General features: G+C 43.0%; 4 protein-coding genes and 1 long non-coding RNA gene across 9 annotated transcripts in view; 1 reads left to right on the top strand and 4 right to left on the bottom strand.

Moving 5' to 3' along the window:
* Positions 1-17,158, bottom strand: part of SCRN1 (secernin 1) — a 25,910-nt gene extending 8,752 nt beyond the window's left edge. Inside the window, exons 1-4 of the mRNA XM_081883402.1 lie at positions 16,981-17,158; positions 4,669-4,828; positions 3,589-3,770; positions 1-29 (exon numbers count right to left, since the gene is read on the bottom strand). The exon at positions 1-29 is cut by the window's left edge and continues 174 nt beyond it. Of these exons, the coding sequence (XP_081739528.1) occupies positions 1-29; positions 3,589-3,770; positions 4,669-4,827 (370 nt within the window). The 5' untranslated portion in view covers position 4,828; positions 16,981-17,158. The remainder of the gene's footprint in view (positions 30-3,588; positions 3,771-4,668; positions 4,829-16,980) is intronic.
* A 3,078-nt stretch (positions 17,159-20,236) lies between these two features.
* On the bottom strand, positions 20,237-26,675 carry FKBP14 (FKBP prolyl isomerase 14). Its single transcript, XM_081883456.1, has 4 exons — positions 26,040-26,675; positions 23,612-23,763; positions 21,994-22,121; positions 20,237-20,453 (listed from the first exon to the last, which is right to left on the bottom strand). The coding sequence occupies exons 1-4, from the start codon at positions 26,294-26,296 to the stop codon at positions 20,295-20,297; spliced, it is 696 nt and encodes a 231-aa protein (XP_081739582.1). The 5' UTR covers positions 26,297-26,675; the 3' UTR covers positions 20,237-20,294.
* Positions 26,676-27,193: 518 nt separating this feature from the next.
* PLEKHA8 (pleckstrin homology domain containing A8) lies at positions 27,194-51,497 on the top strand. Of its 2 annotated transcripts, none has more exons than XM_081883334.1 (14): positions 27,194-27,346; positions 36,228-36,344; positions 37,185-37,340; positions 37,888-38,012; positions 38,924-39,067; positions 40,200-40,240; positions 41,412-41,557; positions 42,215-42,380; positions 43,427-43,512; positions 44,525-44,583; positions 45,643-45,773; positions 47,344-47,414; positions 47,697-47,758; positions 50,285-51,497. In XM_081883334.1, the coding sequence occupies exons 1-14, from the start codon at positions 27,307-27,309 to the stop codon at positions 50,480-50,482; spliced, it is 1,542 nt and encodes a 513-aa protein (XP_081739460.1). In that variant the 5' UTR covers positions 27,194-27,306; the 3' UTR covers positions 50,483-51,497. The 2 variants fall into 2 exon arrangements, with proteins under 2 accessions (XP_081739460.1, XP_081739459.1); XM_081883333.1 differs by lacking the exon at positions 27,194-27,346 and adding an exon at positions 29,653-29,722.
* Positions 44,590-47,330, bottom strand: LOC309353875. The gene is made up of 3 exons (XR_014162104.1): positions 46,128-47,330; positions 45,531-45,638; positions 44,590-45,168 (listed from the first exon to the last, which is right to left on the bottom strand). It is a non-coding gene; the product is annotated as an uncharacterized lncRNA (long non-coding RNA).
* An 11,816-nt stretch (positions 51,498-63,313) lies between the features above and the next one.
* Positions 63,314-71,021, bottom strand: part of COLQ (collagen like tail subunit of asymmetric acetylcholinesterase) — a 47,654-nt gene continuing 39,946 nt past the window's right edge. Inside the window, exons 13-18 of one of the 4 annotated variants that reach the window (XR_014161997.1) lie at positions 70,629-70,768; positions 69,462-69,581; positions 67,749-67,872; positions 67,297-67,399; positions 64,862-65,556; positions 63,314-64,825 (exon numbers count right to left, since the gene is read on the bottom strand). Coding sequence is in view for 3 of the 4 variants with exons in the window: in XM_081883387.1 (XP_081739513.1) it covers positions 65,487-65,556; positions 67,297-67,399; positions 67,749-67,872; positions 69,462-69,581; positions 70,629-70,768 (557 nt within the window). In the remaining variant the exon portion in view is untranslated. Of the gene's footprint in view, positions 65,557-67,296; positions 67,400-67,748; positions 67,873-69,457; positions 69,582-70,628; positions 70,769-71,021 lie in introns of those variants that run through there. The other 3 variants (XM_081883388.1, XM_081883387.1, XM_081883389.1) reach the window with 3 other exon arrangements.

The following is a 71,021-nucleotide window of genomic DNA, read 5'->3' as shown; positions in this document are numbered from 1 at the left end:
TAGCTGTTCCACCCCTTTCTAGACCAAGCCTGGGGAGGGAACCAAAGGAGGTGGGGAAGAAGCAACTCAACTACAGCAACAATGGAAGGCCATGCCAAAGCAAGCTTACCAGCCTGCCAAACGATAAAACGAAATCTAGAACAAGATCATCATTTGGTTAAGCGATCATGAACCCGACTCCCAAAGCCCCATTTAAGGGTAAAGGCCCACTGGACAGTTAAGTCCAGTCAAAGGCAACTATGGGGTGCGGAGCTCATCTCGCTTTCAAGCCGAGGCAGCCGGCATTTGTCCACAGTTCTGGGCCATGTGGCCAGCATGACTAAACTGCTTCTGGTGCAACGGGACACTGTGATGGAAACCAGAGTGCACAGAAACGCCGTTTACCTTCCCGCCGCAGCGGTACCTATTTATCTACTTACACTGGCGTGCTTTCGAACTGCTAGGTTGGCAGGACAGAGCAGCAGGAGCTCACCCCATCGCAGGGATTCGAACTGCCAACCTTCTGATTGCCAAGTTCAAGAGGGTCAGTGGTTCAGATCACAGCGCCACCCACGTCCTCATTATTTCTACTAGAACAATTAATTTAGTTTAACATATTTGCATCCCATTACCACACTTAGTTCATGAAGACTAAGATATGTAGTAAAGCACTAACATACAAGAACATACAACACTGTATTATTTATTTAGTAGTAGTAGTAGTATTCAGTGGAGTAAGCCTTTGACAGGGTCGTCCTGTTGGCTCTGCAGGCTATTAGGGAAGATTTATTTTGTAGTAGCTTGAGGACAGTTGTCACAACTGTACCATTAAAATGGTTTGAAATGGGCAATAGTTTTCATTTTCATCATAGCGTCCTGCTGTGACATGGAACAGGATTTTTTGGTTCAAAATGAACCAGTGGTCCACTTTTCTTTGAATATAAACTCTTGTGGGGTATAGTTGGTTTTTTAATTGTACCTGTATATTCTTTAGTGCAGGAAATGGGACTTAAGATGTCTATGTGCTCCATTTTGCCCTGCCCCACCACCAATTTACTAAATCAAAACAGAATGTTAGCAGATAACATTCCTACGTAGTTGGGAAAATGCAGAGGAATTGTCACAGGGTGAAATAAGGGAACTGGACCTTCTGATGGTCATAACTTAACCTTGGTCCTATATAACTGAAGGAGTGTCTCCACCCCCATTGTTCAGCCCAGACACTGAGGTCCAGCGCTGAGGGCCTTTTGGCGGTTCCCTCCCTGCAAGAAGTGAAGTTACAGGGAACCAATGCTGTATTGTGTTTTTAATATTTGGTTGGAAGCCACCCAGAGTAGCTGGGGAAACCCAGGCAGATGGGTGGGGTATAAATTTATTATTATTATTATTATTATTATTATTATTATTATTATTATTATTATTATTATACCTCACCCTTCTATAACCTAATTAAAATTAGCTCCTTTAGTAAGGACCAAAGCAAACTCTTATTAGAAAGTTACATTTCAAACATCCATAATTTTGATTAATATTGGCCTGCTGTTGCCATTAGGGAATTAATCCCAGAACCCATTCATGCTGGAGTATTTGGATATAAGCCGATTTATTCCCATTAAAGTCAGTGACTGCCAGTCTCCTGCTGTTTTTAAGTTCGAAAAGCAAAATGGATTTGTGAATAATAAAAGTGCCTCCTGTTCATAACAAAGTGGGCAGATAAAAGAAGATTCCAGCGTAGAAATCTGCATTGATAATGTAAAAAAAAAAAAACCCAGCTTATTAAATATACTTCTAATCAGTCATGTGATGAACTGATCTTCTAACTAAACTGAACAACTGTGTTTTCCCAAAGGAGGATTCAAATCTTGCAAGGACAGTTATAAGACCTGCACGCTTGAGAACTGCTTGCAACGGGGAGAATTCACGCAAAAAGAGAGAATCAGGCAGACCCAATCAGCTTGCTTAGCAGTCTTGCTTGACAGCTTGTCAGATGTCAAACAGATAGACAACTATTTGACTTTCAGAAGACATCTGAAGGCAGCCCTGTTCTGGGAAGTTTTTAATGGCTGATGGTTTACTGTGTTTTTAATATTTTGTTGGGAACTGCCCAGAGTGAATGGGGCAACCCAATCAGATGGGCGGCATATAAATACAGTAATACAATTATTATTATTATTATCATTGTTGTTGTTGTTGTTGTTAGTTCCAACAGCAGCCTTTAGCCCTATTGCAGTTTCTAGCATGGAAGCCAATCCCATTTCTTTTCCACCCTTTCCTTCTTAGTATCTCTTTCCCAGCCATAATAGTTCTTACTGACATTAAGCTAATCTCGCTGTACTATACAAACAAGACTGGCCAGAGGAACCATGTCAATCAAGCTGGGCTAGAATAAAACGATTTTCTGGAGCTCATTCTTCAGCACTTGAGTGAACGGCAAATGGTTTTCCATTGGAATGCATGAGATGCAGTATCCCTGACAATGATTTAATTATTCCAGAGTCCCCGGTCCCCCACCTCCCCGCCTTGAAGCACACAAGCAAGAATTCTAAGTCACAGTAAGCTGTTTTGAAAATGAAGACTAAAATGAAGCTCATGGGCTGTACAGATTTACAAAGCAACTGCCGCTTTTAAAAGCACACTAGGTTGTATTCCAACTTTTTGCATCTTGGCAGATCCATATTTTTTTTAATAGGAGTGCCCAATTATTACTTTAACGTTTGTGTACCGTGCTCACCATTCCCAGAGTTTCAAGCCCAAAGAATACATCACATACAATGCTAAAAAGCACAGAGATATGGCAGTTCATGTATTAAAGATGAAAAGAAACACTTGCATTGTACTTCATGTATAAAAGCGCACAGTGTTTTCTGCTGATATTTTGTACAGCTGATTCATTGCTCAGAACACTTATCAGGCTACACAACCCATCCACAATGTGGTTGTTAATCACCCACGGGGTGGATTTGATTTAAATCAAACCCATTTAAATCACGATTTAAATCACTAGTCGGTAAGACTCGATTTAAATCGTTTTTTTTACAGAAAGACTCATTCTTGCTGGTATAACCTTAATACTTACAACAGGATGAAGGTTTCATTTTTGGAATAATAAATTTTCAGAGTAGTTTTTACAGTTATATCAAAAATTACTGATTTGGTTATGCTATAAGAAATACATATACTGATCATTATGAAATTATTGTGAGGTTTAGTAAGTTAACTGTTTATATTTGGACAACTTTTCTGCTGTACTTTATTGGAAGGAGAAAAACAATCATTTCCTTAATAACAATTTATTGAACTAAAACAATAACATTATAGCATATGTATCCATGTTTCTTAACGGATGTGGTTAAACAAAAAAAAAAAAACAACTTAGACTGAGTTTTAGCACACATGAAAAACATAAAACAAATCCTTATTTCCTGATGAACAGCCTCTGGACTATAATGTAATTTAAACAGAAAACTATCTTTAGAAAGATTTTTCCTCCAAAAGAATTTTATTTTAAAAATCCAATTTAAATATAAAAAGAAACTGATTTAAATTTTTAAAAATCCTTTTAAAAAATAAAATAAAAACCATTGATTTTTATCCACCCTGATCACCCACCTGACAAGATCCATTCCTAGGAGAGCTTCAGTTTCTGAGGCTGGTTCTTTGGTGATAATGGCTTCATTGGTAATGAAGACTCCATGTTCATTTGCCCCCATTTCTGCCCCCCAAAGCCAGGAAGGTCTGCTCAGAGCAACAGCGTTGGTCTTGGGCACCTGGTCAATCTCAATGTATGTGCACTACAGTCGGGGAGAGGGAGACAAGACCTCACTGAATCAGATTACATTTCTGCATAGAAAGTACTGTGTTATCATATTGACATGTCACCACAATAAGATTTTTACTTGCCACAGGTTAAGTGGCAACTTACAAACTCGTTTTAGACAGTGTACCCCAAAGGATCTCTCACTAGCTCCAAAAGTTACCCAATTCTAGATGCAAAACTGACCATGAATACACAAAAGATACCGGACAAAAATAAAATACAGGCAGTTGATATTAAATATTTTTAAAGAGCAAACATGTCACTTTCCATTGGATTTCAACATGTTGTACTGGTAGAGGAGCGATGCATGAATTTCTAGCACTAGGAAAGAAAAATCCACTTGATTTTATGGGCAGATGCTTTTTATCAAATACGCAGCTGGTTATGAGAAGCATGTTCTCTCTCTAATAAAACCATATACTGTATGTTCAAAAAAATGTCAGTCCTTAGGGGGGAAAAGACTTCCTAAGGGGAGCAGAAAAGCAAGAGTATGTGTATCTCTGTTTCTGTAGATTCTGGAATAATCTTTCACCAGAAAGCAGAATACGCCATTTTTCTGACTAAAGTCTTTGTTGTATAAACTGCAATTTGACCCAGCTGCTGTTAGACTGGCAGTGCCTGGATTCAAAATACAGAAAAAAATGGTCAGTGCTCTTCATTATGAAAACAAAAGGAAAGTGACTTGGATAACTCCAAGGTATTTGTGAGCCAAAGATTCATTTTAAGATTCCTGTTTTCAATTGATATATAAATTTTCACTTTTGGGTAAATGGATCCATTTGACAATATTGACCGTGAGAGTCTATATGTCACATCTGACAAACATGCCCTTTGTCAAACCCACAAATTAAGTACAAAATAAAGCTGTTTACCTCAACTTTGCATCCTGGATCATGAGTAGCAGCAGCAAAATAAACTATTTCCTGTACCTCGTCCCTGGGCCGTGCAGAATTTTTCCCAATGACTACAAGGCCATCTTTAGTGTGTGGTGGGAACGCAACAAAACAGTAACTGGGAGGTGCCAGAGCCATCCTAGAGAAAAAGGGACATTTTAGGATCATAAGAAACTGTCTTATTCCAGGCCATTTTATTTCTCCATTTAGCCAGGGCTGGTCCAAAACATTTTGCTGCCTGCAGTAAAATCGAGCCTTTCTCACAGGGCATTGTACCCAAGGTTGATCAAGTTATTTTGACCCCTGAGGCAGAAAATCCCACAATTGCCCCTCTTGCTGGCAACAAAAACAGAAGAAGAAAGAACAATTTTCCGCCTCTTTACAAGACACGGTATCTCTTCACCATGCCTAATGATAGGGCCGGCCTTACAGCTACCCCAGTATTGCATTTGCTGTCTGACAAGCCGCTCTTTGGGCAGAGAAAGGCCTTTCCCATCACCCGATTCTTTTAAGTGGTGATGCCAGGATTAAACATGGGATCTCCAAGATACACAAAGGATTTGCTCTCCCACTGAGCTACAGACTCTCCCCAAATTGGTTAACTTGACCAAACTGGCATCTGTCTGGTTGCTATTCTTGTCTCACCAGCTAAATAATCCCATTTTAATGAAAGAAAGTCATCCAAAATAGACTTACTGCAGCTCAGTAAACAAAGTCCTTTGAGTGTGAAAGGAGAATGATGGAAGAAGTAGTGGAGAGAATAATTAAAACAGATTATTTTCTATTACAAACAACTATACCCAGGTACAATATAGCCAGGTAAAATGTACTTCCTAACTCAAATGTTTTAGCAGAGAGATAGGCAAGGATTTTTAAGTACCACAAACATGCCACACCTGAGACAAGGTTATTTGAAAAAATAACTTATAATCTCAGCCCCACCAATTAACTGACTGAAGCTTTAATGCACTTAAGTCTACTTGTTTCCATTAATTAACGTCTGCAGCCCTAACCTAATTGGATATACATTAGCAGAAAGCTATGTGTTAGTTCTTTTACTGTCTTAACTTCCTCAACAGAGAATTGTCTTAAATAATTGGAGAATACCTGGCACATCTTGTGCTATTAGTGACCAACTGCCACAATACTCTGGACCAATATTTTGGCTCAGTTCACACATCACGTCAAATCATGATTTACAACCAGCTGCCATTGGTGTGGAACGTGAGAACTCCAAACTTGTGGCAAGAAATCATGCTTAATGATTGAAGTCCTCAAAAACATACTCATTTATTGCTATGTTCTCATGATTTAAAGACTGCAATTGGCGTGTTGGTATCTTTGATGGCGTTCTATCTTTAACTGTTCCTGCAGTTTTAGAATTTTTCTGGGCGGCGTGTTTTGATTTTATCACTGGATACTGTTATTAATGCTTGTGTTTTTGGGTTTTAAATTTATTATGCCTTATGTATTGTTGGAAGCTGCCTTGAATAGACTGTGTCCCGGAAAGATGGTTTATAGCAATGTCTTTAATAGTAAATAAAAGACAACAAGAATAAGACACTTTGGGTCAAAGTGGGCTGCAAAACATAGTTTGGTATAATGTCTGAAATGGCAATTGGTTATTTATCTATCACACTTCAAAGCATCTCAGAGCGATTTACATTAATTTGAACCAATATTCAAATCGGTACTAATACAATTAAAAACGAAACAAAAGCAAAGCAAGCAAAATAAAAGCCATGTTTTAAAAATCAATAAAAGCCTGAGTGAATAAAGATGTATTCACCAGTAGCCAAAAAGGTATCTAATGAACTGTAAGGTTGGCATCCCTGAGGAGACGATTCAAAAGTTGGGGTGCCACCATGGAGGGTGTCCTGCGCTGCCTCAGATGGCAGCGTCTGAGGCAGCCTTTGAGGCAGATCTTAATGTTCAGCAGGTGGGCCAGAAACATAATTCTGTCCAATCTCTGCCTCTGGAGGTTACTACGCTATACAGTGGTACCTCGGGATCCGAATGGGATCCGTTCCGGAGCCACGTTTGCATCCTGAATAGAACGTAAGACTGTGTTTCGCCGATTCCGTGCATGTGCGTGACGTCATTTTGACCGTCTGCGCATGCGGCGAAACCCGGAAGTAACGCGCTCCGTTACTTCTGGGTCACCGCGGAGCGCAACCCGAAAATACTTATCCTGAAGCATATTTATCTCGAGGTATGACTGTAGTCAGAATGCTGAGCAGAAGGAATCTGAAAGCAGAAATGGAGTTCCAACTTATTTGCTCGTGTCTGTTAGCAAAAAACACATTTTGGGACTCTAGGTTTAGCTTGGTATGATATTCAAAGTGCGCCTTTGACAAAATACCGTATTTTTTGCTCTATAAGACTCACTTTTTCCCTCCTAAAAAGTAAGGGGAAATGTGTGTGCGTCTTATGGAGCGAATGCAGGCAGCGCAACTATCCCAGAAGCCAGAACAGCAAGAGGGATTGCTGCTTTCATTGCACAACGATCCCTCTTGCTGTTCTGGCTTCTGAGATTCAGAATATTTTTTTTTCTTGTTTTCCTGCTCCAAAAACTAGGTGCGTCTTGTGGTGTGGTGCGTCTTATAGAGCGAAAAATACGGTAGGTTGGCCTCTTCAATGTCTTCACACAAACACAACCCTACGCACAATTCAGTGTTTAACTATATCCCAACATCACCAATTATTTGATGCACTTTTACATTTCAGTGACACATTAAGTAGGGGCGGGGGGGGGGAGGAATCCTTACCAAATTCCTTGCGTTGGCCATGCCATTTAATAGAATCTGCCCTATGAGCTACTGCCATCAAAGAGCAAGCTTGCAGCCTCTGATCCAACATAAATAAAAATGGCCTCAGCTCACACAGCAAGGATGCGGACTATGACATCCACCACTGGGCTGGATGCTGATTCCTCTAGTGTTATTGCAACAGCTAGAGAAGCTGTGTTTCCCCAGCCACAAATTGTTCATTGTGTACAATACAAAGCACCACTCACTTTTTAAAAGCTTGATGGGTATGCTGCTTGTGAGTATATCCCTTGTCTCAAAAGGCATAAATCCACAGAATGAGGAGACGGATACATCTTTCAAAAATCCCAGGAGAGCAGAACTGTATTATTCATGCACAGTTAATTAGCTCCAAGACACAATTTTAGCAGGTTGCTTTGATATAGATCTTATCAGACAAGACAATGGTCAGAATGCAATATACAATTCCCTCGCGACTACCTGAAGTGACAACTTTCAAGTGATTTCTCACCGTCTAGTGCTTCTTGATGAAAATTAATCTCAAGGGAATTTGGCTGTGTGCTGCTATTTTTGCTGGTGTTTGTGCAGCTAATGCCTTTTCAGTTACTATGCCAATGTGCTTAAAATAGGCTGGCATGCCGAAGAGTAAATAGCTTTGATTAACATGTAAAATGAATTCTTTGTAAGACATTTCAGTGAGCCTAAATGGGGGTGGGTGGGAGATTATTTATTTATTAAAATAAGAACCGCCGTCAAGAGCTCATCTGTACAGATGCTCAGGGCTGTCTCCGGGACTTGTGACTTGCCAGCCATAGAATGAACTGAGGACTGCTATTGTGGGAAGCAAACTTTTATTTTTCATTCTTTCCTTTATACATATATCTGCATGAATGCAAGGCTGCATTCTCTGACTTGTGACAAGTACAAGGTACGCTGTGAGACTTGGCAAGTCGACAACCCCTCGTGCCGCTTCTCAAGTTGTTCATATGTATATTAAAAGTGTCTAATTCTCAGCTCTAACGACTTTTAATTAGAGTGTGTTTAGTCTGCTTCCATTATACGTTGAAAGATGCGCAAGCAGGGCTGGTAAAATCAGCACACATTTTTAGCCCGGGAAATAGGTCAATACTTTGCAATGGTTTGTGCCGAAACAATGAGATTGCAAGCAGAGGAGGTGGGTGGGAGAGCTGGGGTTTTGTCTACCAAATTGCCTTTTGTTTCAGATGGCTAGAGCCATTAGCTTCTGGTGCAAATACAGTCACTAGGAAACAGCCCACAAAAAGCCCAACCAAGTGTGGGAAAAGCCAGTCTTGCTTTGCAATGTGAACAATTGCTTACTGGACTGAATGGGAGGGTGGTCTTTAAACACTTTTTCCACATACTTTTCTAATTTGGTGCCCTTTGTTTCCATGAAACAACCTCGAGATGCTCCTTACTACCTGCTACACGTTGGGGAACATTCAGGCATGCATATTAAAAACAAACCTAGACTAATTAGTTAAGAACCATATGCTGGTATAAATGGCTTGGGTTATACGGAAGGCTTTTTCTCCCTTGATCTGTATCCTCTGTTCATGTTTCTTTGAGCAGTAGCAAAAGGCATAAGCTTTGCAGGAAACCATTTGTTCAAAGGAGACTCATTTTTCCTATTAAAAGAACTTAAGGCAGGTGGGAGCATTTCTGCTAGGAGAAAAGCCTGCATGATGAAACAATAAATCACAGCTCTGCTACCTCTTACATTCCCCTTCAGGCAAAATGCAAGTATAAATAGTACGACTAGCTTACCATTTTCTTTTATTAAATATGAATATTTCAAAGTGACTTGAATTCTTAATGCATCTGTGGTTGCCAACCCCAAATGCTCTAAAAGAGAGATTTGGAATCTCCACATTCTAAAGGGATCTTCTTGGGCACAGTAATACATACCGACTATCTTTGTAAATACACAGGCCCCGATTCAGACACAGAATCACAGAATTGTAGAGTCGGAAGGGACCACGAGGGTCATCTAGTCCAAATCTCTGCGGTACAGGTATCTTTTGCCCAACGTTGGCTGCCCACTCTCCACCTTAGAGCAGATTTATGCCACAAGGTGCCATAGGAAGGCACTGGACATAGTAAAAGATCCATCGCATCCTGGTCACTGTCTCTTTGAGCTCCTGCCGTCGGGACGGAGATACAGGACGATGATGACAAGAACGAGCCGTCTCAAGAACAGCTTCTTCTCCAGAGCGATCTCGGCCCTGAATGGGAAACCTGGACTTTGAAAGTCATCTAATCTTCCTTGCTGTATTATATTATATTGTTTTAATTAGTGTTTTTATAGTTGTTCTGATTTTGAGTGGAGTGCCCTATCTGGGTGGATGGAGCAGCCAAGTAATTTCGTTGTCCCTGAGAGGGGGCAATGACAATAAAGATATTATTATTATTATTATTATTATTATTATTATTAGAATCTCATGCTCTACCAACTCTGCCACGCTCAGCCCCACTCTCATTATAGGGTGACTCAATGCAGAGGTAAGTCAGGAATCATCTGGGAACTGCATAAAAAGGTGCTGTGGTCTAAACCACAGAGCCTAGGACTTGCCGATCAGAAGGTCGGCGGTTCGAATCCCTGCAAGGGGGTGAGCTCTCATTGCTCGGTCCCAGCTCCTGCCAACCTAGCAGTTCAAAAGCACATCAAAGTGCAAGTAGATAAATAGGTATCGCTCCAGTGGGAAGGTAAATGGGGTTTCCGTGTGCTGCTCTGGTTTGCCAGAAGCAGCTTAGTCATGCTGGCCACATGACCCAGAAGCTGTACGCCAGCTCCCTCGGCCAATAAAGTGAGATGAGCACTGCAACCCCAGAGTCGTCTGTGACTGGACCTAACGGTCAGGGGTCCCTTTACCTTTACCTTACCTCCAATATCAAGCAGCTGCACCATCTTTGAATTTCAAGGCCACGCAGAAATGTGGCAGCTCTTCAGTACACTGAAGCTCCCCTGCAAATGCACTACAGCCCCTATACCTGAGCATCTTCCAGAAACAGTGCAAAACTTTGGATGGGGCTACAGTCTCACCCAGTATAATTTAAGGAAGGGGGGAATTTTCCCTTTTCAGTCAAAAAGACTTACAGAACAGCTTACAAATGTCAGACATAAAACAGTCCCCAACCTCATGCTAAAAGGGCATAACAAAAGGGAAAAGGAACTGGGAGAGAGGAAGAAAAAAAGGCTACAGAATCTTAGGTTACAACATTCTACAGTAGTACCTCTGATTATGAACTTAATTCGTTCCAGAGGTCTGTTCTTAACCAGCAACCGTTCTTAACCTGAGGTACCACTGTAGCTAATGGGGCCTCCCGCTGCCACCGTGTTATTTCTGTTCTCATCCTGAGGTAAAGTTCTTAACCCGAGATAGAACTTCTGGGTTAGCAGAGTCTGTATCTCGAAGTGTTTGTAACCCAAGGTACCACTGTAGTTCCGATGATGCTCACACACTGATGGTAAGTCAAGAGTTTCTGACTTCCTGTGAACCAATCAATAGCATACTCATGCTGCCTAAACACTGCCCATTCTCTTCTGGTATAAGTGGGATCAACAAACCAGGTAGCCTTGGCTTCCCATTATACCCAAGACAGGGTTTTGCGGTCCATTTCTCCTTTAGAAGCCATGGCTATTAGCCAACCTTTAGTCGTGTGCCTTACAGATCAGATCATGGGCTTGTTAAGTAGCAACATACCACAATCCTCAGTTCATATACAATATCCTTCCTGGCACAGGTGCCAATGCTATAGGGCCCTGGTCCCTTCGCCCCACAATAAAATATTTAGGGGGGCTGCCCCCCAATATTTTCCGCAGGTTGGAATTTTCCTCCCTCCCTCTCTTGGACAGCCACTTGCCCCGCCCTCAGCGGGTGCCACCATCTTTTGCCAGCTTGCTTCCCAGCTTTCGGCACCATTTCTGAGCACGTTTGAGCCATGGCAGCTGGGGAGAGACGTGGGCAGGCAGGCAGGTGGGCGGAAGAGGCAGGCCGGTAAGAGCAGGCGAGGGGGGGCGAGAGGCAAGTGGGTGGGAGGACGCGGAGGCCTGTGCCCAGTTTTGTGCAGCAGAGGAAGGTGCGATCCACAGAAGTGCAGTGGGGGGTTACAGAAGTGCAGGGAGCAGCCCTCCCCCACAATATTTTGTTCAAGTTTGTGCCTATGTTTCCTGGTTTGCTTATTCCACTTATGCCAGCGGAGGAGTGCCATGGTAATGGAAATATGCAGCAGCACTCATGGTAATTCAGAAACTTGTATTGATGCCTCTGGGACGATGCAGGCTACAAATGAAATAAATAGGTGAGCAAAATGAAATCAGGAGGCTGGAGAGAGAGAGATATATTGTTAATTTATTTCAAATCTGTATTCCAATTAGTTTAGTTCACCCTCAAGGCGGCAAATATAGCTAGTATATTTTGCAGCGGTAATTGCTATTTCATGCGACACATCAGCCATTGAGATCTGCAGAGTAGGAACCGACCGGATTCTGCAACTTTTTGCAAAAACAACAAAAAAACCCCAACATTTTGTACCAGCAGGATGGCAGTCACATTAATCACATTCCTATCGATCAAAAGGCGTCAGGATTTGCTACAATATGCAAAACAAGTCTCTGCTCTAATAAATGAATGTCACACAGATAATATTGCACAGTGACTGAAACTTCCTCTCTGCCCACGTCTGTGCTAAGCCACACCCACTTTTGTTATTATTTACTTTATTTCTTCATTAAATTTATATACCACCCTTCATTTGAGGACCACAGGGTAGTTTACAGTATAAAAACACAAAAATACATAACATAATAACAAACAACAACACACACACCAGTTTAAAAGGCTATACAGCGGTACCTCGGGTTAAGTACTTAATTAGTTCCGGAGGTCCGTTCTTAACCTGAAACTGTTCTTAACCTGAAGCACCACTTTAGCTAATGGGGCCTCCTGCTGCTGACGCGCCTCCGGAGCACGATTTCTGTTCTCATCTTGAAGCAAAGTTCTCAACCTGAGGTACTATTTCTGGGTTAGCGGAGTCTGTAACCTGAAGTGTATGTAACCTGAAGCGTATGTAACCCGAGGTACTACTGTAGATTGTTTAATTAGCCAAAGGCCTGAGAGATAGAAGAATGTTTCTGCCTGAAGATATGCAATGAAGGTGTTAGGTGAGTCTCCCTGGGAGCTCTGTTCCACCTCTGGTGTGTTGCGGATAAGCTAAACCATGGTTTGGCTTAGCATGCTTTATGAACCTGGGCTCATGGTTTGTATTGCTCCAGATAAATAATGAGCTGAAACCAATGTCTGCTCTTTGTTTAAAGCTCAAGGCAAATCACAAGCCTGCGTTCAGAAGACATATTAGCTAAGACAGACCTAGCTCACAAGAGCACGAGCTGAGAAGCAACAAAATGGCTGTAATCTCCATTCCAAGAGCCTGTACATCTGTGCTAAGCCATGGCTTGTCTCAGTCTTACACACTTTGAAATGCTACATTTGAACTGCAAAAGAGATGTTGCTGGGCAACCAAATGCTTCTATAGTTCCCATGCTCTGAGTTCAAGGCGGTTGCAATGCTCTGTGATAGTGGGGTCAGACATGGAGTTCTCACTATTCTTCAGATTAGGGAGAGGCAAAAGATAATTTACCTTCGTTTGCTGGATTACTAGATGACCTGCAGCGGACAAGAAGAGTCTGACTTCTAATCTTACCGTATTTTTCCGTGTATAAGACTAGGTTTCCCCCCTAAAAATAATGTCAAAAATTAGGGGGGGGCCCTCTTATACACAGATATATCTTCCCCCATTTTCTTAAATATGAGTCCCCCAAAATAGGGGGTGTCTTATACATGTCTTATAGAGGAAAATAGGGGCGTCTTATACATGTCTTATAGAGGAAAAAATATGGCATTTTATTTTATACATGAGGAACAACAACAAAAAGGCTTTTAAAAATAATCTGTTCAAATTCCAGATGTTCAACAATTCAGATGCAGATTTTTATTTGCATATATAGGCCAGTCATCCCAGTGTATGACTCACAAAGTGCAGCAAGCAATTCCGCCAGACTGCAACAGAGGAAGTGATGGGAATCAGGGTCACCCCATTGGCTCTGCTGGGAGACAGCTATAATTGGCTCCCCAATCCTAGCTGGCCATTAGAAGGACTGCTATTTAATAATTGGTGCCTGAGTTTACCTCTACCTTTTTCTATCTCTGCCATTATTCCACCCCCTTTTGTTAAAGATACATAAGATGTTCCGAGAGGCTTCTTTTTTGGGGGGGGGGTAAAATGCTTTGGATAAATAGTCTTCAGCCCCTCACCTCCCATGATGCCACTGGCTCAAACAAGAGGTTCACACAGCCAGGAGTTGGTGAACCCTCATGAGTTCTTGTAAAGTAGAAACAAAGTTTTCTCATGCATAGCCAACTCACCAGGGGTCTGGCAATAACCTCTACCAGAATGCCATACCTCGGTAGCCTTCAGCAGATTGTGTCTCAATGAGACCTCCGTGGAGCGATGCCACTGCATGATGACAATGCAACACATGCCATAGGATGCACACCTGAAAAACCTTGATCACTGTGGTACCAAACAACATTTATTAACTGTAATTTAGCTGGAAAATTATGGCTACGGAACAATACATGGGGCGATTCCCCTATCTCAAGCTGCATAAAGGCCACTGCTGCAAGAAAAAGGCAGGAGGAACAATTTTTGGATACATTAGTGAAAGGCGTTTATAGAATGTAAGCACTGTTACCCTCCTGATAAAAATACAGTGTGGAAAAAATCTAGCAGCAGCTCTCCAATAATTCTGGCAGGGGTGGACTTTGGTAATATGGTGCCCTAAGCAAAGACAAAATTTGGCACCCCTCGCCTTTATAAATATTTCTTATTTTCACACACAAAAAACCCTTCATTTTGCTACACTTGCTTTTTTATGTCTCTTCTCAGTGGGTACCTGCATAAATATCAGGTTTTAAAAATTTATTATTATTATTATTATTATTACTATGCACCCCCTTGGCTCGGCACCCTGTGCAGAGAAACCACCCACACCTTCCTAAATCTGGTGCCGGTTCCAGCAAGGATCTTCTCCATATGAGCCACCAGAAATAATTACAGTGGTACCTTGGTTTATGAACTTAATCCGTTCAGAAAGTCTGTTCTTAAACCAAAGCATTCTTAAACCAAGGTGTGCTTTCCCATAGCAGCAGGGGACTCAATTTACAAATGGAACACACTCAACAGGAAGTGAAACATGTTCTTATTCCAAGGCAAAGTTTACAAACCAAAACACCTACTTCCAGGTTTGCAGCGTTCTTAATCCAAGTTGTTCATAAACTAAGCTGTTCTTAAACCAAGGTACCACTGTATACTGAAAGCCACATTCCTTTACATGCCAGTGATGGGCGGGGCCAGAAGCAAAAGTGGGCGGAGCTAGTAGGCTAGCTTCTACACACACCCATTTTGTCCTCTATCCAGGCAAGCAGAGGGCACTATGACTATCAAGGATACATTCCATCCAGGTGAAAACACTCATAGAATCCAACTGAGAAGGAAAGTATAATGGACACTACTACAGGCACTTATACAGAGGTAGCCCACTGGGCCTATGCAGCTGAGTAGTTCAGGGGTCAGTCTAGAAACCCACTAAAATATCAAGGTCTTGCCTTACAGGGCAGCACAGCTACACAAAGGCCAATAGTGCTTTAAACTACAGATCATGAAGATCTAAAAATAACCAGAAAACCCCATTTTGTGAAAAGGAAGGTGCACGTGAATCTCCAAAACCCACAATGCCATTTCAAAACCATAACCTTGAGCTAAAGGCTTGTTCTTTTATGTAAGTAGATCAAACAATGAACAGAGGGAGAAAACATTTCAGTAAAGCCCAATACTTTAGCCTTGAAGAACTTTTGAATTAAAGTCCCAAAGAGACCACCTGAGCAGGTGCATTGCATTTCTTGCAATTATTAAAAACAAAAAAAAAACTCACCAGGCAGTTCATGTTCAGTTCATGTTCCAGTATTCACAATTTTAGAAAAGAAAACCATGCATTATTAGCAGCAAAATCTCACTTTACTATTCACTATTACTGCCCACGCTCATATTTAAATAGGAAGGAGCCAGGGGCCACAATGAAAAGCAAGTTTGTAGAAATGATTTCATTGAGTCAGATGAAACACAAAGGCTAGACTATATATAGCAGGCAGCCATATTATACTTCACACTAGATTCTAGATAGACATCACCTGTTAAACCTTTGTAAATGAGATAGGAATTGCCAGAAAACCACAGAAAGAAGCAGTGGAACTGATTTAAGGTCACAGAAGATGGATGGCAAATGTCAGAAGTGCAGGAAGTCACTGGGGCAACGGGCAGTTAAAACAGCTCAGGAACTTAGCAGCAACGGAGTTACTACAGCTAGCAAGCCTACATTTCCACCCTGCAAGCATCTCTACAGATACAGCTCCACTACACTACAGCATCTCAGCAATATGCACCTGCCCTTCAGTTATACACCCAAAGCCTCGCAGCATCAAAGGACCTCCGCCTTTCCAAAAAATCTCAGATGCGGTATCTACAGCCTAAGCGAATTAAGACTCTGTTCCCCCTGGGGCAAAAGGTGAAAGGGAGGTCTGGGGTGAGGTGGAGGCTCTTCCCATCCAGTGCAGAGCTTGCAACAATCCAACGATTGTGTGAAGCGGCAATTGTGGACCAGGGGGAGGCCACTAACACATGCAGTGGAGAGAGGAGCCCAGGGATGAGTCATCAAGTGCAAAGATCAAGGGCAAGGGAGAAGTAGCCCTATCTTTTAAGGAAAAGGTGTTGGAACTCACCTCATTCTCTTAAAATGGCAAGGGCACCCACCTGAGAGGTGCCGAAACTCAGTTCTGGTGAGTTCTGCCTGGGGCGGGGGGAGGCCCTGGCCCTAGAGCTCATAGGAGCAACTCCTAGGGACCAACGTCCCTTTGGGCCCCCAGTTAAATATTGAGGGGCCCCTGCAAAATGGATGGGCATTGCCATTCAAATAGGGTGTGCGAGCCGCATCGTGCAATCGATTATGCAGGGTGGGGCTTACCTGAGCCGCCGCCCCCCCCCCATTTTATTCAAGTTGGCACCCCTGCTAGAGCTCGTTCTCCTGATTTCTGGGTTGGAGGAGAGGGAAAGCGTTTGTGTGTGTGTATGTGCATGAGGCGGAGGAGGTGACCTGCCTCCTTGCAGAATCCCCGATGGCTGCACCTGCGAAAAAAGAGAGGCCGGCGAGCAGAAGAAAAGGCGCATCCTCGGCGAGCTCTGGCCGCGGCTCCCCATGCAGACGGCGGAGGCAGCAGCAGCGCACCTGCCGGGACCTCCAGGTGCGCCCTTGAGGCCGCCTCGCCGCGATGGGAGAGACCTTGGCAAGCGCCGCCACCTCCCTCAGTCGAGGAACGGTGGCTGCCGAAGACGAGCAAACCCCCAAAAAGAGACACCCCCGGAGCGAGAGAGAGAGAGAGAGAGACCTCACCTTGCCGCTTGCTTGCTTGCTCCCTTCGGGCTTGCAGCTCCGTCTGCGTGAGGGCGAGCAGGCGGCGGCCTCTCCTCCCAGGTAACAGCTGCGCTCCGGCTCACGTGAGCGGCCTGCCAGCAGGGAGGGAGCCAGCAGGCGCCGCTGCCTCCTCGCGCCTCAGCGCCGGCGCGTCTGCGCAGGGCTCCGCCTAGCGGGCGTGCAGCTCCAGCCGTGGGAATAGGCGAGACGAGGAAGCGGGAGGGTCTTCTGGCCGGAAAGGGGCGTCTGGAGTATCCCTCCGCTGACCCGGGGAAGGACGGCTGCGAGGAAGAAGCCCTTTGGGTTCCGGCTAGCGGAGCTGGGTGATGGAACCCTGAGAAGGGCGCCTCTGAGCATGCACAGAGGGACGCCGACTTCCCGCAGCTGAGTGGCGTCTGAGGTGACGGATAGGAGGAGCTCGAGCTGCTGCTTAGCTCCTTGCAATGCCGGAGTCGGTTGGAAACAGCCCCGCAGCCTCAAACCAACGAACGACGGGAGCCGCCATGAAGCATCCCTCTCTGAAGAGCACTGCAGGGTTTCCTATGAAGAGCAACGGTCTCAGGGCACTTTTAAGGACTAACACATTTCTTGTGATAAGCTTGGATTGGAGCTCATTTCATCAGATGCATTAACTGGCGGGGAGGGGGTACGTATTTAAAAACACACCCACGTAAGGAGAAACTATTTTTTATAGCGTTACCTGACCTTTTCAGAAGTTTTTTTTTTAATCAAACATAGATTTACCAAGCTAAATGTCATCCAGCCGCAGAAAGAATAGCAGGTTTGAACTCCTCACACCCAAAACACATTTTAAGACCCCTCACTGAAGAAATTTGCACAAGTTTCGCCCCCCCCCCCTAAAATTGCACGCCCTGGCAGCTGACCTCCATTTCATGGTCTTTGATCCAGAGGTAAGCGCTTCCATGCACCTGATAACAGTGAGCTCCACTCAACCAACACTTAAAGTCACTGTGGGCTCCTCTAGGCTGTGGTGCTTTATTGCTGCAGGTTTATTTCATAACATGTTCTTGACATGATAATAGTGCATTGCTCGTGGGTTTGTTCTGCTGTGCTTCCCCAATGCCATCTGGCTATCGCTGTCTGGAGGGGCTACAGTACAACAAAACTTGGGGGCAAAGATAAACCAAAATATTTGTGGTGTAAAATTGAAAGATTTCAGCAGGAAGCTATAGGATGTCTGCTGAATGAAAATGAAGCAGTGTGACCACTCAAAACTTCTCCAAGCATGGACAGTATTGAAGCCTGCACTGTGTGTGACCATAACGATAGCACAAGCACAAATAATAAAAAATGCACAATAAAAATGTTATCTGGAGGGTGCATTGAAGGTGGCCTGACAGACTGGCTGAGCTACTTCAGTGAAATTTGGACCATGCAGTAATCGCTTGTGATGACTCCTGTTGAATCATCCCCAAGGAATGGATCTTGGTCTGCAAGCACAACCAAGATTTCAGTCACAGTACCTTACATCATGCCCAGATTGTTCCCCACCCAGTCCTATGCCAACAGTAGGATTCTTAGGACTATGGTTGCATGTCACAATCAGTTTGTCTTATTTTAACCATGGTTCACTTGTGTGGCTACGCACACACAGCTCAAACCAAACATAGTACGTTTCACACAAACCACAAGTGACAAACCAGAAACCAACCAACATTTTTTCTTGGTTTTATTTCTGACTTGCTGCTTGTGGCTTGTTTGAAACAAACAAACCATTGACCATGTTCAGAAAAGAAAACATCACTTGTTTTGAGGGCAGAGGAACCATACAGGAACCATGTTTATGACAAATCAGCTATTGTGATGTGAAATTAGGCCACTAAGATTGCATGTAATTTTTCTTCTAACATATACAAAAATAGTATCAGGAGGCGGGTATGTCAAATACAGTAGGCAGTTTGGGAGAGAAGCACTGCTACTTAATGTAGCTTGGGTTGTCAAAATTCCCCCTTTTAAGATGCAAAACTAGATCCATTTAAGGTGGGGGGTATCTCCCAGCTCCGGTGTCAAACAGAATTCAAACTTTACCTGAATGTATTTTAACATAGGTGCTATCCTACACTGACAAGGTCACAGTGAAAAGGAGCAGAAAGGCAGGATATAAAAGGCTTGCCAAATGTATTGTGAACAGGAGCTTCACAAATAAAGGGCTCAGGTGTTAGCAAAGGACTATATTTTGGAAAAAATATATGAATTCATATGCCCCACAAATAACCCAGAGATGCATTTTAAATAAAAGGACACAATCTACTCATGTAAAAACGCTGATTCCCGGACCATCCGCAAACCGGATTTAGAAGGCGATTGGGCCGGATCTGGCCCCCAAGCCTTAGTTTGCCTACCCATGGGATAGATCAACTAAGGATCAGCCTTATTGACAAGACAAGCAAACAACTGGTGCTTATATCAAAGGGACTGGGGGAAAGCTTGTTATTTCTCATGGGCAAGTTAGGTGTTGGGCTCCAAACTGCTGCCACACCCAAAACTCAGCATCGCTACTTCCTCTATTGTACTTTTTCTGCTGCTTTATGGGAAAGAGATTGCAATGATATAGTCAGTGTGTTTCATCCTAAGCACAAAGGGGCTTAGGAAGGCAAGCCATTTGGAACAAATAAAATAGCGAGACACACTTCACCACAAGTGATTACAATTGCAATAATTAGCAACCTTAACCAGAAATAAGTCCCATTTGATTTAATTCAATGGTGTTTACCTGAGCAGACATGCATAGGGATGCACTATAATATTAATACTGTTTTGTTTTTTAAAAAAGCCAATAGCTTCTTGACAGAACACAAGAAAATAGACCAAATACTTAAATGTTAGAAAAGTTTGAATTTAAGAGTGGGTAGGGGGAGAACAGTGTTGGAGTGTACTTATACGCAGTAATAATAAACAGAGGCTGTTTTTTATTTCATAGTTTTCTAAATAAATATATGCACAGAGCTTTCCTATTAAAGAATCATTTGAACAGATGCTCCCACTTTATAAAAAACAAGTCTCAATGTTTGTATCAATAGTAGTTCAAGTAGAAAAATGGGCAACACATTCCCCCACCCTCCAATGAGTAACAGGCAACTCCAAATAGAATATATATATATATATATATATATATATATATATATATATATATATATGTATATATGTATATATATATATATATATATATATATATATATATATATATATATATATATATATATATATATATATATATTGAAGCGTCAGGTTGCCAGTCATTACTTTCTCGCTGGGAATTGCTTCAAAATGTTTTATAGCTCATCATGTGTATACACAAACTCCCTTGCAGATATAAATCCATCGCTGTCTTCATCTTCCTTCTCAAATATGTTTTCAACTAAAGAATCATGGTGGCTGTCATTGACTGGTGCACCATGCCTTTCAAATTCTTTCTTCAAGTATACTTTTACCTATGGAATAAGACAAGAAAAAAATTAACCTTTTAATCATTGCATATCTGTTGGATATGAGAAAGCAAGCTAATGTAAAACGGCCCATCCTCTCTAGTATGTTCAGTACAGGTAATAATACTTTGTGCAAAGCAACAGCTATAGCATTCCCAAATGGATTGTAAATCTATGGAACTGGCTGTGTTCACATGAAACACTGAACACAATTTTATCTTTATTTTAAAGCCGCCTGCACTCTTTTTCTGCTCACAAAGCAGTGTTCAATCCATAAGATCCATCAAATCAGTTAATATAGCAACAACAAAAATTTTAAAAACCATTGCATTTAATCAATAGATTCCTGGGCTGCAGTGGGTTTGACTAGACAACGCTCAGGGTCCCCTTTCCAACTCTACAATTCTAGGATTTTAATAAACCTGGGGGGGGGGGGGAAACTAGCCCTGGGCAATAGTCCCATTAGTCAGTATCTCAATTTAAACTCTGTAGGCATTCTAAAAAGATATCATTTCAAAGTTGTTGTTTTTCAAAGAAGATCAGTGAAGGTGCCTATTTAGCTTTTCTCCACGATCAAACTTCATAGGTAAGGGCCCACAGAAGAGATTTAGCTTGTACGTATGAGCCTCAGGTTTGCATACTCCTTCTCCCTAATATGGTTGCAAAGGAGACCAGAGGCTTTTGACTCTGTTTTCAATTAACCACAGTTTCTTGTTACATCCAAACTTGGACAAACGGTGGTTAGTGCTAACCATGGTTGACTGAAACAATGCGAACTTCAAATTGTGGTAGATGCTTTCGAGATACAAACCATAGTTAGGGTTGCCTTTTTTTAAAAAATGTATTTTTTATTAAAGATTTCTTGGTTTACAAAAGTATGTGCAATGTCTCTTTTTTCAAGTTACATTTTCTACAGGTCAGTTTCATTAAAAAAGAGTTTCATAAAAAAGAGAAAGTATCCTGGAAAAAAGAGGATATATGACAACCCTACCTAGGTAGAAGCAATCATAGACATTTGTCAATGAAACTGTAGTTAGCTGAAAATGGAAGCAAAAAAATTCAGCCTCACTGTGATTACTGTTGTCATAGAAAATGGCAATTTTGTTTGGAAACTCTAAAACCAGAAGATGCAATCAGTAAAAGAGTAATGCAGCAATTATTTCCAAAAACAGACTTAATTTACTGAAGAGGATTCCCACTCCCCTGCAGTGTTATTTGTAAAATCTAAGAACTAATGTCCCTTTCTTTGCCACTCAGAAAGGCAGGCACAAGTAGCCTTTGCACTACAAATACTTACTGAATATTTAAAGGTATTTTTAAATCAGCACCTTGAATACCTCTCTGCACAGAGAGCACCAGACCTTTGAGTGTGTAAAAGGAAATTGGAATTGTAATATTTCTCAATCTGCGTCAGCTCAAAACACCACAGTAAAGACTTGCAAATGTCACAGTTGCAAAGCATAACCTCAAGGGAAGCAAAACTTAAATTTCTATTTTCCTGTTAAATACATTAACACACAACTGTAGAATGCATTCGCCTTTTCACCTCTTCTCTGGAAAGCTTCCAATCATCATTAAGATCCATTTGTTGAAAGGACTCGTGAGACCGCGGTCCATTCCTGATTTCTAGAAGTTCGATGTTGAAGATCAAAGTGCTCTCAGGTGGAATTTTTCCTACCCAACATGGTACATAAACATTGAGACAAGATTACAAATGTAACCAAGAAGATAAGCATTGTCAGTGTGAATTTGCATCCTACAGCTTGTCTTGTTTCATTAGCTACTGTGCTCAAAGAAACAGAAAACCGCATAAGTGGCTATGAATTTATGGTGTAACGCATGGGTAGGCAAACTAAGGCCCGGGGCCAGATCCGGCCAAATCGCCTTCTATATCTGGCCCACGGACAGTCCGGGAATCAGCGTGTTTTTACATGAGTAGAATGTGTCCTTTTATTTAAAATGCATCTCTGGGTTATTTGTGGGGCCTGCCTGGTGTTTTTACATGAGCAGAATGTGTGCTTTTATTTAAAATGCATCTCTGGGTTATTTGTGAGGCATAGGAATTCATTCTCCCCCCCCCCCCCACAAAAAAATATAGTCCAGCCCCCCTCAAGGTCTGAGGCACAGTGGACTAGCCCCCTGCTGAAAAAGTTTGCAGACCCCTGAGTTAGAATACACAAGATTATAAACCAACCGCTTAAAGACTTTTTGAAATATAAAGTGGTGTACAAGTTAGGTAAATAGATGGCTTGTTCAAAGGTATTTTGATTTTCCGTTACCTAGTAATCTCCATTGTTGATTATAGAAGCAAGAAAACTTGAAGTGAAAAGCTCCATTAGTGGGTTTTTTGTGTGTTTGTGAAGAACAAATCTGGTTGAATTACGTTGGATGAAGATGTGATAACATTTAGAAAGGCTTGGGGTTTGATCTGTTTCCATTATTCTCCTTTAGTTATTTTCAAACTTTGCATCCATTGTTAAGAGATTTCACAATGTAATTCTATACAAGTGTGCTCTAAAAGTGCAATTCTGTACAGGGGTACCTCTGGGTGTGAACGGGATCCGTTCCGGAGCCCCGTTTGCATCCTGAAGTGAACTCAACCCATATCTGCGGGTCACGTTTCGCCACTTCCGTGCATGCGCGTGACGTCATTTTGAACGTGTGCGCATGCGGCGAAACCCAGAAGTAACGTGTTGCGTTACTTCCGGGTCACCACAGAGCACAACCCTAAACCGCTCAACCCAAAGCTACTTCAACCCAAGGTATGCCTGTACATGTTTAAAATGAGTCCCACTTTGTTTTTCACAGTTGTGCCTAAAGTGTTTGCTACAAGTTATAAAGCCAACAAAATTGTAGAAGAGTCTCTTGACAGTGTTTTGCTAGTGAGGACACACAAAGCACAGTATTCCTGTTTTTTATCCTTTATTTTGGCGGGCTTTGTGCAGTTATTGAAAAATATAGTAGAATAAAACATGATCATTAGGATTCCGACAACTCACTGATATAAAACAGGGATGGGAACCAGTGGACCTCCAGGTATTGCTGGACCTTAGTTTTCCTACCCGTGTTCTAAATCATTCCATGCTATGATCAAGAATGTTTTTTCATTAAATAATAATGTTAAGGATTCCTTGAACCTGGAGAGAGTTCTCCAGAACTATTACCTTTTCCTTCTTTTCCATATGCCAGGGATGGAGGAACGGTTAGCTTGCGTTTCTCTCCTACGCACATCTGTCTCAAACCTTTATCCCAGCCTATGATAACTTCCCTTATACCGAGAGTAAACCACGTTGGCTGGGCATTGTTATGCTTGTAGCTGAAACAGACACACAGGAAAAATTACTGAGTCAGGTGCCATATAGTCACAATAAGCTGATTGTTGACACTTGAGAAGCCAGTTGGATAGGGCCTTGTCAAATACTTTCAAAGGACTAAGACAGCAAGATAGTCCATTGTGCAACCACATGGATGCAGCCTTGCGAAGGACGAATCACTCTATATATTAAATTGTGCTTTAATTAAAAATTTGCCTGGGGCAGAAAGTACTAGGAGACACTCTTGGTGCAGCTATATACTCTCAAGGCTTGTCTTTTATCTACTAAGAAAGAACACCTGCATCCAACAAACATAAGGCAGGTGTATACAGGATTGGCATGTAGGCACTTGTTTTAAAAACTTACCCTCTTCATGACGCCTTTCGCTAATGGGTGATTCAGCTATGGTGATGTATTAATATGTTCTACTGGTTTATGTTGCGCTGAGGGCGAATAAAAATTCTAGCAAATAAATAAATAAATGGGCAGATGTTCTAAGATGATGCCCGTTGAAAGCATATGTATGCACCATCTGAAAACGACGTAATCAGATTGTCTCTAGAATTACTGTATTTCATTTTTAAGATAAGACAGATTTCATCAAATCAAGAAGAGCTGCATTATGCAACTTTTTAACTTTAATTAGTTGGCGGTTCCAACTTTCTGTGCCTTTTCTTCTTTAATTGCAACTGCCGCCTTCCCATCCTTTCACAAGCCACTGATGTTTTTCCCAAAAATTTTTTATTGGTTTTCACACAACTGTAAACACACAAACAAAAATCATAACCTTATTAAAATTAATCTTATTAACATTGTTAAGTGACTTCCTCGCATCCCCCTGGTTGAATTTCAATGCATATCCTTTTAACGGTTTTCCAAATCAAAGATTATTATTTTTTACGTTAATAACTGAAATGTGAAATTGAGCTAGGTTTCCCCTTTCTGTTCTAACTAAATTTGATTTTATTTTGAAATCTTGTTATTTTTTTAAGAAAATGTGATACCATGATTAGTTTGGGGTGTGGGTGTGTTTGTGTGTGTGCAGAACCTGTGCCTCTCTAGATGCTGTTGAATCAACCTACATCAGTCCCAGCCAGCCGTCAGGGATGGTAGGATTTTTAGTCCAACAAATGGATGGCCACAGGTTCTCCATCTATGGGTTAGATTTTTTGGATTAGGACCATGAAGATTCTGGGTTCTCAGCCACAAAGTTCATTGTGCAAACTGGGACCAGAATCTTTTTCTCAGCCAGACCTATGTAAGAAAGAGTTCTGATGGATCAGATCAAAAGCTTATCTAGTCTGCCACCACATTCTCATAATAAACAACCAGATGTCTATAGGACAGTAAATTAGGAATATGACTATTGTGGTGAGCAGCTATCAATAGCGCTATGCTCCATGAATTTGGCCAATCCCTTTTAAGAACCTACCTCACAGGCTTGTTGTTTCATAGATTCATTAGAACTGTAGGGTTAGAATGGACCAGGAGTCATCTAGTCCAACATCCTGAAATGCAGGAATCTTTTGCCCAACGTGGAATTTGAACCCACAACCGTCAGATTGAGAGTCTCATGTTCTACCAACTGAGCTGTTCAGATGTTATGAAAATAGAGGCAGCAAGAGAACCATGTACGCCTGAGCTACTTGAGAAAGGATGAAATTTAAATGTATCATTATTATTAATTATTAGTGCAAAGAATGTGGTTCCTAAAGTAGGGGTGGCTAACCTGTGCACCTTCCTGCAGATGCTGCATTGAAAACTGACCGCACAATCCAGACACGTTGGACTACAACTCCCATCCACCCCAGCCCACAAAGCCAAGGAATGGCCAGGGAGCATGGGAATTGTAGTTCAACAAACATTCGGAGGGGGAATCCCTAGGTTAGCCACTGCTGTTCCACAGCATCAGGCCCAACTACAGTGGTACCTCAGGTTAAGTACTTAATTCGTTCCGGAGGTCCGTTCTTAACCTGAAACTGTTCTTAACCTGAAGCACCACTTTAGCTAGTGGGGCCTCCCACTGTTGCCGTGCCACCGGAGCCCAATTTCTGTTCTCAACCTGAAGCAAAGTTCTTAACCTGAAGCACTATTTCTGGCTTGGTGGAGTCTGTAACCTGAAGCGTATGTAACCCAAGGTACCACTGTACCTGACATGGGATTTCATGCATCCTGCCGTTTTACAGAGTCTAATACAAAAGAATTCAGATGTAGTTTTCCACCATCCATTGCACATACATCATCGTCTGTGTACGTGTGTTGAGGGAGGTATACTCACGTAGAATGAAAGAGCGAGCCGTCATTCTCCAAGTAGCCTTCGTAGTGCACCAACATCATGTCTCCCGGCTTCGTTTTCCTCTTGCAAATGAACGGTTTCTGGAGCACTTCGATCTCCACTTCTGGTTCCGGGATGAGACCCGCAGCCCCCAAAGCCACGAAGGCAAAGGCAAGCAGAGTCCAAAAGGCACCTTGCATTTTCACCGCCGTGTGTGCAGCGTGTGTGCAATCTTTCAGTTTAAAACGCAACGGGCGCATTTCCCTTAAAAACAAGAAGACGGAGAGACATTCGGACACAAGACTAAATGGCCCCAGGACGCTGAATTTAAAAATAAAAAAAAGCCTTTGCAGATTTCGTAGAGGCGATTTTATCTTATTTTCAGTGCGAGATTCTCAATGCTGTCAGAGCACTGGGTTCTTTAAATTTTTGTTTTTTGGAGCAGCCACTCCATGCAAGCTCCGCTTCCCAGCAACTTTCCCGAACTTTGGAAGCCCACGCTTTTCCCAGCGCTCTCCGCGAACGAAGGCGGGCTCCCGTTTCCGGCCAGCCCCGCGCATCCCACCGGCCCGTCATCCCCGCTCCTCGAATCCGCAGACGTGGCAAACTCGCCCCCAGAACGCGACGATTTCGCGTCCATTCATTCCCCCCCACCCTCCTCCCTGAGGGGCAGGACCCAGGCAATGCGGCCGTTCCATTGGGCCACGGACCTGCCCGTCTTCAAAACGATACACTGAAACAAACAAAACACACCCTCCCGAGCCGCTGCGAGCGGCGATTGGCTGCCCCAACATTCCAGGAAGAGAACGCCGCGCGTACATCTCGGAATCCCTCAGCACAATACAACCGGCTTCTGCGCCGCAGCCATTGGCTGGCGCGGCGGCGAGAGCGGCGGCCTCATTGGCTTGCCGCTTTCCCTGGCGTTCTTGGCCACGCCCATTCCCCGCGATCACGTGGGCAGGCCGTATTCCGAAACGCGTTTACGCCTCTCCTTAAGGAAGAAGAAGGAGAAGGAGCGAGTCCGACGTCTACGCTATCGGCGTAGTGCCCCGTAGTTGGTTGGCAGGGCAGGGCCAGGGGAGGATCGGGTGGGCGGGTGCGGGAGAAAGGCAGGGAGGCGGGCCGGGCTTCTGCCAGCCTCGGAATGGCCCTGGGTGCCAGTGCTTCAGCCGTGGGGCTGAGCGCTTAAAAGTTTCTGGGGGGGCGGGAAGGCCAGGGGGAGAGGTTTCCCCTGTCCCAGGCAGATCTGGATGGGGGGGCCCTTGTCACCATGGAGGGGGTGCTGTACAAGTGGACCAACTATCTGAGCGGTGAGTAGCCCGGTCCTGCCCTCTGCTCCCCTCGCCAGGCTGGGAGGGAGAGGCAGACAGCGCGTGTCTTTGTGTGCCAAGGGAAGGGAAGGGGGCAGCATCGCAGGAGCCCCATTCTGACTCTCCCGGTGGGTCTCAGGCATAGGATCCAACTCTTAGGGTCCCTTCACCCCCTACTCAATAAAATATTTGAGGGGGCTCCTCAAATATTTATTATTTATACCCCGCCCATCTGGCTGAGTTTCCCCAGCCACTCTGGGCAGCTTCCAATCAAGTGTTAAAGACAATACAGCATTAAATATTAAAAACTTCCCTAAACAGGGCTGCCTTCAGATGTCAAGGAGATACCTGCTTATTTCCTTCACATCTGAAGGGAGGGTGTTCCGCACGGCGGGCGCCACTACCAAGAAGGCCCTCTGTCTGGTTCCCTGTAACCTCACTTCTCGCAAAAGAGGGAACCGCCAGAAGGCCCTCCGCACGGGATCTCATAAAAAAGTTGATGGGCATTGTCATTCAAATGGTTCGCATGTGCCATGTCATGTGATCAAGTCTTCTTATCTGTGCCCCCCCCCAATATTTTATTCAAGTTGACACCCCTGGTCCCAAGCGCTGCAATAGGCAGGCTCAACCACGAAGGTACCGCATACATCTTTAAGGTGCCTTGGGACTCTTGTGTCATCCCTAAAGAGTTTCAGAGGCGCAGCAAGTGTAGGGTCTGCTTCCTTACCCCCCCCCCAATACCCATCAAGCAGGGAGCGGCTGCAGGTTAAAGGGCAGCAGAGCGCATGAGAAGAGCAGCAGGCTCAGTCTCTGGCTACACCTCGGGTTAGACGTGGTCTGAGCTGGCAAGGTGATTGGGAAGAGAACTTTGCTCGGGTCAGCGAATGTTGCCTCTCAGGAAGAAGGCAGCAGGGGACTAGATGGGTGAATAAGTCTGACTTGGGATGGGTGCAGCATCGTGTGTTTCTGCAAGTCTACACCTGGCACCAGCATAGCTCCTCTATGTATTTTGGAGGGTAAGAACAGAAAGTTAGAGGAATTTATTGGTAACAGAGTGATAAATATGATACGAACATATATGTATAGGTAGTTGATGTTTGTCTTGTTTCTTTCACGTCTGTGTTCAGTGGGCTGTTGTTGTTGCCTTCGTCAATTGACTGAAGTCTGAGTTTCCTGCACAATATATGTGTGTGTCTTAAGAGTTTGCCTGTGCCCTGATTGTGGTGCTCAAAGTGTTGTGAAGCATATCTTCTGTTTGGAAGATCAAGTTGTAATACAAATCTGGGTGAGACCGCCAGGTGTAGAGTGATGTATAAATTCAATAAGTAGTAATAATAATAATAATAGTTTTGATTTAAACCAACTCGGGATGGGGAACCATTTCCAACCAGTGAGCAGGATCCTTACCTTCACCATCCCCTGCACACCATTTTGACAGGTGGGTAGGGCCATCTACCTGCCAGTCACCTGACAACACCTTAATGTCACCATTTCCTTTCCCTGAATTATTCCAGACCACATGGGCAGAGGTTCGATGATGTGTAGGCACCTAAGGTCAACTGACTGGCAGCTCCTGCAAACCCCATATATGATGCCAAGTGAAGGACCAGTGGGCATAGCTAAGAGAAAATGGCTTTGTGGACCGAATTAGGCACATGAGCCAGAGATTCCTCACCGCTGGATGGGTCATATAGAAAAGACATATAGAAAGGGCAGCTGTGCCTAAGGATTAACTAAGTATCACACGGCAACTTGACTGATAGACTCTGTCAGCTCACACACAGAGAGTTGTTACCTGGGCTTTTACCTGCGGATTAGCTTTTGTCCAGAAGATTTCATTGGGACTAAATAGGCCTAACTTCAAATAGTGGTCAATAAAAATGCTTCCACCACTTATCAGCACAATGTTATGCATGTCTACTCAGAAGTAAATCTTACTGGGCATAAAGGGAAAGTATTATAGAACTGCAGCTTTTTACCTGAAGAAGATTCAAATTTCAAACTGTTTCCCGTTTACAGAGCAAAATCTGTAACTAAACAAAAAACATAATACATAAATAATAATAAAACAAAACCCACCAGGCATGCTTAGCAGATTTCAGCGCCTTCATTCCCTCCTGCCTACTCTTAAAACCTAAATAATGTCAGAGAAGTGCCACGCTTTCAAATATTTACAAGAATTGCGTCCTCTGTCCTACAAATATTTGCAGAGCAAACCATGGCCGGGTGGATGGAATTATTGGCCGGAGCTCACCGTGAAAGAAATCAGAAAGTGTAACAGTTTCTGTCACTCTTTGTTGTAGAGCAGCAAAACTACAAGGATGAATCAGAACAAAGTGTTTCATAAGCACAGAATAGCATTTTGGTTTACAAAAGGTACATTTAAATGAAATGGGTTGTTCTCAATGCTGGGAAAATATATTGATCCCTTTTCAGAAACTAGAATCCAGATGCTTGACTCGAGAGTGTGAAACGGCATGCTTTAGCTTAATGAGTTCAGAATCTTGCTGCAGTATTTAGCATCTCATCGATATCTGATGACTTGGCGTTGTACAAGGGCGGTAGGAGTTCAGTGATAGGACAAGGAAATTTGTATGGAGATCAGGAACTAGGGCGTTTGCAGGCAACAGATCACAAAAGCGACTTCCTCTGTCGCTGACGTGCTTCCCAAGTCTTCCTCTCCTGTTCCTGGGCTTTTAGCACATTTATCATTCTTTGGTAGTCATGAGATGTATGAATTTGCTTTCCAGAACAAAACTGCCCTGTTCTGTTAATTGAATTCAGCTATGCTGTCCAGCATGGCAACAAGCATCTTTTGGGAGGAGGTACAGAGCAACTGCCCGATTCTATCCATGTTTTCCCCAGAAGTAAACTCTGCAGAATTCAGTAGGACTCCTTCCCAAGTAAACATACACAGGGCTGTGCCAAAGAAATGTCCACAAATAAGTTGAGTTTAAGTATTAAGAGGATCAAAGCCCATTTAGGCTGTAATCTTTGCGGTAGATTTTGTTGGAGTTGGTCCATAGTAGTTTCGGTGAGATGTGCTTCGAAATAAACATTGCACAGAACTGCACTATTACACTGGTTGGCCAGGAGCCAGTCAGTTACTTTAGGAGTGCTTAAGTCATTGCCATGCCCATGTGGGAGGGAATGGATGAGTCTTCCTTGCTAGAGTTGAGACAGCTGACAATCAGGTTCTTATCTTTGTACTTAATGGGTGGAGAGATAGGGCTGAACTATGCCACATATCACCTCGTACCACGTGTCGTTTCTTCCAGTTTTACACTGTGAGTCATACTCTCTGTTGGTGTTTGTTGCTACGCCTTTTTTTAAAAAAAAACAACCTACCTGATCTTATGGTGAGGCTCCATATAGATTATGTTTTTGATTTTTAAAAAAATCAGTGCAATAAAACAAAACAAAAACTGAACATAAGCCTACTGGATCAGGCCAATTGCCTATCTAATCTAGCATCCTGTTCTCGTAGTGGCCAACGAGATACGTATGGGAAACCTGAAAGCAGGATCCGACCACAAGAGTACTTTCTCAACCGATAACTGCCAACAACCAGAATTCAGAAGTAGGGCTGGGCGACATCTATCATCCCAAACCAGATTGAATTCCATGTTGTGATACCGATTTCATAAATTTTGACTTGGCAATATATCGCGAATCATGATGTGTGTTAGGACTGGGCGATATATTGTCCCAAACCAGTTTGAAGTCCATATCGTGATAATTGTTTCGTAATTTTTGACCTGGTGATATTTTGCAGATCATGATGTGTGTGTGCTTTGCAAAAATCACAATGTGAGAAAAACCGTGATGCCAATGCCTCTACGTACCTCCATCCCAGACATTGTGATATATCAATATACCATGATGTTTGGCTGGTGATATATCACAGTGTTGAAAACCAGATATCACCCAGCCATATTCTGATGTGTATTGCCTCTGATCTGTGCAGGCAGAGGATAGCCTTGGTAACTAGTAGCTATTGATAGCTTAATCCTCCATGAATTGATTTAATCTTCTTTTGAAGCCATCCAAGTTGGTGGCCATCTGTAGCTCTTGTTGAAGATGATTCCCTTATTTAACTATTGGTTGAGTGCAAAAGTCATTTCCCAACATTCTTCTGCACCTGATGTCTCCATGTTCTGGTGTCACACAAGAGGGAAAACCCAATTTTTCTATCTGCTTTCTTGATACTATGATGCATCTCTACCGTATTTCCTCTTACACACCTTTTTTCTAAGTTAAGAAGCCCCAGATGTTGTCACCTTTCCTCATAGAGTTGCTGCTCCAGCCCATGGATCAGTTTGGTGGCCCATTTCTGAACTTTTTTCTGGTATTCCAATATTATTTTTGAGCTGAGGCCGTCAGAACTGTACAAAGTATTCCCAGTGTGGTCACACTATAGATTTCTTATATTGGCAGTTTTGTTTTCAGTTCCTTTCCTCATGATTCCTAGAATGGAATTCATATTTTTCACAGCTGCCCCACACTAGGTCAACATTTTCATGGAGCTTTTTCTACTTTTTGCCAAGTTCTTGTTCCTGGTCAGTCCCCATCAGCTTAGACCCCTTGAGTATATGTGTGAAATTAGGATGTTTTGTCCCAGTGTATATCACTTGCTGATATTGAACTGCATTTGCTAATTTACTGCCCCTTTGTTAAGTTTGGCAATATTCTTTTGGAGTTCTTCATGGTCTCTTTTGGTTTGGACAACCCTGAACAATTTGGCTGACTCACTGCTCAGCCCTAAATCATTTATGAACAAATTGAAAAGCACATGTCCCAATTTCTGCATACACAACCTCAACAAGAACATTGTTCTCTCCCTGTATGCATGCTGATCGTTGCAAGTGGCGCTAATGGGTGTTTTTTTTAAAAAATAACTTTTTATTCAAAATTAAAACAAAACATATTATCCAGAAACATATCATCCTTATTTCTCTCCCCCCCATTTTTCCTCCCTCCCCCTCCCTCCACAGAACCCACCCACCCCCACCCCCCAACTTCCCTCAGTTCCAGTCTTTGATTTCTCTAAAAATGCTGTTTTCTGCATGTTACACAGTTGTATAGATCCTCAAACTATTTAGCTGATTATTATCAATAAAAAGTTTGTGAATGCTTATTCAAAACCAGCCAAGGAGTCCAGTTCGCTTTGTTGTGTCTTCAAATACTTCGTAAAGGGTTCCCATTCATCTTTAAAGTCACAGTTATCCTTGTCCCGTAGCCTGTATGTCAGTTTTGCCAGTTCTGCATAATCCATCAATTTTTCTTGCCATGATTCTTTAGTTGGGGTTTCTTCAGTCTTCCATCCTGCACAGTCTTCCATCCTGCACTAATAGGTTTGTGAGACAGTTAACCTTCCAGAAGCCACACTGCCTCTATATCAGTAAGAGTTGTTCTTCTATAAGCTTGGGTCAATTTATCTTTAACAATGCTTTCCATCAGTCTCACCAGTACCAGATATTAAACCAGGCATAGGCAAACTCGGCCCTCCAGATGTTTTGGGACTACAATTCCCATCACCCCTGACCACTGGTCCTGTTAGCTAGGGATGATGGGAATTATAGTCCCAAAATGTCTGGAGGGCTGAGTTTGCCTATGCCTGTGTTAAACTAACCAGCTTGTCATTTTAGGATTACTCCTAGATTTCTTACTACACTAAAGATAGAACCCAATCATTGCCAGAATTTTGATTAACACTGAAAGCTTCCCTGCAGTAGGGCTCTTAAAATTTATGTCAAAAAAAGGGGCACATTTTGTTAATACAAATTACAGAGATTTCAACATATTATTTGATCTTGAACAGGGCTTATAAGACAATAGATAGAGCCTGTTTTTCAGATGGATTTTTAACCCTAAGTAATTTTACTCAACACATTTCTTTTAAATCCCCATTTGTGAAATCATTTAGGAATGTATGCAACTTGGTGGCCTTTGCTGGAGAGCTAGCTCAGATTAAATGTGACGTAATAGCGTAATATGGCTTTGGGATTAACCCAGTTCGAAGCAAGTTTCCATGTACTAACTCCAGAAATTAATCTGCATCTATATTGGAATTATCTGATAATATCAAATTAGAAGGGTGTGACTTACTTACGTAACCAAGCTTTGCGATAGATGCAAGTTCAAATACTTGCACTCTTAAATGTACCATATAACGATCACTCCACATCTGTATATAGCTTTCAGTGGCCTGGTTCCCACAACACAGCAAGTTCCCATGACTGCGCAAATGTGAACTGGAACGGGAGGTCCTATGCACAGTGGTTAAAATACATTTTACAGTTTGATACAGAATACTGTAAATTGGCCCTGTGCAGGAGGAGCTGTTCTGCCGCTGCAGCAAGACGAAAAAAGCATAGTTAAGATTATTTATGATCAGACTCCCAACCGTGAATTAAAGTATTACATTGACTGAAGTGCTATGTATTCCTTACAGTGTCATTTTTATGCCACAGAGAGGTCTAAAGCAATTAGCTGCTACGGAACACGCCGTTTCATTATCTGAGTTTCCGTGCATATTTATATTGCATTACTTATTTTCCCCCCACTGCCCTGCCTCCCCCCTTTTTTTGGTAAACAATTTGTATTAATTTTCAGTTACTAAAATCCAATATAAACCACATTTTATCAATCTCAAATTACAATTTAGATTCATACACACACACACAAATTAGAAAGCCACTTATACATTTTGTGTGGCTTCCTGCGTGCTAGATTTCAAGGTGAAATATTTTATTTCATCCTGCTTCCGAGTCTTAATTAATCCAATTACATTCAATCTTGATCTTAATTCTTTATCAACAGCTACAGAGTTTTTGATTTCCATTCGTATTAACACATTTAATAATAAAAAAATTCTGCAAGAGGAGTTCTGCATCCCATCTATTTCCTGTGTGTGGTGTTTATCTTATCCATGTTGCTGCCTTTCCCGTTCATGCCTCTCTCTATTAAAGGTCACAGATTGAGGAACTGAAGTCTTCCTGGCAAGACCTCCCACCCCCCCCCACTGGAACTGCAAGAGGGGCTTTGTATATTAGATTTGGTACTAGAAAGCAGAGGTGTTTTTCCAGTCGCATCAGGGCAAGTAGCTCTGGGGAAGGTTGACTTGTTTGCCTGTACTCTTGCAAGTCCTTGGCTTTAATGGACGTGTTGGCAGATCTGTGCCTGGCCGCAGCTCAGGATTAAATTAGTTTGCATGCCTGACATTTCGCCAGATGCTGCAAACAGCTGGTGCTTGTGTGAAACGAGTCAGTTTTGCCCAGGAACGACCCACCTCTTTCTGTGCAGTGAAGGCGAAGTTCTTCCAAAGCATGGCCGTGATGGCCAGCAGTGGCCTCCCTCCATTATTCCAGCAGGTGTGGGCCTTGGTTTGTTCTGGAGCTGCTTCATTTTGGCTGTCTTGTTGCCGTGCAGTAGCCAGAGAAAGGGGAGCAGAGCATAGCAGCCATTCTGGAACAGACTTTGCAAGAAGAACTGAGCTAAGACATGGGCTGCAATCTCCCAACCCCCTTTCCCTGCGAGTAAGCCCATTGAATTCAGTATGCTTTACTCCTAAGGGGGACATGGTTAGGATTGTGCCGTTCGCTTCTCAGCAGTCAAGTGTGCACTTATGCAATGTCTCTCTCTTTTTTGTAAAAAAAAAACAAAAGTGTTTGCTGTTAAAAAAACCCAAATTCTGTATATAGGTTGGCTTAGTGTTACGTGCAAACCAGGGCAGCTCAGTTAATTCTGCCACAAGTTTGGGTTTTAACAAAAGTATACGGACTCGCTGTTTTGTGGGGCTTGTCAGCCTGGGAAGGTAGCCCATCTGGGAGAAGGAAAACTCTGATGCTAAACCTTCTCTGCCTTGTGGCTACATATTCATTCATTAGAAAGGTTTTGGTAGGAAACACCAAGGAAAATCCATACCTGTTGCCACGTGGGACATGTTTGAGAGGAGAAAAGGCTAAGGAGTAAACCCAATTCCTTCTGTCCACCTCCTTCCGTCAACTCCTGCAGCCAAGCTGGTGCCAAATGCATTTTTCTGCTTTCCTTTGTTTTTGTTTTTTATTTTATTTATGCTTTTCAGGTTTATACATTTCACTAATTTTACAATCATTTTAACATTTCAAAACTTGACTTCCTCCCCCCTCTTTCTGCAGTTCCTTAAATTTACTTTTAATATCTTCTGCATATCTAAATTAACTTAATTTGCTCATTTATTCAACTACTTTAAATATATACTCTTATAAAACTGCAGGTTCTTACAATAATCCTGCCAATGTTCTTATCTGTTTACAATTTATCTGTAAATATTCCAGAAACCATTTCCACCCAATAAACCATTCCAAGAATAAGAAATCAAGATAACAAACTTTTCATAAAAGTTTGTTATCTTGATTTCTTATTCTTCCTGCAAGTTTCACCATTTCTGCATATTTTGTATCCATTCTTCCTTTGCTGGGACTTCTGCTTCTTTCCATTTTGGGGCGAGTAACATTCTTGCTGCTTTAGTAGCATACATGAATAAGTTTCTATACAGGTAGTTCTGTCCCTATAATTCCCCAAAGTTCTGCTTTCCTTTGGACCACATAAACAAGGCTGAGAAGGGGAGTCTTGTTCTCTGGGCAGCCCAGGACCTCCAAACACACTGTCCAGACTTGGACCCCAGGGAGATGAAACAACACAGGACGTAGCAGTTATGAGTTGCCAGTCTCTGTAGCTGCAGCAGGCGTTGTGATTCCCCGGTGGTTTGACTTCAACCCTGAAGGCTGCAGCCCATTCTCTCTCAAGACAGATGGATTCAACCAACAGTTTTGCAAATACCAACTAGATGCATGTATATTCCTTCTGGCTGTGATTAAAAAAACATGTTTCTTCCCAGGCTGGCAGCCTCGATGGTTCATTCTTGCAGGAGGTGTGTTATCCTACTACGATTCACGGGAAGATGCTTGGAAAGGCTGTAAGGGGAGCATCCAGATGGCAGTTTGTGAAATTCAAGGTAAGTAACATGCAGTGGGACTTACATTGTGAACTAAAGGTAAAGGTACCCCTGCTGGTGCGGGCCAGTCGTGTCCGACTCTGGGGTTGTGCACCCATCTCACTTAAGAGGCCGGGGGCCAGCACTGTCCGCAGACACTTCCGGGTCACGTTGCCAGCGTGACAAGCTGCATCTGGCACACGGAAACGCTGATTACCTTCCCGCTAGTAAGCGGTCCCTATTTATCTACTTGCACCCGGGGGTGATTTCGAACTGCTAGGTTGGCAGGCGCTGGAACCGAGCAACGGGAGCGCACCCCGCCGCGGGGATTCGAACTGCCGACCTGACGATCAGCAAGTCCTAGGCGCTGAGGTTTTACCCACAGCGCCACCCGCGTCCCTTCCATTGTGAACTAGAACACGTCAATTCCATTCAGACATCTACACACAGCCTCATTTGACTGTAAGTAACAAACCTTGGTTTATCAAGCCAAGATATGCTTGAGGCTTAACACAAACACACACACCCATTTGTGCCACCCTATCTTTCCTTGATACACTACAACGGAATACTTCCTTGCTTAACTAACCAAATGATTCAGGAAACCGGGGTTACCTTGAAGAGAATGAGCCAGCACCTGAAACCATGGTTTGAAGTTGGTTTCAGATCCTGTCTCCCCTGCCCCCATCCTCATTACCATAGTTTGACCTGTTGGACATAAACCGTGGTTAACTGATCTAGGAAATCTTCAGCTACAACACGCTGAGAATGGAAGAGGGAATTGGCAGCATTCATGAGCACAGAGCTCTTGCATGATGTTGGCTTAGTAAGCTGAGTCAAGTCTAATTCTGTTGATCTTAGTTCATTCTGCAGACAATACGCGGGTAGATTTGATCATCCCTGGAGAACAGTACTTCTATCTGAAAGCCAGAAATGCGGCAGAGAGGCAAAAGTGGCTGATCGCTCTAGGAACTGCCAAGGCCTGCTTGACGGATGTCCGGACACAGAAAGAAAAAGGCAAGCCGTTCTTAGCTGAGACTTCTATCCCCACCTTACTTCCCAGCACCCCAGAAAACAACATTGCTTGCTTTGTGTTTCCAGTTTTATTTTCCTGTCAGCAAATATTTAGAACAGTTTGTCTTGTGTTTTGTGGGACCTTCCACACCACAGCCTTTGAGTCTTTGTTAGGTCCAACACATTATTTTGATTCAGCATTACATGGGCACAGAAAGAAAGAATTGCTAATTTTATCCATTTGTTGATTAAATTTTGTACTCCCTCCAAATAATCCACCTATTAGGGGGGTGGAATTGTGATAATGGGTATTTATTTGCAGCATTGAAAAGTATGTAGTTCAGGCATATTCGGCCCTCCAGATGTTTTGGGACTACAACTCCCATCATCCCTAGCTAACAGGACCAGCGGTCAGGGATGATGGGAGCTGTAGTCCCAAAACATCTGGAGGACCGAGTTTGCCTATGCCTGATTTAGCAATTTAGAAGCTTTATAAAGTTGTTTCTGATCACATCTGTTTGACTTACCTGTGTTACTGCTATTAATTCAGAGTTTACAGAAAACACGGACACTTTGAAAACAAAAATGGCAGAACTCCGGCTGTATTGTGACCTCCTTGTTGAGCAAGTGGCTAAAACGAAGGAAGTCGGCATGTCTGGTGTTTCAGCAGCTCAGGTAATGTGGTATCAAATAAAACCTGACCATGTCCAAGGTGCGAGAGAACTTCACCTCCATAGCAGCAATCCCTTCGCTGTAGCATCAATAATATGTTACAGGTGAAGCAGCACTTAACGTCACATCCCAAGACCCCCTCAGCTTTTGGCCGGTCTGAAGATGCTGGCCTTTGCCTGCTGCTGTTGGGGGTTGGTTGTATTGTATGCTTTTCATTATTTAGAAATTGCTTATTGAGGGTGTTTTTTATGTTCATATCAGTACAGCTTGTATGGTTCTGCCATATGCCGCTCCTGGTGCATTTATGTTTAGTCATTAAATTTATCTCTCACCCTTCCAAAGAGGATCTTTAAAACAATTCCAGTTCAGATGCAGACTGGAAAAGATCAACATTTAGTAGAACGGGATGTTATTATGGTTGTTAATTAAGAATGGCATGCCCTGGACACCCGAGTCTGAAGTGTTGGGGAGAAAGAGACCCCCATATCACTGTATCATCTGTTGAGATGCTTTTGCCAATGCCTCCCCAATCAGTAGTGAGGCAGATGTCAACAGAAGAGAGGAGATGTTATCTCACTCCTCTAGGAGGTCTAACTTGCCACTAATATTACTGTGCAGCAAAAAACCTTTCTATTCACCCAGAATTTGTTTTAAAAATTCTGTTAGCATTGTCTTAGACTGTTGCTCTACTTCTTCTATCTGTGCCTTTTATACTGTTGATTTATTGTTGTGTTTTTATGTCCTTGTGAAAACACACACACACACCGGAATTTTAACTAAATAAATAAGTTGTTTGTGCAGGTGTGTCAACCTGTGCTGGAAAAAGCAAACGTTAGGAGCCTGGTTTGGGACAGGCTCGATAGCCTAGAAACCAGGTAGTTCTTGGAAGGTAAAGTCATCTTCCCATTTTGCAGAATGGAATTGATATGGGAGCACTGTTGAAATCCACCTGCACCACCTTTCTGAAGACCCTTGAAGATTGTATGCACATTGCAAATGCAGCCTTCTCTTCGGAGCTGCTCCCGCCTGAATCTCCCAGCGTTTCCAAACCGAACAAGGTAAGTTTAAGCGCAACCTCTGATTCTAAAGTGGCAATCCACCCTTCCCTTGGTTGCGCTATTGTTCAGCACTGCATTTATTTAGCAACTTTGGAACGCATGTTTTAACTAGGAGGCTGCTGTGTCAGTTTGCCTTTGCCTATTTGAGTTGTACCCAATTTTGGAACTTTACAAGTTAAAGCGTACAGTCAAACCTCGGTTGTTGAACATAATCCGTTCCAGAAGCCCGTTCGGCTTCCGAAATGTTCGGCATCCGAGGCGCGGCTTCTGATTGGTTGCAGGAGCTTCCTGCACTCAGGCAGAAGCTGCATCGGACATTTGGCTTCTGAAAAACGTTCAAAAACCGGAGCCATTTGGGAACCGAGGTTTGACTATACAATAAATCAAGCTGAGGGTCGAAGACATTTTGCAGTATAGTCATTGGTGAAGTGCCTAGTAAGACCCATTCGGTAATAAGAAGGACAATGATTAAACAAGAAAAAAGGAAAACTGACCCTTGAGACCATGAAGAGCAGCATACTGCTATATAGAGGGTCGGTCCAAAACATTTTGCTGCCTGAGGCAAAAGGACAAGATGGTGCCCTTCCCATTCCATGTATAGAATGGCGACGTGAAGCCTCTTCACACTTGAGGGCAGCAGCTACTTTAGGGGGTTCAGGGCAACCTAGCTTAGGGGACTTGGAGGAGAGGGGGATGAGGCAGGAATGCATTTTCCACATCAGATGATTGCTTCACCTGCCTATTGGTAGAGCCGGCCCTACATGCATAGGTTTGTGTCTTGAATCCTTCCATATTCTTTGGATGTATCTAAGGCAAGCTGAAGCCGCCAGTGGGAAGTGGCGGTGCCACAAACCTAGCCATCAGAATAGCTGCTGCTGACTGGGAGGAGGAAGGGTGAGGCAGTAGGGACATTGGCACTGTACGGATGCACCTGTGGAGTCAAAGTGGCGCTTCTGCTGTTATGCCCACACAGTACCAACATCCTTGCCACTACCTGTTCCCCTTCTGCTAAGGAGCAATGAGTCTGCTGGCCAGATGTGAGGGGTGCCACAGTGGCGCTCTGAAGGAAAGTACGTTTCTGAGGTTTAATGATACTAGCATAAACAGTTTTCTTTTCCTTTCCTCCCCACAGCTAATACCTTCCGTCTTATTTAGCCGCGATATATCAGAAAGGTACGGTGCACATTTTTCTTCATTCAGTTGTAGATTGGGATGAAGCCAATTCAGCATCACTGTTAGAATTAACAAAGAGAAGAAGCATAAAAGCATGCTGTTGAGAGGTGTGCGTGTGTATGTGTGTTCAATATATAATATACATTCTTTAAGCTGTTCCGAAGGAGCCCATCCTCTAGGTCAGTGTTCCCCAACCTTGGGCCTCCAGCTGTTTTTGGACTACAATTCCCATCATCCTTGACCACTGGTCTTGCTAGCGAGGGATGATGGGAGTTGTAGTCCAAAAACAGCTGGAGGCCCAAGGTTGGGGAACACTGCTCTAGGTTTCACCACCTGAAATAGGATGCATATCAGTTCCAAGAACCTGATGGATGTCAGTTTCTTTATATTGTTAAGGCAGTGCTAATGAACCATTTTAAGCTGTGTTCTCTTATTTTACTAGTCTTGGGTATTTTTCGCTCTATAAGGCGCCCCAGACCATAAGAAGCACCTAGTTTTTGGAAGAGAAAAACAGGAAAAAATATATTCTGAATCCCCTGCCCGGAAGAGGCTGCACGCGGCTAAGGCTCCCCCAAGAGCCGCACTCCCTTTAAAGAGTGCATGGAGTGTGTGTGCGGCTGCCCTTCTCCCTCCTCAGGGAAAAGCCCCCAAGAGCCACACACACGCTCCAAGCGGCTCTTTAAAGGGAGCGCTGAGCAGAGCCTCCCACCTGCATTCGCTCAATAAGATGCACACACATTTCCGCTTAATTTTTAGGAGGGAAAAGTGCATATTATAGAGTGAAAAATACGGTATATATTTTTTAAAAAACTGAATATCTACACTAAAAATACATATTAGAGGCTACAGAGCTCCTTTTAAAAAGTAAACCGATTCTTTGACTTTCTGCCCCAATCCTGGGATTCCTTGGGAGTGAAGCCACATTGCGTTACATCATTCCCAAAGCATTCTGGGAATTGTGACTAGCTTGAAGTGGCTCAAGGCCGTCTCCGCTGTGACCTGCCTTCTGCACTTCTGAGCGAAACCCACTGAGGTAAGCGGCAACCCCATTTTGGATAGTTCAGAGAAATTATATAGTATTGTTCAAAAACTGTAATCAGATAATTCTGTTCAAAATAACAACAACAAATTTTATTGAACAAACAGGGTTCTTTTCTTTTGTTCCTCCCAGGAAGATGGAATTAAAAAACTGTGAAAACGGATCTCTGTATGCAAACACCAACCTTCATGAGCAATCCCTGATTGATAAACTGACCCCTGACCCCCTGAAAACTGGCAAGATGGACTGCACAAACATGATCAAGGATGATTTGGCAGGTAAATTCATCAGTGGTTATTATTCAGAATCAATGGTGTTGACTCGTCCATTTTTCGGGTTTTTTAACCAGTGTTACATCCATCCAAATGGAGCATATCAATTATTATTATGATTTAATGCAACAAGTGTGTAATTTGAAACTTCTGTATACTCTTGGCGAAAAAGAAATTGAGAAAGCCACTGATGTGGAGGCAGTCATTCTGAAGTCTGTATTATTTCATGTTTGTCCTGCCCTGAGAATCTCAGGGCAGTATAAACAACTCTCTCCCACTCCCCTTTTATTCTCATGAAGCAAAGTTACCTCACAGATAAAGTAAGGTTCTGCCAAGAGATACTGACTGGCCCAAGACTGAGTGGGGGATTTGAACCCAAGTCTCCCTGTTCTGAGTCTTGAAACTCTAACCACTACACCATACTGGCTATGCATAAATCCAGAGACAGATTTCAGCAAGCTACGTCTATCTCAAAGGTTTTCCCGTTCAGATTTTGTACGGATGAGAAGCTGCACAGATGAGCGAGGAAGCATGCCTGCAAAACAGGACATTTAACAATACAGAAGATATAAAATCCACCGCAGTCCCCCCCCCTTTTGTTTACATTCAGAGGCAGGTCACCAAGTTTAGTTTTCTGAAGATGTCTCTCCCTTTAAACCCAAGGTGGTGGCAATGACGATGGAGAGGACAAGCTGCTGCCAAAAGAGGACAATCAAGACGACAAATATTTAAAGCCTGTAGTGGAATCGGCAAAGAGACCAACAGCATTGCAATCAGAAGAGAAATCAGACAAAGCTTTACCTACTTTTTTCAGCGCTATGAGCATTAGGTAATGCGCCACCTGCATAGCTGTCAACCGTTCCTTATTTGGCGGGAAAGTCCCTTATCCCAGCGCCATGTCCCGCTTTCCCTTATTGATGATGTTCCTTAAATTTCCCGGGTTTCAAAGGAAGCAGCTCCTCTCCCTCCCTCCCTGCTGGCCAGGGAGGAGGGAGGCTCCAACTGTGTTGCTTGGCTGCGTTGCTCACCCAATAAGGAGTCTAAGAATGACTGGCGGGTGGAGCTTGCATGCCTTGTGCTGATCAAATCGGCTGCGTTGCCTGGGGACTTGCCTTTGCTCAGCGCTTCCCAGCGGAGAGGTGACTGTGGTTTTCCTTGCTGCATCCCCTTTGCTGGGTTGCTGTGCTGTGGGAACCACCGCTTGAGGCTTCATTTGGCTGCTGGCTGGGCTTTCTGCCTTTGGCTCGGAGGGGCTCAGAAGTTGAACATACCTGTGCTAGGAAAATCCCTTATTTTGGCTGCTGATCCCTTATTTTCGAGGCTGCTGGTCCCTTATTTTCAAATCTGTAAGCTATGGCCACCTGGACAGAAATTGCATGGAGAACCTTAAGGAATGGTCCATTAAGGGGGTGAATTTGCTCTACGTCCTCAGTTTTCTGTACAGAAGGAGAGGGCAGGCTTTGGGGACATGGGAAGCTGCCATCTACTGAGTCTGACCACTGGTCCTTCTAGCTTCGTATTGTCTACAGTAATATTTGGATGTCTGTCACACAGCATCGAATCAATTTTATCTGTTGCAGACAAATATGAATATCTAGGTGACACGGGAGCATGCAAGTGCATACATTTCTGGACATGGATATTATCAACGTTATGTTGATCTCTTTTATAAAATGCATGTAATCAAATTATTGGTCCACCTGAAAAGCACTTTTCCATTCTGTGGGTTTCTCCAGTTGTATCAGCATTATCCCAGTTGTGAAGACGAATAACATAAATGGCTTTGAAATAGGATTAAGGTGGAATTAGCCCATTACCTCTGACTGCAGTGTGACCTTGGAATTCTTAATGTGCTCTTTGTGTTCTTCCCCAAAGGTTTAGTGATATCAAGCTTTTTGAGGATGGAGGTATACCCACAGAAGAATTCCTACAATCTTGTAATGAAATAGTTCCAGTCTTGGGTATGTGATTGCTTGTTTCCTCCATGGCATATGTTGCACAGTGAATATCTCTGCTTTGCTATTGAAGCCTTAGTGGTTCCATTAAGAACATAATGATAAAGTGTGGCTTAGTGAGACATCAGTGAATGTAGACTATTTTTACCAAGCTTGCGTGCTCTTCCTTTCACCTCTCTTCCTCCAACCCCTCTCCCCTTCCCTTCGTGGTCAGCAGCAATAAGTTCAGAAGCTTTTGCTTTTGATAACTAGAGCTTGCCATGTCATTCAGACCCCCTAAAATGCAGTTAATCTTATTTGAGGTTAGTTTAAACATGCCAGCTTCAGAAACTGTAGTTAATATTAACCACAGTTTACTGGATTTGGGCAACACAACAAGCTGTGGCTAACAAAAAAACAAAAAACCTCCAAAGTACTACACCCAGCTATGTTGGATGAAGACAGTGGGTGGTGGAATGTGTGAACCCAGGAAGAGACTAGTCTGGTTCACATGATAAGTGAAGTGTTGAAATGGAACCACTGTGTTATGTGAACAGAGCAGTGTGTTGTTTGGGCATCCTTGCCCCCAAGGAGAGAATAAACCGCATGCTTACCACCTTGTGTGTTATGATGGAAGAAAGTAGGATGTAAGAACAAAACAAAACAAAAAATCTTATAAATAGAACCAGCCCAACCTCTTATTTTACAGTGAATGTACCCGCTGGCTTGCCTTTTAAGCTGTTTGGGACTTAGTGCTTACCTTTGATCCTGTGAAAAGTCATTGAGTTACCCAAATCATCATCCTAGACAAGAACTCCTTTTGGTTACAATATGGAGGGGAAGCCCTGCTTTATAGGGGTGCAGATATTCTTGTGTTCTTAACCCAGCTCCTCCTTCAGCTTCTTTCATGCCTTTGAATGCTTTCAAGAAAAATCAGAGGTGCTCAATCCTTTCTGCCCTGTTGCCTGTTATCCAGGTTGAGTAGGTGGAAGCTAAAGCTGACCTTTGAGGTCTTGAAAACTCATCTTCTCTCTCCTAGACAAACTTGGGCCCACAGTCTTTGCTCCCGTTAAAATGGATTTTGAAGGGAACATCAAGGTAATGGCTTCAGCTTAACATTCAGTTCTTAATGATAAGTACTGTATTTTAAAAATGAAAAAAAGATGCTGAAATAATCTTGCAGGTGCTGTTCAGAAAAAGGAAGGGAGGTCACTCTGTGCATGGTTCTTTATGTGCTTCTTCTGACATGGGCGCAACCAGGATTTATGTTGGGGGAGGGGCTGGGCACCTCCTGTTGTCATCCTCTGTCTGGTTCTGCCAAGCAGATTTGGAACGAAATGTCTCAACAACAGTTGTTTTCAGTTACTTTCTTCTGGCCCCAAGTGCTCAGAAAAATCTCTCAAAACATTTCAGATATTCTTATCATTTCTACTTTTAGTTAAGTATTTTTATTTATTTACTTGACCATGAGTCCAGAGACATTCTTCCATAAGGCCTTGCTTATCCTCTGCCATTTGCCATGGCGAGATGCCTTGCCGCTGAGTATTTGAATCCAAGAGCCACATTGTTAGGGTGGACTTTGTGGCTCTTTTCCAGATGTTACTTTCCCCAAGAAACCATTTAATTGGACCAAACTATGTAGTTCCTAATTGAGATGCAGTGCGGGAATTTGCTCCACCCTACCTGGGACGCGGGTGGCGCTGTGGGTTAAACCACAGAGCCTAGGACTTGCCGATCAGAAGGTTGGCAGTTCGAATCCCCACGACGGGGTGAGCTCCCGTTGCTCGGTCCCTGCTCCTGCCAACCTAGCAGTTCGAAAGCACATCAAAATGCAAGTAGTTAAATAGGTACCACTCCGGCAGGAAGGTAAACGGTGTTTCAGTGTGCTGCTCTGGTTCGCCAGAAGTGGCTTAGTCATGCTGGCCACATGACCCGGAAGCTGTACGCCAGCTCCCTCGGCCAATAAAGCGAGATGAGTGCCGCAACCCCAGAGTCGGCCACGACTGGACCTAATGGTCAGGGGTCCCTTTACCCTTTACCTTTACCTGGCAAGTGTCTTCTGTTCCTTCCCTGTCAGACGCCCCTCACTATATAATTTCTGGGTATGGGCCTGCCAGAAATACCAAAGTATGTGATCTGGTTCTCTCTCCCGTCTAGAAAATAAATCAGAAATACATAACCAACAAAGAGGAGTTCACCACTCTTCAGAAAATTGTCCTACACGAACTGAGCTCTGAAGAGGCAGCACTTAGAAACTCTGCCACGCAGGCCCTCCTCTGGCTGAAAAGGTAGGTTGTTTAATTTTTGGGACGTGGGTGAGGCTGGTTGCACTGCTAACCAAGATCCATTTTGGGCCAAAACCAAATATCCAGCTGAGTCATACCAATTGAAAGCAACAGACTTAAGTTTGTTGGTTTTCGTAGTGCGTCTCTACGACTAACACTAGATATAACCCAGTCATTGCTTTTTAATTTGGATTCTAGAAGAAGGCAAAGGGCACATTTAATGATCACTGGTGACAGTAAACATGGTCTGGGGCCTACCTCCTGTGGACTCCCTTTCCTTCGTCTGGCTAGTGAATTCTCCAGCCTCGGTGAACTGAAAAGGGCTCAGTACAGGTGTTAGACATAAATAGAACTTACACCAATTGTTCAGAGGTTCTCTCAGCCTGCCTTCAAGCATATCGAGGCTGCTTGCAGACAGAGGCGTAGGTGGGTTTCTCCATTTGGAAATGATCATATCTCTTTTCCTGTAAACTACAAACAGAATTTGCAACTGCACTTGGTCTTAGCCCAAAGGCTGAGAAGCCCTAATGGTGGCCAAGAGACTGATACTGAGGAATTGGAAGAATAAAGATAGGATACCCTTTAACCAGTGGATTGACAGTATGACCACACTTGCAGTTTATGAATGGACTACTCACAGACATAGATTTTGTTTGGATAAATATGACAACATTTGGAATGAGTTTATACAGGACGTAGCAGGCTATTAATATCTACATATGTATTAGGATAGTAACATAATGTCAATTTATATAAGAATGTGTGGTAGTATACTACATTGTACACGTGTGTGTGTGTTTCTCTACACATTCTTGTTCTTTTTTCTCCCCCCTTTTTTTTCATTGTATCAATTTATTTCTTTATAATTGAAATTCTTCCAATAAAATATTAACACACACACACACACACACACACACACACACACACACACCAGAATTGCAACTGACTTTTCAAACTATTGTGGATGCTACACTTTTTTGGTATCTCCATTCTGCTGTACAGTCATACCTTGGATTCTGAGCACCTCGTGACTCAGACGTTTTGGCTCCCGAACGCTGCAAACCTGGAAGTGACTGTTCCGCTTTGTGAACGTTCTTTGGAACCCAAATGTCCGACGCAACTTCTGTGGCTTCCAATCGGAAGCCGCGCCTTGGTTTCTGAACGTTTTGGAAGTTGAACGGACCTCCGGAACAGATTCTGTTTGACTTCCGAGGTACCACTGTCCTTTATCCACACCTGTGGGTGTGACATAGCTGCTGTGGCTGGAGAAGGTGTGATTCACCTGAACAGCGCGTTTTATAACTTTTGCAGTGGCAGCTGCTCTTTTCTTTTTTTTTATTAGCACAATATCCATTAAAGATTATCCATTAAAGATATTTTTTTAAAAAAAAAGTTTAATAAACCCTTTCTGGTCACTGCCTTTTGAGCAACACTGTTCACACCGGCAACCAGAATGGGGTTTCCCCCCCTACCCAATATCCCACTGTCCATATTTTCTATTAAAAGATATATTTTAAAGTAACAATTTCAAGCAACAGCATGTGCTCTAACTTCGTTCCCTTGTTCCAAACAGGGGTTTAAAATTTCTGAAGGAGTTTTTGAAAGAGCTAAAGAATGGAGAGAAGAATATTCAAACAGCACTGAGTAAGTGAAGACTATTTTGCAGAAAACTATGGAACTCCACATTTTCGAGCTGGAGGGTGGCAGAGGGGAAACTGGCTTAATTCACTCACATCATCACATGTACTGAGCGAGAGCGGTGCTTATAATGAAAATCATACTTGGAAATTAAATATGTTTGCTTTAAGAAGGAATGTTTGTTCGATTTATTATTTTGCCAAACCCCTGGGACGGTCTCAAAAACTTGTCCTCTTCGCAGCATCTTACAAACTGTTTAACCCCCCCCCCCTTTCTGTCGAATTACAGATAATGCTTACGGCAAAACGTTACGACAATACCACGGCTGGGTTGTCCGAGGAGTTTTTGCGGTGAGTGAGCTTTTTTTAGTTAACGGTGATCATACGAGTAGATTTCTTTAAACTCAGTTATTTTACAGATCGTATACACGCGCTCTGGATATATTCATGTATTGCAATGAACTGGTTTTCTGATCTTTACATCTGACTGCTAGCTAGTTCACACAGACACTGTAAGCCAGCAGAGGCTTGGACTCCAACTCCAATCAGCTCTTGCCATTGGTCAGAGATGATGGGAGTTGTAGTCACAGGTCCCCCTCCCCTGCTGTCAGCAGTAATGCCATTGACTTACCTCTGGTATTTCAGAAGCTTACCAAGAATAAAGTTGTTTTATGGGCAGGAGGCTGGCTACTCAATGATAGAATCATAGAATTATATTTGGAAGGGACCCTGAGGATCATCTAGTCCAGCCCGCTGCAATGCAGGAATATGCAGCTGTCCCATACAGGGATCGAACCTGCATCCTTGACACCACGCTTTAACCAGCATATACCGTATTGTTTGCTCTATAAGACTCCCTTTTTCCCTCCTAAAAAGTAAGGGGAAATGTGTGTGCGTCTTATGGAAGGAATGCAGGCTGCGCAGCTATCCCTCTTGCTGTTCTGGCTTATGAGATTCAGAATATTTTTTTTCTTGTTTTCCTCCTCCAAAAACTAGGTGCGTCTTATGGTCTGGTGCATCTTCTAGAGCAAAAATATGGTATTTTTCAGGGAATGGAGGACAGAATTCTTTTCTTCCTTCCCTCTCTTCTTTATCCATGCCTACACAGGAATAAGCCCTATTTAATTCATTGTGGATTCCTCCTCAGTAAATGGGTCTAAGTTGGCAGCCCCCTCTGCTGTTTAATGTGAGAAACGATGCTGGGACTCTGCGCAAGCCAGTTGTGGTTGTGTTGTTTTGGGATTTGGGTAAAAATTGGGATTTTGGCGTGTGCTGCTGTTAGTCTTTTTCGGTATAAGAATGCAACATACTTACTTGTGGGTTGACTCTTGAGCAGAATCAGGGGTGCATGGGGATTTGGAAGTAGTAGCACAGAACATTTATATATTGCTACATTTATATCCCGCCTTTCCTCCAAAAAGCTCAAGGCATGGTTCTCCCCCTTCCCATTTATCCTCACAACAGCCCTGTGGGGTAGGCTAGGGCTCCCTCCAGACATTATTTTTACTGCACATTTATGAAGACTTGCACCCATAGGAGCTGTCATATGCAAGCCCACTTTTGGTACTGTTTGTAGTGAAGCTGCATATTGGTGTATCCTGCAACTTTTAAAAGTGTTGGTGTTGACTTTTAAAGCCCTAAATGGCCTTGGCCATGTATACCTGAAGGAGAGTCTCCACCCCTGTAATTTAGCCCGGACACTGAGGTCTAGCTCCGAGGGCCTTCTGACAGTTCCCTCACTGTGAGAAGTGAGGTTACAGGGAACCAGGCAGAGGGCCTTCTCGGTAGTGGCACCCGCCTTGTGGAACACCCTCCCATCAGATGTCAAGAAGATAAGTAATTGTGCAACATTTAGAAGACATCTGAAGTCTGCCCTGCATAGGGAAGTTTTTAATGATTGATATTTTATTATGTTTTTATATTCCGCTGGAAGCTGCCCAGAGTAGCTAGGGCAACCCACTCAGATGGGCGGGGTACAAATACTAATACTACTACTAATAATAATAATATACCACAAATATTCAGCTTTATTTTTGTTCTGCTTTTGTTGAACTAGAACCCCTCCCGACAGCAGTATTATGGTAGCACTGGGGAAGCGTCACAGAACCAACTAATAAAGCGGAATAAATCCACCACCAATGCTCTACAGTCGTACCTCGGAAGTCAAACTGAATCCATTCCGGAAGTCCCTTGGACTTCCAGAACATTCGGGAACCAAGTCGCGGCTTCTGATTGGCTGCAGGAAGCTCCTGCAGCCAATCGGAAGCTGTGGAAACCCCATCAGACGTTTGGGTTCCAAAGAATGTTCGCAAACTGGTTTGCGGCGTTGGGGAACCAAAACGTTCAACTTGCAAGGCATTTGACTTCTGAGGTACCGTATTTTTTGCTCTATAAGATTCACTTTTTCCCTCCTAAAAAGTAAGGGGAAATGTGTGTGCGTCTAATGGAGGGAATGCAGGCTGCGCACCTATCCCAGAAGCCAGAACAGCAAGAGGGATTGCTGCTTTCACTATGCAGCGATCCCTCTTGCTGTTCCGGTTTCTGAGATTCAGAATTCCCCCCCCCCCTTGTTTTCCTCCTCCAAAAACTAGGTGCGTCTTGTGGTCTGGTGCGTCTTATAGAGCGAAAAATACAGTACTTATTTTGTCGCAGAATGCAACCGCCATAAAACACCTGTCTGGAGGGATCCATAGTCTCTTGTTCCACCATACACATTTGTTAGGTCTTCATTATTTTGCAGGACCTTTTGCTGCCTTTCAAAGAGTCACTCCCACCTAAGAGTTTGCTTATCTCCCACCGCGCCCTTCCCAGTCTTTGTGCACAATAGTTAAAATCACAAGACAACATGTGGATCTCCTTCGCTTCTGTTCCTTGCAGCTCGCGCTAAGGGCATCTCCGACGTACGCAGACTTTGTGGCTGCGCTCTCTCTCGGAGAGTGTGAGAACCAGGAAGAAGCTTTTTACAACGGAATGCAAAGGGACCTCGACATCTACCTGCCGGCCATGGAGAACCAGCTCTGCATCTTGGACGCACTGTATGACGAACACGGGCTGGAGTCGGACGAAGTGGTGTGATTGCCAGCCCCACGCGGTGCCTCGCAAATTCAGGGATTGTGTCCGCTAACATAGCTTTTTATCCCCAGAAAGCTATTCTGTTTCTTTGTGTTTTTCCAGGCTTGGGAAGGGACTCAAAGCTTCCTTTTTTATACACTTTTATTACTATTACTATTTGAATGCTTGCTCGTGTTTAAACGCAAAGGTGCTATACATTCAGGCGAGATTGTGACTGTCCTGATGACAGCTGGATCTCGCTGTCTTTGCTGTGTGGCAGGCCATACATGGCAGTGGTTCCAAGAGCCGTAGCCACGGCGTTTGGCACCGTTGGGCTGAATAGTTCAGAGCTTTTCCTTACCGGCGAAACGACCGCAGGTCGAATCAACAAAAGCAATAGTAGCTTTCAGTCTAGTGGCTGTAAAACGTAGCCAGGATTTGCAAAGCCACACTTCCCATTTTAGTGCAAGTCTTCCTTGCAGGTTAAATCATACGCAGAACCCAGGGTGTTACCAGGTCACAAGTAACCCCCCAGTTTTCATCATGTTGAAGCAATTGGCTGCATCCCTCCACATCAGTGGAAACAAAGGATCTGCCCCATGCTCACATACCATGGTGACAGAGGACTGCTGACCTCTTAAGGCTGTCAACGTGCTTCCAAGCTGATGTTCTCATGCTAAGGCGGAAGCACTGGGAAATTCCTCATGCCACAACGATCATGTATCTCGCACACTGCCTGTCTCTGCTCCAACAGAAGGTGGAGGGAATGGAAGAATGCACCACTTTGCTCCAGCCCCCCCTGGTTGCAGATGCTTTCTAACTTCCGGGTTCACTTGCTTTTGGAATCGGTAGAACTCTTTGTGAGTTAGGATTGCAGCTTTTGCAACCTGTGCTTTAGAGGCCTATTTGAAACCAAATCATATGCATTCCGTGTCTCTATTTGAATCATTCTCAACTTTGGATTGCAAAAAGGCTGGGTTTGGAGCAGAATCTGTGGAATGGTGAATCAATCCATAAACAACTGTCTTCTTCAGAGTAATTGGAAGCCTTTTTTTGTTTTAGGTCCAGATGTAATTTTAGAATACATGAGCGTTTCCACTGCTAATGTTTTTCTCCCCCCCCCCCCCTTTTTTAAATTACTAGGTTTGTCTAATCAGAGTTCAGGGTGAACAGCTTTCCTTACGATTATATATAAAATTCACCTCTGGTATATGAAAGCTGGTATATGAAATGTGTATTTATATAGGCACTAGTAGTGTTACTGGGATTACTTCTAAGCTCTTACAGACAAGGGAATTCAAAATGTTACATGATACCTGGGCAGGAACAAGTAGTTTGTCGTGTCCCCCAGAGTTAAGGGCTACATATCAGTATATTGCCAAAACTAGTCTTTGGCTCAATGTTCCCCTCCCAGAAAACTGCCACTACAGTTTCTCTGTTTGTCCCTTCTGTTGGTTCTTCACATTCCCCTAGTTCTTCTGTCTCATTCTTCTTCTTCCCTGTGTGTTGCATTCTCCCCACATGCAAAATGGAACCTTTGTTTTCTTGAAATCCTTTGGGGTCATTGGTCTCATGTGGGGGATCATGGAGGCCTTGGGGTGAATTGTTCTGAAGGAGATGATTACTCTGGCTGTCAGGAGCCAACAGATAACTGGCCTGAAAGCTTATTGTGTGGTCTGTAACCGTACGGGAAAGAGATTTGTGTGACCAGTCATGTCATGTCCCCCGATTTCAAAATACATATTTGGAGACTGCAGTGACAATCTCACAAAGTTACAGGTGGCACTTGTTCAATTGGTACCTCATGGTACCTTAGAGTACCAGTCTTAGAGCTTCCAGTCATCTGAATACACCCTCAATGTCTTTAGGTAAAAACTAGTATGGATAGACTAAGGAGAAATTAGGCTGCAAAATCATGAAGGAACCAGTTCCAGTACCCTCAAACATCTTCCACAATGCTATTCCCGTAGAACAAGTCTTTTTTTTAAAAAAAAAAATCCACATTATAATTGAAACATACCTATGGACCTCTGTTGCCTTTAGAATTGAAATAGGCGATCACTGAGTCAGCAGTTTAAAAGAAAGCTTTAAATGAATTGAAGCACAAAATTGGGTACTTGAATTTAGACACCACAAGATCTGCTTGGGCTATAAAATTGCAAATAATCTGGAATCTGGAAAATTAAGGGAAATTGTACTGTTGGGCAGAAATGCTACCATTAATACATCCCTGCTTTTAGCCACTGGCACAGAAGTCAACAGGATTACTCCAAACACAGTCATATTTCATCTGCAACTTTTCATCCACGTGGAGCATATAATCATCTGTTTATTCACTTACTGCATTTATACCCTGACTTTCTGATAAATACCCAAGGTGGCAAGCAGGGTCATAAATGTGTGATTCAACAGAGCAGACTTTCTACACCTTGGGTCCTCAGATGTTGTTGGACTACAACTCCCATCATTCCTAGCCAACATGGCCAGCAGGTCAGGAATGATGGGAGCTGTAGTTTAATAACATCTGGGGATCCAAAGTTAAGAAAGGCTGCAATAGAGAAATGTTCAGCCAATAGCCCTATTTTTATTTTGAACTTCTGGTGCTCACAATGTATCATTTCCCATTATTTATTTAGATGTCTGTTGTCTTGAATATTTGTTGATAAAATGGTTTATTCTCATTACAACTTAAGAAATTTCAATGAGGCCATATTTGGGGCAGAGGAACCCAACTTTTCATTTCTCTGTTTGAATGCACAGCACCTAGATCTTTGAGGCACTTTATAAATGTTGTTGTTGACATTCTGGGTGAGGGAATTTCTCACTTGTGCCATCATCGTACCTAAATCCCCTCTGCAACAATGCAATAATTTCAAGGAAAGATTCCCTAATCCTCTAAATTCACTTTGTGCATTGGCTGTTGTTTTAGATAGGTCATAACATTTGAGCTGCAGCAGAGGGCACGTTTCCAGTTCATCTCTTCATCATTCCCAAGTGAAAATCCAAGATGGAGGATCTTTCGCTATTTGTTTATAGAGTCCGGTTCACGTGACCAAACTGAATTAGGTAGATTAAGAGGACCTGTGCAGAGATGATCATGTGATGTGTTCCCCATGTACTCTGCTCTCATTGCCTCTCTTATACCCACCATTCTCACCACTTCCAGTAGCTTGACAAGTGGTAAATTTCAAATTGTGCCTAGCTTTTTGGCACAAAACCCTTCCCCTGTGGGTCAAGATTAACTTGTTTGTTTGTTTGTTTGTTTTTGGCATTAAGTGGACCCAGTCTGTATCTGCTTACGCCAACAGCTGCCCATCATTTTATAGTAGGCACTTGTGCCAACAGCATTTTATTTTGCTTGTTTCCATTTTGTCATTGTTTCCTCAGAACATCGCCTTATCTTCAGCTTCCCCCTTGAGCAGGTGGTCTTCCTCAAACGGTCAGTTCCTCCCTTCCAACAAACATACAAAGAGAGATATTCTGAAAAAATAGCGTTCTTTTTTATAGTGTTGGGCCTCTAGAATGCCTATTTTGTTTGTCAAATGACGTTGCCTAGCAGTTGGCGGTATGGAAGCCATTTTGTATATAGACACTGCAAATAAACACAGCTGTCTGCCTAGCGGACAAAATGGCTGGTTCTCTTAACTCTTCTAAGTGTGAGCATTTTAGAGGATAGCTGGAGTGTTTTGAGGTTTAAAAGAATAATGAGGTGTCCCTTTCAGCTGCACTGCAAGCATGCTTCAAGTGACAGCTAAGTGGTTAACATGTGTCACTGACTTGTGTCACATGAGCAACAGTGAATTGCAATTAGCTGCTGCAGCATGATATGTCCTGGTTCATTTCTGTCATCTGACTCCCTTTTAAAAAAAAAGCTGGTAGATACATATTCTCAGGGATTTGAGCAGCAAGGGCAAAAACCCAGTCGTCTTTAAAGACTCTGATTGTTCATGTAAATAATGTTGTAGACCAGTTGAGACCTCTTGCAAAGGACATTTCTATTCTAAACTGTATGAACGGTGGACTTTTGCACAAGACATAAGAAGCTTCCAAAACTGTACTGCGTGTGAACTGCTGTCGGCATGTTTGACTTGCACTCTGTATATCTTTGTAAAGTAGAGTACATGCCTGTTGTGTTTGAATGAAGGACAAAAGGTTTTACTAGAGTTACCCCTACCCCACAGGAGTCCCCGGTATGTGCTGTGTTGATTTGGATATTTTGTAATGTTTCCTTTTGAAAACACAGGTAGTTACCAAAAGGCAGCCTGAAGGGCATAGTGGCATATATCATCACATTCTCATGATTCGTTACACTGAAATGGCAAATGTTTTGAGACTGGCTATACCAATGGATCACAGCAAGGGTCTTGTTCTTAAAAGAAATATTCCTTTAATATATATATATATCAGAGAATAACTTATCCTAGTAGAAGTCATGGTAGGGAAACTATACGATTCTATTTATTATTTCCACTCCCTTCATTTGAACATGTTGCATGGCTTGGGAAATGGTCAAAACTTATGCAACTACTAGGCATTGGGTACAATCCAGAGATTTTTTTTAAATAAAAAAACAACACATGGGCTTTTCCCCATTGACCACACCGACGTGTGGAATGCACTCTGCAATGCTTTGATGATGACAATAAAACTTCCTTTGATTTTATTGTGTCTAAATTGCAATGGTTATTTCTTCTTTGTAGTAGCGCCCATGCTGTGGAATTCCCTCCTCTCAGATGTCAAGGAAATAAACAACTTAACTGACTTTTGTTCAGGGGGAAGTTTTTAATGTTTGATGCCGTTTTTTAATTTGTTGGAAGCCACCCAGAGTGGCTGGGGTAACCCAGTCAGATGGGCGGTATATAAATATAAATACTCACCCCCACAAGTTTACTATACTCAGTTATTAGAACTGCCAGAATGGCCAGACGTCATGCCCAATCATATTAAGATGCTAATCGCAAGCCAACTAGCTAATAAAGCTCCAGGAGAAGACATGATCCCACTGGAGATCTATAAGATAAGACCTGATTTCTGGTCACCCATTTTTGCAAAATTGTTTTCATACATTAACAGCTCAGGTCGCATACCTGAAGGGTGGAAGCTGAGTATAATTGCTCCAATATATAAAGAGAGTGATAAGAAAAACCCTGCCAATTATAGACCCATTAGTTTGTTAGATGTAGCCTCCAAACTATATGCCAGGCTCCTTCTTGGGAGACTAGAAGAATGGGCAGATACAAATAAGGTGATATCTGAAGTCCAGGTAGGTTTCCAAAGAGGGAGACCCACATTGGACCAGTGCTTTGTGATGAACTTTATGCTATGTAAAATTTGAAACACACAGGAAGCTGCATCAGGGACTTTATTCTTAGAAATGCTTTAGTAACAGAATGAAGCACCTACTATGCTTTACGCTAATACTGGTTCATCAGGCACCTTAGATGCGCAACAGAGGTATTCAGAGCTGTCGCTTTAAATGGTTTTATTTTGCCCTTTTGTTGCCTGAGAAATTTGCCCCCAAGCTCTGCGACAAGCAGTGGGAGCAAGGGAAGGCACCCGTGACAAACCTTCCAGTTTTCTTTGAAGAATGCCCTGCTAGCAAAGAGGGAGATTCCCCGTGAAATTAAACTGTCTTTTGAAGCCTTCAGTTAACAGGTCCTGGGGCTGCTCAGGATTAGTGCTCCCTGGCTTACGCTGGGGACAGTATAAAGGGGAAAGATGGACTTTGCTGCTTGGAAAGCGCTGATAAGAGCAGCGGAACAATAAGCGAAGGGCAACAAAATGGGTCCCGAACACACCAGCAGATTTATTTAGACTGCCGGCTTCAAGAAGCTTCACATATATATAGTGATTATTGGAGCAGGATGCTGGACAGAAATAAGAGATTAACCTTTAAGCATGGCAGGGTTTTCTTACACAAAACATTTCTGCACAGACAAAACCAAAGCGTGGTCTATAGTTTCTGTGTGACTTCCTATCTTCCTTATTTATTTGCAGGTTTTGTAAATAGCTTCATAACCAAAAACTACCAAAAAGGTGTACAGTATAATAAACTCAGTAAACCAAAACCATTTCTATAATTATTCCATAAAATTATTAGGTCACACTTTAGGGAAGGCCTTCTTAAACCAAAATAATGTCATCAATAGCCACCTAAATATCAAATTGTGAGGGGGGGGTTTGTTTGTTTTTTTAAAGCAAATTGCTGCAGAAATGTGGAGAACTAAACTTAAGATTGGGGAAAATGAGAAATGGAAAGAACCAAAAATGACAGATTTGTCCATCGTTAGCGATACTTCAGCTAGGAATGAAGCCCCCAACTAGTCCCTGCCTTTTCAGGAAATAGTTAAAGTGCTGTTCCCTGACATTTTCACTATGGGGCAGTCTTCACCAACTGTAGGAGCAGCAGACACTGATGAATAACAGGGAAAGGGGGCAAAGATCTATTAATGTGTATGGATGGCATCTTAAATTCTGTCTTTAGCAATAAGTGAAGCGTTAGGGTGATAAATTTGCAGATGTGTTCACAGTTTCAACATTCCAATAATAATAACAATAACAATAACAATAATAATAATAATAATAATAATAATAATACAGTGTTACCTCGGGTTAAGTACTTAATTCATTCCGGAGGTCCGTTCTTAACCTGAAACTGTTCTTAACCTGAAGCACCAGTTTAGCTAACGGGGCCTCCTGCTGCCACAGCGCTGCCGCAGCACAATTTCTGTTCTCATCCTGAAGCAATGTTCTTAGCCCAAGGTAATATTTCTGGGTTAGCGGAGTCTGTATCCTGAAGCGTATGTAACCCGAGGTACCACTGTAATAATATGCCACCCATCTGACTGGGTTGCCCCAGGCACTCTAGGCAGCTCCCAACAAAGTACAGTGATACCTTGGAAGTCGAACGGAATCCGTTCCGGAAGTCGGTTCGACTTCCAAAATGTTCAGAAACTAAAGCGCAGCTTCTGAATGGCTGCAGGAAGCTCCTGCGGCCAACCGGAAGCCCCGTCAGACATTTGGCTTCCAAAAATAGTTTGCAAACCGGAACCCTCACTTCCGGGTTTGCGGCCTTCAGAGCCAAAACGTTTGAGAACTAAGCTGTTCGAAAACCAAGGTACAACTGTATTGATACAATAAACATCAACCTGTCTCTCTGTGTTATTAGCATCATTCTTCCCCACTTGTGATTCCCACTGCTTCTGACAGTGGAGGTAGAACATAGCCCTCCTGGCTAGTAGCTATTCCTCCAGAGGAACCAAGTTAAACAGTAAAACAACTAGTCTTGCAGCAAGAGACTCATCTGGTTCGATGTGCATTTGGATGCACGCTCATTTCAGGATTATATGCAGAATCGCATGTCTAGCTCTTCTGCTAGATGGGAATGGTGGCTTGAAAAATACAGAGGATTTTGGCAGTAATAGTGAAGAAATCTAGTTCAAGGCAGAACTGCACTCCGCAAAACTAGTCTTGCAAGCGCTTTCTCCCAAATAATCTAGGAAATTGCCCAAGGGTGTTGAGGAACTAAATCAATGTTGTTAACCGCTTGGAGCATCAAGGATGGGGTTATTTCTAGATGAGAGACCCCAGTGCCACCCAGTCAGCTATGGAACTAACCAATGGCATTGGCAACAAAATGTTGCGGTGTGGAGCGCTCCTTCTCAGGGTTTTGGCCACAGTCCTGTTCATTATTCTCAAGCTATCCTCTCCAATCTTCTGATTTCGCTCTCCCTCAAAAGTCAGCATTATGTGCTTGCTCAGTCCTCATTTGGCTGTTTTTTGTTCCCTCCCCTTAATAGTTGACTGGGTTGTGCTTTTGGCAATGCAACATGTGTTCAAAGATGGAGAGGTCTCCCCCTTGGCAATATGTGGGCAATATCCCTGGCACTTGTTGTGGAAAAGCTTGGGATCCTAGAAATGTGCAGGATGGGCAATGTTGAGCAGGACAAACCAATGGTCAGGGACTACACTGATCCCAAATAGCTCCATTCCTATGCCTGGTACAAGGTGAAGCAGACTAAGCAATGGAACATTTTCTTATTGACGCTTTTGGTACAGAATTCAAAGTAGCATATTGTAGAACTTGGTTGCCACCCATTGGTACGTGCAGATGCAAATAGATTTGAAAAATGTGTGGCTATTTTCCCCCTTCCCTTTTGCCTCTTGTCTTCGCCAGCACTCCGATTGTGGCTTTCTGCCAACCCTACCCCAATTAATTTAGCATCTGTTTTCAGGGTTGATATTGTCCGCTCGTATCTCATCTTCAGAGACTAGACATGCCTCAAATATTTTCCAGTAGGTCATGGTTTTCCACTTGGTTTTCGCTTAACAGCTGGCATCTAGTCTCCATCATGCAACCGAGAAGCAATTTATCATGGTTAGGTCTTGCTGGGTCTTCTCTAAGGCACAATTTCCCATTCTTTCCCTGTAACTCAATATCAGAAGAGCTCAGGTATATCACACTGAAATCGACACCCAACAACAACTTTCCAGCCCATCGTCTATTAGGCGAATTCCATCAAACCACAAAGCTCAACAGAACGGCAATAAGGATAAAGTTACCTGTTTATTTGACCGAAATAAGCATTTAGAGTGCCGTAAATGCTATTTTGACACTGTTGTGGATTTATCTGTGTAGGCCAGGCTGTGAGGTGGATTCCCCCTTTTTTTACTACAAGTCTCTGGGTTGCCTAAATTATGGAAGGAGACAAGCTTTGGGACGCTGCCACAGCTCACCTCTCTAAATAAAGTGCGGAAACTTCTGATCATCTGCCTAAGTCAGGATTGTTAAGTATGTGTCCAAGCCTGGATTTAGCATGCAGCTAAGGCAACGCTGAACGGGTGTCCCTTCAGAGGAGAAATCATTCCATTCTGAAGTGCTGACAGTATGGAAAATCCTCATTAGGTTACGCCACAATGCTTCTCCCAAGCTATCTTAATGCAGAATACGGGACAGAGAAATCTGAGCTATCTCACAACTTAAGGGATCTGGGCTGCATGATGTGGACCAACTGCCACATCCCATGGCTTCACTACAAATATTATGAGTAATTAAAGAGTAGCAACAACACTTGAGTATTTTGGGGGATATTTCTTGGTGGGCTGTGTTTCTTGAGAATGGAAAAGGAATAGCGTGGTCAGTTCTTCAAAGGTTTTGGTTGCTTCCACACCAACCCTATCTCCTCAAGGATCATCCTTTGTATGGATGCTCCAGAACAAGTGACTGAGCAATGTTCTATTACGGCCAATAGCTCTAGGGACGGCATGTTATAAAGGATCATAGAACCTTACTGATTTCCATGGGCAGATGCCCACCCTTGGGAGCCCCTCCTCCCATCACTGTGGAAACTGTCGGCATGCAGAGGGTCGAAAGACCAGCTGGCTAGCCCCAGCTAGGTCGTTTCCTTCCAGCCGTTCCACTGCAAAGACCCATTGGCCTCTGATCTGACGTAAATCAGTGACCCAGGCTTCAAAGCCAGGGCACGCTATATCAGCAGAGCAAACTGTGCACACAGCATAGGCGTGAGGCTTGTGGAAGCATACTACAACTACGGATTTATTAATCATAAATCGGGACAAAGAAACATGTCGTCTCTCTCTTTGTCTTCTCGGCAAGAGAGACAGTCTAAAGCAAAAGCTATACACACAACGGAAGTTCCCAGCAGACTGTGCTGGTATGTAAACAGACATGTGACAGGTAACAGTTCCATGTCTGCAACTAAAGGTGGAATGGAATTTCCCAACAGAAACAACCACCAAATCTGACTTGACATATAGCACTTCCCTGTGTTCCTGTGACAAGTTTCATTCTTGTCACCTTTAATTTTATATCGTTAAACTTGAGCTGGACCACAAGGTTATTCCTTGTAGCAGAATAAAGTCCTCTCCTGGTTCCTAATGAAAGGAGAAATCGCTGCACTAGAGTTAGCAAGACTTTCCTCTCCTGGTTCCTAATGAAAGGAGAAATTGCTGCACTAGAGTTAGCAAGACTGAAACAGATTCAGATATATGGCATTTATTTGGATCCTTGTCCTCCCCAGCTACCTACCCCTAGAAACATAGAATCATAGAGTTGGAAGGGATCCCGAGGATCATCTAGTCCAACCCCCTGCAATGCAGGAATCTCAGCTAAAGCATGCATGACGCGTGGCCATCCAACCTCGGCTTGAAAACCTCCAAGGAAGAAGAGTTTGCCGTCTCCCGAGAGAGACTCACTGAGGATTCATCCTTTCATAGAGGAACACATATACACAAGTTGCTGGAAAAGGAAAAAAAAAAAACTAATAGGGAAAAGAAGCATAAATAACCAAGTTATTTTTTTTCTGATTTCTTTCCAGAAATTAAATAAAATAAATCTGTAATGTAATTTCCAGTAGGAGTGCATTCCCTTAATACAATTTCGATTGGCTGACCCTATCAGACACAACATCTCCTTTGCTGAACAAATTGGCCATAGGTCTTCTCTCTTAACTGGCTCAGTGATCACAAATGCAATCAAAACATGCCACAAGACTTTTTTCCTCCAGCCTGTTAGAACTTGGAGTGTTGCCAGACACCAATATAGAAATGAGAAGGGGGAGAATAGGACTTCATTGTGCACATCTCTGGGGGTACTTTACAAGTACATTAACCTTAGAAATGAGACAGAAGGGGAGAGGGAGGTCAATCTGCATTTACCACTAACCCCCATTTTCTAATCTGAGCTGCTTTGTCTGGGCAAAGTAAATTGCAGCGTTCCCTAATGGATTTAGCAGACATCCGCTATTCACTACTGGTGAACTGACAAAGACTTCACATTTCACATTTGTCTTCTTCACACCGTCTTTCTGCCAAGCAGCACATAGCGAAGGTTCAGTAACTTGAGCCCTTAATCAAATGTTTCCCGGGAACATGTAATTACTCTGCAGCAAATGGCTCTTGAGGAAACTGCTGCCTGTGTGTTCCCAACCTGGTGCCCTGCAGTGGCTAGCAGAACCTCTAGCCTTCCTTAACCATTCCTAGAGAGGCCAAGTGACTGCGAACCTCTGACTGCAAATCGTGTGTTTTCTACTCCTGGGTGACACTAAGGACATAGCTAGTTCCTTTGCTTTTTGAAGAAATTAAAATAAAAACTGCTAATCTAATCATATGATGCAAATACCAAAGGGGTGGCCTTTGGTAATACGGCGTCCTGAGTGAGGACAAAATTTGGCGCCCCCTCTAAATATTTCTTGGGACACGGGTGGCACTGTGGGTTAAACCACAGAGCCTAGGACTTGCTGATCAGAAGGTCGGCGGTTCGAATCCCCGTGACAGGGTGAGCTCCCGTTGCTCGGTCCCTGCTCCTGCCAACCTAGTAGTACAAGTAGATAAATAGGTACCTCTCCAGCGGGAAGGCATTTCCGTGTGCTGCTTTGGTTCTCCAGAAGCGGCTTAGTCATGCTGGCCACATGACCTGGAAGCTGTACGCCAGCTCCCTCAGCCAATAAAGCGAGATGAGCGCCACAACCCCAGTCGGCCACAACTGGACCTAATGGTCGGGGGTCCCTTTACCTTTACCTAAATATTTCTTATTTTCACAATAACACCTGTATAAATCTAGGTATTATTATACCTGTAAGAGTTCCTATATACCTGGAACTCACCCTGGATGCCTCCCTTGTTCTCTTATAATGGCAATGGCGCCCACCTGAAAGGTGCCAGAACAGAGTTCCAGCAAGTTCTGGCTGAAAAAAGGGCCCTGCTTGTTGTTGTTGTTGTTGTTGTTGTTGTTGTTGTTGTTGTTGTTGTTGTTGTTGTTGTTTTGTGCCCTCTTGGCTCAGTGCCTATGTGCTGGAACCACCCGCACCATCCTAAATCCAGCACTGCTGCATTAGACTCCATAAACCAAATAACAAAGAATGGCCGCTCCTACAGAGTCCATTCAGATGCCATGCCCAGGGCTTTTTTTTCAGCTGGAACTTCCTGTTTTGGTACCTCTGAGGTGGGTGCCATTGCCATTCTAAGAGAACAAGGGAGGTGTTCATGGTGAATTCTGGCACCTCTTTCTCTATAAAAATAGCACTGGCCGTGCCACTTCCATGCTGGCACACAACAAGGCGGCAGGGCAACCTTCCACTTCTCTCACAGGACATCTAAGGACACAGGCTGCAGGCCATGCCCATTCTGTGCGCAGGCTTAGACCACTTCATGTACTGCTCCAAGACCTGCCCGGGGCTGCCATTGCTCAGAGGTGAGTTGGGAGGGAGCCAGAAAGGAATCTAGTCTACTCTTCCCTACCCTCCTCTGTTCAAGTTTACACAGTAGGGACTCCAGGGCTGGCTCAAGACATTTTTGCACCTGATGCAAATGATCAAATGATGCTCCCCTCCCCGGCAGGGTAGAAGGGATAGGTGTAGATCTGTACCAGGAACAAGGAAGGAATTGGGATCTGCTGCCCCTGCGGATCCTACCACCTGAGGCGGTTTCTTCGCCTTGCCTCATGGGTGGGATGGTCCCGATGGACACTCTGTTTCTTGCTTCTGCACATACAGTACGCATGCCATCCCAATAAGTCATGCAAGTTAGTGTCATTGGGCATGTTCCAGGGAAAATTCGGGACGCTGAAAGCTGCTGAAATTAAGAGTGGAATTAAATGATGTCCTGATGAGCTCCATGGACTTACATTTCCTTAAAATTCACAGTACTGTAAGCAATTCAGATAAGAAATATGCATCCCAATTAACTCACTATCTTTTGTTTTTAAAACTCTTACCACATTACTTTAGCATAAATCTGCATTCACACTGTAATCCACGCATCTATCCATGTAGTAAAAACGTCTGCATAACTGTTGGTTTTACTTTAATTTTTATTATAATTGTATAATATCTTTCTTATTCAACCCCCATGGAAGTAACAGAACATAACAACGATTGCTGTTGTTATACATGGGTTCATGTACTTCAAACAAACATTTTAGACCATTAAAGAAAAGGAAAACAGGAATATTGACAGATATGAAAAGAATGTCCTATCTTAATTCTCTTAAACCTGAATCCACACATCACTATATGAAGAATTTACTCAGAGGTTTATCTAAATTTAAGGTAACTTCCACATGTATCTAACTCAGTATACTTCCAACATGAAATTTGCTCTTTAGTATCTGTTAGAAAGGAAATCAGTAATTATCTCAAATGCTTTCAAAGATAACATAACCATCTCTGACCAATCCACTTGGAATATATATATATATATATGCATATATACATACAAAATCTATACAACATGTAATCTGAATAACACACTATGGGATGACTCCTATCAGCTATACAAATAGGAATATATACACAAGTGGCTGTGTTCACGTTAAACCATGGTTTAGCATGACAAATAGAAGCTGGAAGGATCCTGAGCAAGCTTTGGGCATGTGTGCTTTCCCTCCCCTCTCTACCTTTCATTAGCCTGAGAGGAGGATTTCAGCAGTGATTAATTTCAGTTCCTCTTAAACTCTGCTTGTTCTGGAATATGAACTGGAATATGAACCCAGGGCAGTTTCAAAAACCGCCCAAACTCAAACCATGGGTTATAAAACTGGCTTGTTTAAACTAAGCATAGTGCAAACCACGATCCCCAGTTCACGTGCAATGGAAACCTGAGATTAAGAGAAAGTACCTAAACACCGCTGAAGTCCTCCCTCAGACCATGCAGACAGAAAAATGGAGGGAATGTGTGAACCCAACAATCGCCTGGGCTCATTTCAGCTCATGCAGGTCACACTAAACCATGATGATGTATGAACGTGGCCAATAATCCTAACTGTTGTACAAAGCTGAGACTGGAAAGCAATTTCTAGGCAGAAACCAGTAGAACTGAGTATCAGGTACATGAGAAAGCAAGTAACACTTCCTGGCATAACAAATAAAATGAAAGCTGATGGCAGCAGTTTTGCAACAATAGTCTCTAAGGCAATTCTAAGCTTTTCAAGGTGCAAACCTCCATTCTGTTGCATAATTCAGAATGCAGATTTCAGGCGTATTAGACACAGGATATAGTGTTATAAGTCTAAGAACTTGGCAGGAACGTGGTATAAGGGGCAGTAGGACTTTGTTTTTGAGAGCTTGTCCCACACGAGTCAAGCATCTCAAAGTAATAATCTGACGCTGAAGAATGCATTATATACAAGTGTTGACTCCCTTTTGAATTCTTCCATTTCAGTCGCTCTCGATATATTTCAATCTATTTACATCTCTCACATGGTTATACAATTTTTGTTTCTAAGGCTATATCCACTTAACCTGGGAGTACTTCCAAGTTGGCATACATAGAATTGCAATGTAAATAAAGCTAATCAGTTCCTCGATCTGGTTCTCTTCCACTTAACTAACAGTGCCATCCTATGCATATCTTTTCAGAGGTAAGTCCCAGTGAGTTTAATGGGACTTACCCCTACATAAGTGCTCATAGGATTGCAGCCTAATTGCCCCAAGTCAATATATACAAACCCGGGACTTCTCACTTGAACACATGATTAATTCATGCAGCTAAAGCATGTACGAACTTCACATGGTAATGGGGGGAAAAACCCATAAATAGTCCTTATAAACACTGCAACCAGAATATGCTTTGTGTTTATACTGGAAAAAAATATTTAAAAAACAAAACAAATACACCCGAAGAGCTTATCTGTAGGACTAGGAGTGCCAAGTTGAGGTATAATTGTGTTTTTATGAAGTAACAGTATTGAAGTAAAATACAGTATTCCGGTTATTTGGTTTTCCTGTTGTAAAGAGGAACTCCTGTAAGCAGCCATGGAAAAGGTAAGTCTTAACTGTGAATGTTGCGTGACATTTCTCTACTAAGACAGGATTCAGTGGTCCTATTTTCTTCCAGTGTGAGCCAATTTAAAAACACATCTCCAATCACCACGAGCAGCAGGACATTGGTTGTTGTTTTTTATCATAGAGATGGGTTGCTTGCCTATTGCTCAGTCTTGGGTTGATGGTAACATAGCACCTGATGTATGGATGTCGTACGTGGGATACTCACATATTACAGGGCTCACTTTTCATGTAAAGTATCGACACTCTGTAGAGTCAATATTGCAAAACGAAGTGCATCGTAATTTTCCATAAGACCTAAGACAGAAGATGAACACACACCAGTCATTATTACAGATGACACTTTTTTTACCAGTTGATTTTTATATCTAATTTCTATCAGGGCGTCCACAGATGGATTTTGAACGCAGCGTTTTGCAGCGAGGCAAATATATTAGACAGAGGGATGTTTGAAAAAGGCTGCGCAGAGACATTTGTGGCATAAAATAAAATACAATTTGCAATAACATTGCCAACTGAACACTTAATCAATACAGTCCAATATCAAGCTTTGTTTTAACCTATATCTCATTATGCACCCAATTAACTGAATGCTCAAAGGGTAATATGAAGTTATTTGCAGATTCACAAAGCACAATTATCACAGCTGCTGTCATGTCTGGAAATTTGATAACCCTGAAATAAAGGCCTCAATTTTCAAAATCTTGACCAAATATCAACCTTTAACGTGTATATATTTTATGGTTGCTTTCCTAAAATGTCTGTTTATCGAGTCCCTTGAATGTAAAAGGTGCTGTAAGGAGTTAAATTACATCCTGAGAGTTAATACAGAAGAGGGTTTGCAGAACTGACTCTTGTGCTTTCTTTATTCCTGCCAATTAACACATTACTCTTTCAGGAGCCATGAGAACTCTGCAGATAATTTCATTTGCAAATGGAATGTTTCCTGTAAGATCGTAATGATACCTGACAGCATGACACAGCTACAGCTATTGCAGGTAAAATACTGCTGACAAGGAGAAGCTATTAATACCAATGCATGCAAGCGAAGAAAAGCCTCAGCTAAAGTCACATTTACATCATACATTTAAAGCGCATGGCTTGCCCCAAAGAATCCTGGGAACAGTAGTTTTCTAAAGGTGCTAGGAATAGTCATTCTGTGAGGGGTAAACTACAGTTTCCAGAATTCTTAATTAGCTCTTTTTTAATTCAAGTGCAGACCTCATGGGTGCCTAAATCGGGTGGGGAGAGAATCTGCAAACAGTAGAGACATCCTACACTTGCACAAAAACAAAGGTGGCCTCTCCATCTGCTTCAGTTAAAATTTATGCATCCACGAGCCTCTCATGACTCTTGGGGATATTCCCAATAGCATAAGGTAATTGTAAGTAACTAGCTTTGGGTGCATGAGAGAGAAGAGTACTATGATGGCGGAGCCTCCTCTTCATCCTCAGTTTCCTAGAGATGCCAAGGGAAACAAATCTGGGGGCGTTGTCCCTACACCCCAAGATGCCTTGATGCATGAGACCTAGGTCTCCCTAGCCAGTGGTTTCTTGGTCCCACAGTGGGTCATATCTGCGGAGTTAGCTACTGTGTCCCAACAGCTTTAGTACCAAAGTACCCACTTCCTCAGAATATTTCTACCCCATCTTCCACCTGCCCAATTCTCCTCCCCACCAGGTAAAACAAAGGGAGATTGGATCAACATCACTGAAATGACCACTGGGAAGAAGGGGTGACCATAGAGAGGCACAGCCAGTTACTTCCCTACAACTATTACCGTAATTCAAGGTGAAGAGGGATTCCTCCCTTTGTCTCCAAGCAACCATAGACAACATGTGATTGGGGCCACAGGAATCATCCCCCCCCACACTAAAAAAAACACCAGTTTCCCCTCCATCCATTGGTTCCTGGTGGAGCAAAGGAATGAAAACAGACCTTTGCCTCCATCTTCCTTCCCAGTACAATCTTTTGTGGATTTTTAAAATGAATCATACTCTCCCATGATGTGACAAAAATAACTTAAATTTGCCTTACCCAGGGAGATATGTTTTGCAAGTTAAGTATCCAAAATCTTTCCCATCGCACTCTTCTACCCCTTCGTGTCGGTAGCCATCTCCACAATAAGCATGGCGACATTCTAATAAACCAGAAATAAAAGAGAAAGATAAATAAATACATAAATGCAGCTGCTAGCTAGCTCCTTGCATGTCAGAGGACAGTGTGAACTTTCTTCCACATCACCCATTAACTCCAAGATTAATCAGTTTGCTTGCCTGTGTATGTTTACAAAACTATCTGTTGAAAAGTAAAATACCAGCTCTTTCCCACTCAGTGAAAGTAGCTTTTCCTGAGTGTTTTGGTGCTTTTTTTATCCATATCACATGTGGAAACAGTGAAGTACAGTATATGAATTAGGCTTTCCATTTATCTGAGAATCCTTGTGTATATTAAAGCAAGAAAACGAGAATTGGTAACATCAATCGTACTTATACAATCATCAGTCACTATGTTATTGCCATCATCGCATTCTTCACCGTCTTGGAGGACCCCATCTCCACAGGTGCTGCCATCTTCCAGCGGGTAGTCCACAGGATAAAAAGGCGTGAGCTGCTGGAATAAACACGAAACAGATACTTGAGCGGAACTATAAACATCTTGGAGAAGGAGGCACCAAAGGAACATGTGATTCCTGTTCTCACTTGCTGAAGATTAGGTGTCTGCCCTGCCACTTCAGCCAACTGCACAATCCCCTGGAAATGTTTGTGTCAGAGTCCTCACAGCTATAATACGAATACTGCCAGAATCTCTAACAATTTACGTCCAAACCAGAATGCAAACCATTTTATTTTATGGCAGGTCTTTACTTACCCTTGAGGAGTTCAGTGAATTTAGGTTGAAGGGGGTGTATTTTAAAATCCATTCCTTTTTTTTACATAGCCCACGATCATAGAATCATGGACCCTCAGACTAGCACAGATGTAATATTGCTGATTGATTAATCAGTTTCTCCCTTAATTGCTTCAGTCTTAAGTATGAGGTGAAGAAACGTACTGTTCTGCAGTCTGTATCCATTAACACTGATTAAGGAGTATCATAACAGGACAATGGTTTTTGCACTTTGTGCTACAGATAAGCATGGGATATTTATCTACACAATTCTGAAACTGAAGAGTGCAATCCCATGCGTGCTTACTCAGAAGCACATCCCCCTGTGTCCCAGGGGGACTTTCTCCCCAGTAAGTGCATATAGGATTGCAGTTGGGCAGAGAAATCACAGGCAGGATAGTGTGGTGGAGTGAAATGGCATATAATTCATCGCATCTGAAATGTGTGTGTGTGTGTGATTGAATGGTGTAGCTGATGATCCTGATCCTGAAGCCTCTTGGAATAATGAAGGGAATTTGAGTCCAATGGATTCTAGGCCAGGTCTGGCACATACATGCCCAATTGCTAGATGCCTGTTTCAGGGCCTACTGCTGGTAGAAATAGATTTATGCCCACAGAGGTGGCCTCTGCTTTGCTGGAGGAACTCTCTGCCAGCAGAGAGTGTTCTCTGCCCCATCCAAACTCCCTCCAGCCTGCAGAACTGGGGATTAGGATCGCCCTGCAAACTGCCCTTTCACATTATACAGATATACATGTATAGCAGATTCTCAAGTGTCCCTATTTTCCAGGGACAATCCTGAATTTACAGAAGCTGTCCGAGTTTCTGATTTGATCCCAGAATGCCCCACTTTCCCTTAGGATGTCCTTATTTTCATTGGAGAAATGTTGGAGGGTGTAGAGTTATCCAACCCCTGAGACGTCTGAAGGCAATCCTGAAGGTTTTTAAAAAATTGTTTAATGTTTTATTATGTTTTTATATATGCTGGAAGCTGCCCAGAGCGGCTGGGACAACCCAGTAAGATGTGTGAGGTAAAAATAGTCAAATGATCATTATGGAATGGGACGTTCCTATTTTCATCGGAGAAATGTTGGGAGGAGGGATATGGTATAGACCACTTGTTTTTTTTATGCCTGCCATATTCTGTTCAGTGATATTTGCTTTTTCTGATATACATTCGGGGGGGGGGTTGAGAGTTAATCTGCTGCAGAAATTCACTTCACCCAATAAATATTTTAAACATATTTTTTTTTAGTTCCAATGGAATGAAATGCTTACAAAACTTGCACTATTTATCATTTATTTACCTACCTACCTGAATCGGAAGCCATCCAAAAGCATCTTTGAAATACAAAGATCTCTGATCTCTACGGAATGCTAGGGCGTTTTCTGTGTTTAACCTGTCCAGTTCTTCCTGATTATTCACTACAAAAATCTGGAAAAGAGAAATAAAAAGTAGAAGTCAGAGAAGACACAAGGCTGCCGCAACACCTACTGTAGGAGAGAATACTAAGTGGCGATGGAAATTTAGAGACCAGTTCCTGAAGGGTTTGCATTATCTGAAACCTTCCCCATTGACCTCAAAAAACCACTTGTAATTAAACGGAATGTACTGTTTGCTCTAATCAAGGGACCAGGAACCCTATACTATGAGCACACTCCACTAATAATGAAAACCAGGGGGTGGGGAATGAATTGTCCTCCACATGTCCCTGAACTCCAGCTCCCATCTGCCCCCACCAGCACAGGAATAATGTTAGGGATGATGGAAGTTTTGTCTGACAAAATTTTGAGGGTGGCAGATTTCCTAGGCCTAGCCAATATGTAACCAGTGTTGCTATCTGCCCATCCTCATGTAAGTGGAAATAGAGACTCTTTTCTGGAGGTAGAATAGTCTTCGAGAAAAAGAACGAGGGAAAGATGTGCTCCATGTCTAGAAGGTGAGAGAAAATAACCTCCAAAGATTGAGACAAACGAAGAGGTAACTTATGCAATCAATTGTTTTAAATTGTTTACCGGTAACTCCAGAATTGACAGGGGAAGGAGGTAGTTGTGGTTGCATCATAGTCACATCACAGGGGCCATTCCACAGTTGCCCGTAAGTTAAGGAACATGGGATCTGCCCAATACCCAGTGGCGTAGCGTGGGTTGTCAGCACCCGGGGCAAGGCAAGTAATTTGCGCCCCCTAACCCGTGGATTTGCGCCCCCTAACCCGTGGATTTGCGCCCCCTAACCCGTGGATTTGCGCCCCCTAACCCTAACCCCCAGATGTTGCGCCCGATGCGGCCGGTCCCCCCTGCACCCCCCACGCTACGCCACTGCCGATACCGAATCAGACCATTGATCCATCTAGCTCTGTATTGTCTGCACTGACAAACCCACAGCAGCCCAGATCAAGTGGACCAAAGCGGCTACTTCATGTCAGCGGTCTGGATCCGTTAACACAGTATGCCCATATCAACTCCTATCAACCTTACTTACTGCAGGAACCTTTGAATAAGGCTGTCCAAACAGTGGCTCATCATAGGGTGGGATATTCCCATTTTGCGGAGCGTTGCAGAGACATTTTCCTGGAGGTCCAGGAAGTCCTCTCTCTCCTTTTGTCCCCATTGTTAGTTGCCCTAGAAAACATCAGATTTGACACGCAAGGTAGTTGCTGAAATAGATAAAGACATACTGAAAAGGGAAAATTGAGTCCCTGCCTGTGAGCTAAATGTCTCATATTGAAAAGCTGTCTTTGACTCCTGTAAGCTTCTTTGGGGGCTTGTACAAACACTTGTCAAATATTATTGGCCTTCCAACTTCGGGGGTGGTTGTATATTGTTTGCCATCATTGTTTGATTTCCATGGGTTATTAAATTGGTCTTTAACTTG

This window comes from Podarcis melisellensis (assembly GCF_964234715.1).
Source record: "Podarcis melisellensis genome assembly, chromosome: 12".
Taxonomy (NCBI): Eukaryota; Metazoa; Chordata; class Lepidosauria; order Squamata; family Lacertidae; genus Podarcis; species Podarcis melisellensis.
Note: the sequence above shows the minus strand (reverse complement) of the source record. Positions and strands in the feature narration are given on the sequence as shown.

Excerpts from the sequence above, each read along its gene's own strand:
- FKBP14 (XM_081883456.1), bottom strand. The coding sequence starts at position 26,296 with ATGCGCCCGTTGCGTTTTAAACTGAAAGATTGCACACACGCTGCACAC. Across the intron at positions 23,764-26,039 it reads GGCTCGCTCTTTCATTCTAC|CTACAAGCATAACAATGCCC; the intron begins GTGAGTATACCT and ends TGTCTGTTTCAG. Across the intron at positions 20,454-21,993 it reads GGAAGCTTTCCAGAGAAGAG|GTAAAAGTATACTTGAAGAA; the intron begins GTGAAAAGGCGA and ends CTTATTCCATAG.
- PLEKHA8 (XM_081883333.1), top strand. The coding sequence starts at position 29,668 with ATGAATCAGAACAAAGTGTTTCATAAGCACAGAATAGCATTTTGGTTT. Across the intron at positions 44,584-45,642 it reads ATTTTGAAGGGAACATCAAG|AAAATAAATCAGAAATACAT; the intron begins GTAATGGCTTCA and ends TCTCCCGTCTAG. Across the intron at positions 47,415-47,696 it reads GAATATTCAAACAGCACTGA|ATAATGCTTACGGCAAAACG; the intron begins GTAAGTGAAGAC and ends GTCGAATTACAG.